Source organism: Pseudorca crassidens, chromosome 4 (genome assembly GCF_039906515.1).
Source record: "Pseudorca crassidens isolate mPseCra1 chromosome 4, mPseCra1.hap1, whole genome shotgun sequence".
Classification (NCBI taxonomy): Eukaryota; Metazoa; Chordata; class Mammalia; order Artiodactyla; family Delphinidae; genus Pseudorca; species Pseudorca crassidens.
This window is the reverse complement of record NC_090299.1, coordinates 95393050-95465138: the sequence shown is the minus strand read 5'-3', so window position 1 is coordinate 95465138 and position 72089 is coordinate 95393050.

The following is a 72089-nucleotide window of genomic DNA, read 5'->3' as shown; positions in this document are numbered from 1 at the left end:
AAAAGGGCGTATGCGTTTTTTCCTGAATATATTAAGGAAAAAACGCATACGCCCTTTTTGGCCAAGTGCATCATTGTGGACGTTCTGCCTCTTTTCCTATGCTTTACATGCAATTCCAGTCTACCTCCTGAAATCGGTTTCCTGCAATTCTGCCCCGCTTTCAAATCCTCTTGGCAGACTTACTTCAATATATTTTTGGACGATAGCTATCATTTATAACTCTGCAGGTATGTGAATGACAGTGCCCCTGAGCTCCTTTCTTCAACTCGCTTTCTTGTGAGCTGGCCGCAACACCGCAGGATTGCTTCAGGCCCTAGTGTGGTTCCGGCATGGCATGCTGAGCCTTTGTTTAATTCCTCTTCCTGGTGGGAAATGAGAGTTAAATTTGCCCGTCCAGACACCTCCAGCTAGTCTCTCATTGGTTCTCCCTATTCCTGTTCATTTTCCGCAGAAATTGCAAACTGGGCCAAACAGGAGGTTAAAGGCACTGACTCTCCAAGAGGGGAGAGTGTTAGTAAAGCGTCTGGAATGTTGCACCCGAGTACCAGGGGACGAAAACTGAGACACATTTGAACACGTTTCCCGATCACATGGTGGATCATACTCTGGGTTCCACATGCATGTTTTAGCTGAAGGAAGAATCCCTTAAACCTGGAGAGTTGAGACCCCTGCAATGGGTACCATGCAATATGACTTCAAAGGGTCTGCATTTGCTCACCGAACCTCACCAATCCTATCACTGCTGCATTTATGCCACTGTACACACGTTTGATTCTCTTTCTGAGACATATAAATCCATAGGTTTTAAGATTCTTACTAGTCAGGTATATTCTTAGGCGTTTAATATGGGGTGTAGAGTCCACTTCGTTGAGCAAGGAGTAGCTCTTGTCTATTACATATTTGGCTTATGGAACGGTATCTGTGCTAATTTCAATCTCTGGTTTTATGCAGCACCCCAACTCACCTTTCCCCTTAAGCAAGCATAAGTCGGTTTTCTACATTTGAGACCCTGTTCTGTTTTGTAATTCAGTTCCTGTGTAGCCAAGTTTACATTCCATGTGGTAGAGATATCTTATGATGTTTCTTTTTCTGTGTGACTTATTTCACTTAGAATCATCGTACCTGAATCCACTCATTATGCTGCTATGGGCCTGATGACATAGATTTCATTGCTGAGTGATATTGCATTGTACGTAAGTACCACAACTTCTTTATCCATTTTTCACTTTCTGTGATTTTGAACTTGTACTGTAAACGAGGTTCTTGTAAACAGAGCCTTCCCAAACTTTGGGGTGGCTGTGTCTTTTTTATTTTAATTTCCCTAAACTATAGGACCATAAGTGGAAATGCCCTAGGCTCTGTTGCTTTGTTTTGTAGATGTTTCAGGAAACACCATACACTTCTCCAGAGTGGCTGTTGGCAATTTACATCCCGCCCATCAGCATAACAAGGCTCCCAGTTCTCCATGGCCTGTCCTGCCTTTCTGGATTTTACACTTTTTTCAGATGGCCCTTTTGACCGGGGGGCAGTGAGACTTCATTGTAGTGCAGATTTCCTTTGCAAGCTTGCTTGGTTGGCCAAAAAGGGCGTATGCGTTTTTTCCTGAATATATTCAGGAAAAAACGCATACGCCCTTTTTGGCCAAGTGCATCATTGTGGACGTTCTGCCTCTTTTCCTTTGCTTTACATGCAATTCCAGTCTACCTCCTGAAATCGGTTTCCTGCAATTCTGCCCAGCGTTCAAGTCCTCTTGGCAGCCTTACTTCAATATATTTTTGGACGATAGCTGTCATTTATAACTCTGCAGGTTTGTGAATGACAGTGCCCCTGAGCTCCTTTCTTCAACTCGCTTTCTTGTGAGCTGGCCGCAACACCGCAGCATTGCTTCAGGCCCTAGTGTGGTTCCGGCATGACATGCTGAGCCTTTGTTTAATTCCTCTTCCTGGTGGGAAATGAGAGTTAACTTTGCCCGTCCAGACACCTCCAGCTAGTCTCTCATTGGTTCTCCCTATTCCTGTTCATTTTCCGCAGAAATTGCAAACTGGGCCAAACAGGAGGTTAAAGGCACTGACTCTCCAAGTGGGGAGAGTGTTAGTAAAGCATCTGGAATGTTGCACCCGAGTACCGGGGGATGAAAACTGACACAATTAAACACGTTTCCCGATCACACGGTGGATCATACTCTGGGTTTCACATGCATGTTTTAGCTGAAGGAAGAATCCCTTAAACCTGGAGAGTTGAGACCCATGGAATGGGTACCATGCAATATGACTTCAAAGGGTCTGCATTTGCTCACCGAACCTCACCAATCCTATCACTGCTGCATTTATGACAATGTACACACGCTTGATTCTCTTTCGGAGACATATAAATCCATAGGTTTTAAGATTCTTTCTAGTCAGGTATATTCTTACGCGTTTAATATGGGGTGTAGAGTCCACTTCGTTGAGCAAGGAGTAGCTCTTGTCTATTAAATATTTGGCTTATGGAACGGTATCTGTTCTAATTTCAATCTCTGGTTTTATGTAGCACCCCAACTCACCTTTCGCCTTAAGCAAGCATAAGTTGGTTTTCTACATTTGAGACCCTGTTCTGTTTTGTAATTCAGTTCCTGTGTAGCCAAGTTTACATTCCTTGTAGTAGTGATATCTTATGATGTTTCTTTTTCTGTGTGACTTATTTCACTTAGAATCATCGTACCTGAATCCACTCATTATGCTGCTACGGGCCTGATGACATAGATTTCATTGCTGAGTGATATTGCATTGTACGTAAGTACCACAACTTCTTTATCCATTTTTCGCTTTCTGTGATATTGAACTTGGACCATAAATGAGGTTCTTGTAAACAGAGCTGTCCCTAACTTTGGGGTGGCTGAGTCTTTTTGATTTTAATTTCCCTAAGCTATAGGACCATAAGTGGAAGTGCCCTAGGCTCTGTTGCTTTGTTTTTTAGATGTTTCAGGAAACACCATACACTTCTCCAGAGTGGCTGTTGGCAATTTACATCCCACCCATCAGCATAACAAGGCTCCCAGTTCTCCATGGCCTGTCCTGCCTTTCTGGATTTTACACTTTTTTCAGATGGCCCTTTTGACCGGGGGGCAGTGAGACTTCATTGTAGTGCAGATTTCCTTTGCAAGCTTGCTTGGTTGGCCAAAAAGGGCGTATGCGTTTTTTCCTGAATATATTCAGGAAAAAACGCATACGCCCTTTTTGGCCAAGTGCATCATTGTGGACGTTCTGCCTCTTTTCCTATGCTTTACATGCAATTCCAGTCTACCTCCTGAAATCAGTTTCCTGCAATTCTGCCCCGCTTTCAAGTCCTCTTGGCAGCCTTACTTCAATATATTTTTGGACGATAGCTATCATTTATAACTCTGCAGGTATGTGAATGACAGTGCCCCTGAGCTCCTTTCTTCAACTCGCTTTCTTGTGAGCTGGCCGCAACACCGCAGGATTGCTTCAGGCCCTAGTGTGGTTCCGGCATGGCACGCTGAGCCTTTGTTTAATTCCTCTTCCTGGTGGGAAATGAGAGTTAAATTTGCCCGTCCAGACACCTCCAGCTAGTCTCTCATTGGTTCTCCCTATTCCTGTTCATTTTCCGCAGAAATGGCAAACTGGGCCAAACAGGAGGTTAAAGGCACTGACTCTCCAAGAGGGGAGAGTGTTAGTAAAGCGTCTGGAATGTTGCACCCGAGCACCAGGGGACGAAAACTGAGACACATTTGAACACGTTTCCCGATCACATGGTGGATCATACTCTGGGTTCCACATGCATGTTTTAGCTGAAGGAAGAATCCCTTAAACCTGGAGAGTTGAGACCCCTGCAATGGGTACCATGCAATATGACTTCAAAGGGTCTGCATTTGCTCACCGAACCTCACCAATCCTATCACTGCTGCATTTATGCCACTGTACACACGCTTGATTCTCTTTCGGAGACTTATAAATCCATAGGTTTTAAGATTCTTACTAGTCAGGTATATTCTTAGGCGTTTAATATGGGGTGTAGAGTCCACTTCGTTGAGCAAGGAGTAGCTCTTGTCTATTACATATTTGGCTTATGGAACGGTATCTGTGCTAATTTCAATCTCTGGTTTTATGCAGCACCCCAACTCACCTTTCCCCTTAAGCAAGCATAAGTCGGTTTTCTACATTTGAGACCCTGTTCTGTTTTGTAATTCAGTTCCTGTGTAGCCAAGTTTACATTCCATGTGGTAGAGATATCTTATGATGTTTCTTTTTCTGTGTGACTTATTTCACTTAGAATCATCGTACCTGAATCCACTCATTATGCTGCTATGGGCCTGATGACATAGATTTCATTGCTGAGTGATATTGCATTGTACGTAAGCACCACAACTTCTTTATCCATTTTTCACTTTCTGTGATTTTGAACTTATACTGTAAACGAGGTTCTTGTAAACAGAGCCTTCCCAAACTTTGGGGTGGCTGTGTCTTTTTGATTTTAATTTCCCTAAGCTATAGGACCATAAGTGGAAGTGCCCTAGGCTCTGTTGCTTTGTTTTGTAGATGTTTCAGGAAACACCATACACTTCTCCAGAGTGGCTGTTGGCAATTTACATCCCGCCCATCAGCATAACAAGGCTCCCAGTTCTCCATGGCCTGTCCTGCCTTTCTGGATTTTACACTTTTTTCAGATGGCCCTTTTGACCGGGGGGCAGTGAGACTTCATTGTAGTGCAGATTTCCTTTGCAAGCTTGCTTGGTTGGCCAAAAAGGGCGTATGCGTTTTTTCCTGAATATATTAAGGAAAAAACGCATACGCCCTTTTTGGCCAAGTGCATCATTGTGGACGTTCTGCCTCTTTTCCTATGCTTTACATGCAATTCCAGTCTACCTCCTGAAATCGGTTTCCTGCAATTCTGCCCCGCTTTCAAGTCCTCTTGGCAGCCTTACTTCAATATATTTTTGGACGATAGCTATCATTTATAACTCTGCAGGTATGTGAATGACAGTGCCCCTGAGCTCCTTTCTTCAACTCGCTTTCTTGTGAGCGGGCCGCAACACCTCAGGATTGCTTCAGGCCCTAGTGTGGTTCCGGCATGGTACGCTGAGCCTTTGTTTAATTCCTCTTCCTGGTGGGAAATGAGAGTTAACTTTGCCCGTCCAGACACCTCCAGCTAGTCTCTCATTGGTTCTCCCTATTCCTGTTCATTTTCCGCAGAAATTGCAAACTGGGCCAAACAGGAGGTTAAAGGCACTGACTCTCCAAGTGGGGAGAGTGTTAGTAAAGCGTCTGGAATGTTGCACCCGAGTACCAGGGGACGAAAACTGAGACACATTTGAACACGTTTCCCGATCACATGGTGGATCATACTCTGGGTTCCACATGCATGTTTTAGCTGAAGGAAGAATCCCTTAAACCTGGAGAGTTGAGACCCCTGCAATGGGTACCATGCAATATGACTTCAAAGGGTCTGCATTTGCTCACCGAACCTCACCAATCCTATCACTGCTGCATTTATGCCACTGTACACACGCTTGATTCTCTTTCGGAGACATATAAATCCATAGGTTTTAAGATTCTTACTAGTCAGGTATATTCTTAGGCGTTTAATATGGGGTGTAGAGTCCACTTCGTTGAGCAAGGAGTAGCTCTTGTCTATTACATATTTGGCTTATGGAACGGTATCTGTTCTAATTTCAATCTCTGGTTTTATGCAGCACCCCAACTCACCTTTTGCCTTAAGCAAGCATAAGTTGGTTTTCTACATTTGAGACCCTGTTCTGTTTTGTAATTCAGTTCCTGTGTAGCCAAGTTTACATTCCATGTGGTAGAGATATCTTATGATGTTTCTTTCTCTGTGTGACTTATTTCACTTAGAATCATCGTACCTGAATCCACTCATTATGCTGCTATGGGCCTGATGACATAGATTTCATTGCTGAGTGATATTGCATTGTACGTAAGTACCACAACTTCTTTATCCATTTTGCGCTTTCTGTGATATTGAACTTGTACCGTAAAGGAGGTTCTTGTAAACAGAGCTGTCCCAAAGATTGGGGTGGTTGTGTCTTTTTGATTTTAATTTCCGTAAGCTATAGGACCATAAGTGGAAGTGCCCTAGGCTGTGTTGCTTTGTTTTTTAGATGTTTCAGGAAACACCATACACTTCTCCAGAGTGACTGTTGGCAATTTACATCCCGCCCATCAGCATAACAAGGCTCCCAGTTCTCCATGGGCTGTCCTGCCTTTCTGGATTTTACACTTTTTTCAGATGGCCCTTTTGACCGGGGGGCAGTGAGACTTCATTGTAGTGCAGATTTCCTTTGCAAGCTTGCTTGGTTGGCCAAAAAGGGCGTATGCGTTTATTCCTGAATATATTCAGGAAAAAACGCATACGCCCTTTTTGGCCAAGTGCATCATTGTGGACGTTCTGCCTCTTTTCCTATGCTTTACATGCAATTCCAGTCTACCTCCTGAAATCGGTTTCCTGCAATTCTGCCCCGCTTTCAAGTCCTCTTGGCAGCCTTACTTCAATATATTTTTGGACGATAGCTGTCATTTATAACTCTGCAGGTTTGTGAATGACAGTGCCCCTGAGCTCCTTTCTTCAACTCGCTTTCTTGTGAGCTGGCCGCAACACCGCAGCATTGCTTCAGACCCTAGTGTGGTTCCGGCATGGCACGCTGAGCCTTTGGTTAATTCCTCTTCCTGGTGGGAAATGAGAGTTAAATTTGCCCGTCCAGACACCTCCAGCTAGTCTCTCATTGGTTCTCCCTATTCCTGTTCATTTTCCGCAGAAATTGCAAACTGGGCCAAACAGGAGGTTAAAGGCACTGACTCTCCAAGTGGGGAGAGTGTTAGTAAAGCGTCTGGAATGTTGCACCCGAGTACCGGGGGACGAAAACTGAGTCACATTTGAACACGTTTCCCGATCACACAGTGGATCATACTCTGAGTTCCACATGCATGTTTTAGCTGAAGGAAGAATCCCTTAAACCTGGAGAGTTGAGACCCATGGAATGGGTACCATGCAATATGACTTGAAAGGGTCTGCATTTGCTCACCGAACCTCACCAATCCTATCACTGCTGCATTTATGCCAGTGTACACACGCTTGATTCTCTTTCTGAGACATATAAATCCATAGGTTTTAAGATTCTTACTAGTCAGGTATATTCTTAGGCGTTTAATATGGGGTGTAGAGTCCACTTCGTTGAGCAAGGAGTAGCTCTTGTCTATTACATATTTGGCTTATGGAACGGTATCTGTTCTAATTTCAATCTCTGGTTTTATGCAGCACCCCAACTCACCTTTTGCCTTAAGCAAGCATAAGTTGGTTTTCTACATTTGAGACCCTGTTCTGTTTTGTAATTCAGTTCCTGTGTAGCCAAGTTTACATTCCATGTGGTAGAGATATCTTATGATGTTTCTTTCTCTGTGTGACTTATTTCACTTAGAATCATCGTACCTGAATCCACTCATTATGCTGCTATGGGCCTGATGACATAGATTTCATTGCTGAGTGATATTGCATTGTACATAAGTACCACAACTTCTTTATCCATTTTGCGCTTTCTGTGATATTGAACTTGTACCGTAAAGGAGGTTCTTGTAAACAGAGCTGTCCCAAAGATTGGGGTGGTTGTGTCTTTTTGATTTTAATTTCCCTAAGCTATAGGACCATAAGTGGAAGTGCCCTAGGCTGTGTTGCTTTGTTTTTTAGATGTTTCAGGAAACACCATACACTTCTCCAGAGTGACTGTTGGCAATTTACATCCCGCCCATCAGCATAACAAGGCTCCCAGTTCTCCATGGGCTGTCCTGCCTTTCTGGATTTTACACTTTTTTCAGATGGCCCTTTTGACCGGGGGGCAGTGAGACTTCATTGTAGTGCAGATTTCCTTTGCAAGCTTGCTTGGTTGGCCAAAAAGGGCGTATGCGTTTATTCCTGAATATATTCAGGAAAAAACGCATACGCCCTTTTTGGCCAAGTGCATCATTGTGGACGTTCTGCCTCTTTTCCTATGCTTTACATGCAATTCCAGTCTACCTCCTGAAATCGGTTTCCTGCAATTCTGCCCCGCTTTCAAGTCCTCTTGGCAGCCTTACTTCAATATATTTTTGGACGATAGCTGTCATTTATAACTCTGCAGGTTTGTGAATGACAGTGCCCCTGAGCTCCTTTCTTCAACTCGCTTTCTTGTGAGCTGGCCGCAACACCGCAGCATTGCTTCAGACCCTAGTGTGGTTCCGGCATGGCACGCTGAGCCTTTGGTTAATTCCTCTTCCTGGTGGGAAATGAGAGTTAAATTTGCCCGTCCAGACACCTCCAGCTAGTCTCTCATTGGTTCTCCCTATTCCTGTTCATTTTCCGCAGAAATTGCAAACTGGGCCAAACAGGAGGTTAAAGGCACTGACTCTCCAAGTGGGGAGAGTGTTAGTAAAGCGTCTGGAATGTTGCACCCGAGTACCGGGGGACGAAAACTGAGTCACATTTGAACACGTTTCCCGATCACACAGTGGATCATACTCTGAGTTCCACATGCATGTTTTAGCTGAAGGAAGAATCCCTTAAACCTGGAGAGTTGAGACCCATGGAATGGGTACCATGCAATATGACTTGAAAGGGTCTGCATTTGCTCACCGAACCTCACCAATCCTATCACTGCTGCATTTATGCCAGTGTACACACGCTTGATTCTCTTTCTGAGACATATAAATCCATAGGTTTTAAGATTCTTACTAGTCAGGTATATTCTTAGGCGTTTAATATGGGGTGTAGAGTCCACTTCGTTGAGCAAGGAGTAGCTCTTGTCTATTACATATTTGGCTTATGGAACGGTATCTGTTCTAATTTCAATCTCTGGTTTTATGCAGCACCCCAACTCACCTTTTGCCTTAAGCAAGCATAAGTTGGTTTTCTACATTTGAGACCCTGTTCTGTTTTGTAATTCAGTTCCTGTGTAGCCAAGTTTACATTCCATGTGGTAGAGATATCTTATGATGTTTCTTTCTCTGTGTGACTTATTTCACTTAGAATCATCGTACCTGAATCCACTCATTATGCTGCTATGGGCCTGATGACATAGATTTCATTGCTGAGTGATATTGCATTGTACATAAGTACCACAACTTCTTTATCCATTTTGCGCTTTCTGTGATATTGAACTTGTACCGTAAAGGAGGTTCTTGTAAACAGAGCTGTCCCAAAGATTGGGGTGGTTGTGTCTTTTTGATTTTAATTTCCCTAAGCTATAGGACCATAAGTGGAAGTGCCCTAGGCTGTGTTGCTTTGTTTTTTAGATGTTTCAGGAAACACCATACACTTCTCCAGAGTGACTGTTGGCAATTTACATCCCGCCCATCAGCATAACAAGGCTCCCAGTTCTCCATGGGCTGTCCTGCCTTTCTGGATTTTACACTTTTTTCAGATGGCCCTTTTGACCGGGGGGCAGTGAGACTTCATTGTAGTGCAGATTTCCTTTGCAAGCTTGCTTGGTTGGCCAAAAAGGGCGTATGCGTTTATTCCTGAATATATTCAGGAAAAAACGCATACGCCCTTTTTGGCCAAGTGCATCATTGTGGACGTTCTGCCTCTTTTCCTATGCTTTACATGCAATTCCAGTCTACCTCCTGAAATCGGTTTCCTGCAATTCTGCCCCGCTTTCAAGTCCTCTTGGCAGCCTTACTTCAATATCTTTTTGGACGATAGCTGTCATTTATAACTCTGCAGGTTTGTGAATGACAGTGCCCCTGAGCTCCTTTCTTCAACTCGCTTTCTTGTGAGCTGGCCGCAACACCGCAGCATTGCTTCAGACCCTAGTGTGGTTCCGGCATGGCACGCTGAGCCTTTGGTTAATTCCTCTTCCTGGTGGGAAATGAGAGTTAAATTTGCCCGTCCAGACACCTCCAGCTAGTCTCTCATTGGTTCTCCCTATTCCTGTTCATTTTCCGCAGAAATTGCAAACTGGGCCAAACAGGAGGTTAAAGGCACTGACTCTCCAAGTGGGGAGAGTGTTAGTAAAGCGTCTGGAATGTTGCACCCGAGTACCGGGGGACGAAAACTGAGTCACATTTGAACACGTTTCCCGATCACACAGTGGATCATACTCTGAGTTCCACATGCATGTTTTAGCTGAAGGAAGAATCCCTTAAACCTGGAGAGTTGAGACCCATGGAATGGGTACCATGCAATATGACTTGAAAGGGTCTGCATTTGCTCACCGAACCTCACCAATCCTATCACTGCTGCATTTATGCCACTGTACACACGCTTGATTCTCTTTCTGAGACATATAAATCCATAGGTTTTAAGATTCTTACTAGTCAGGTATATTCTTAGGCGTTTAATATGGGGTGTAGAGTCCACTTCGTTGAGCAAGGAGTAGCTCTTGTCTATTACATATTTGGCTTATGGAACGGTATCTGTTCTAATTTCAATCTCTGGTTTTATGCAGCACCCCAACTCACCTTTCCCCTTAAGCAAGCATAAGTCGGTTTTCTACATTTGAGACCCTGTTCTGTTTTGTAATTCAGTTCCTGTGTAGCCAAGTTTACATTCCATGTGGTAGAGATATCTTATGATGTTTCTTTTTCTGTGTGACTTATTTCACTTAGAATCATCGTACCTGAGTCCACTCATTATGCTGCTATGGGCCTGATGACATAGATTTCATTGCTGAGTGATATTGCATTGTACGTAAGTACCACAACTTCTTTATCCATTTTTCACTTTCTGTGATTTTGAACTTGTACTGTAAACGAGGTTCTTGTAAACAGAGCCTTCCCAAACTTTGGGGTGGCTGTGTCTTTTTGATTTTAATTTCCCTAAGCTATAGGACCATAAGTGGAAGTGCCCTAGGCTCTGTTGCTTTGTTTTGTAGATGTTTCAGGAAACACCATACACTTCTCCAGAGTGGCTGTTGGCAATTTACATCCCGCCCATCAGCATAACAAGGCTCCCAGTTCTCCATGGCCTGTCCTGCCTTTCTGGATTTTACACTTTTTTCAGATGGCCCTTTTGACCGGGGGGCAGTGAGACTTCATTGTAGTGCAGATTTCCTTTGCAAGCTTGCTTGGTTGGCCAAAAAGGGCGTATGCGTTTTTTCCTGAATATATTCAGGAAAAAACGCATACGCCCTTTTTGGCCAAGTGCATCATTGTGGACGTTCTGCCTCTTTTCCTTTGCTTTACATGCAATTCCAGTCTACCTCCTGAAATCGGTTTCCTGCAATTCTGCCCCACGTTCAAGTCCTCTTGGCAGCCTTACTTCAATATATTTTTGGACGATAGCTGTCATTTATAACTCTGCAGGTTTGTGAATGACACTGCCCCTGAGCTCCTTTCTTCAACTCGCTTTCTTGTGAGCTGGCCGCAACACCGCAGCATTGCTTCAGGCCCTAGTGTGGTTCCGGCATGACATGCTGAGCCTTTGGTTAATTCCTCTTCCTGGTGGGAAATGAGAGTTAACTTTGCCCGTCCAGACACCTCCAGCTAGTCTCTCATTGGTTCTCCCTATTCCTGTTCATTTTCCGCAGAAATTGCAAACTGGGCCAAACAAGAGGTTAAAGGCACTGACTCTCCAAGTGGGGAGAGTGTTAGTAAAGCGTCTGGAATGTTGCACCCGAGTACCGGGGGATGAAAACTGACACAATTAAACACGTTTCCCGATCACACGGTGGATCATACTCTGGGTTCCACATGCATGTTTTAGCTGAAGGAAGAATCCCTTAAACCTGGAGAGTTGAGACCCATGGAATGGGTACCATGCAATATGACTTCAAAGGGTCTGCATTTACTCACCGAACCTCACCAATAATATCACTGCTGCGTTTATGCCGCTGTACACACGCTTGATTCTCTTTCGGAGACATATAAATCCATAGGTTTTTAGATTCTTTCTAGTCAGGTATATTCTTACGCGTTTAATATGGGGTGTAGAGTCCACTTCGTTGAGCAAGGAGTAGCTCTTGTCTATTAAATATTTGGCTTATGGAACGGTATCTGTTCTAATTTCAATCTCTGGTTTTATGCAGCACCCCAACTCACCTTTCGCCTTAAGCAAGCATAAGTTGGTTTTCTACATTTGAGACCCTGTTCTGTTTTGTAATTCAGTTCCTGTGTAGCCAAGTTTACATTCCTTGTAGTAGTGATATCTTATGATGTTTGTTTTTCTGTGTGACTTATTTCACTTAGAATCATCGTACCTGAATCCACTCATTATGCTGCTACGGGCCTGATGACATAGATTTCATTGCTGAGTGATATTGCATTGTACGTAAGTACCACAACTTCTTTATCCATTTTGCGCTTTCTGTGATATTGAACTTGGACCATAAATGAGGTTCTTGTAAACAGAGCTGTCCCTAACTTTGGGGTGGCTGAGTCTTTTTGATTTTAATTTCCCTAAGCTATAGGACCATAAGTGGAAGTGCCCTAGGCTCTGTTGCTTTGTTTTTTAGATGTTTCAGGAAATACCATACACTTCTCCAGAGTGGCTGTTGGCAATTTACATCCCACCCATCAGCATAACAAGGCTCCCAGTTCTCCATGGCCTGTCCTGCCTTTCTGGATTTTACACTTTTTTCAGATGGCCCTTTTGACCGGGGGGCAGTGAGACTTCATTGTAGTGCAGATTTCCTTTGCAAGCTTGCTTGGTTGGCCAAAAAGGGCGTATGCGTTTTTTCCTGAATATATTCAGGAAAAAACGCATACGCCCTTTTTGGCCAAGTGCATCATTGTGGACGTTCTGCCTCTTTTCCTATGCTTTACATGCAATTCCAGTCTACCTCCTGAAATCGGTTTCCTGCAATTCTGCCCCGCTTTCAAGTCCTCTTGGCAGCCTTACTTCAATATATTTTTGGACGATAGCTATCATTTATAACTCTGCAGGTATGTGAATGACAGTGCCCCTGAGCTCCTTTCTTCAACTCGCTTTCTTGTGAGCTGGCCGCAACACCGCAGGATTGCTTCAGGCCCTAGTGTGGTTCCGGCATGGCACGCTGAGCCTTTGTTTAATTCCTCTTCCTGGTGGGAAATGAGAGTTAAATTTGCCCGTCCAGACACCTCCAGCTAGTCTCTCATTGGTTCTCCCTATTCCTGTTCATTTTCCGCAGAAATTGCAAACTGGGCCAAACAGGAGGTTAAAGGCACTGACTCTCCAAGAGGGGAGAGTGTTAGTAAAGCGTCTGGAATGTTGCACCCGAGTACCAGGGGACGAAAACTGAGACACATTTGAACACGTTTCCCGATCACATGGTGGATCATACTCTGGGTTCCACATGCATGTTTTAGCTGAAGGAAGAATCCCTTAAACCTGGAGAGTTGAGACCCCTGCAATGGGTACCATGCAGTATGACTTCAAAGGGTCTGCATTTGCTCACCGAACCTCACCAATCCTTTCACTGCTGCATTTATGCCACTGTACACACGCTTGATTCTCTTTCTGAGACATATAAATCCATAGGTTTTAAGATTCTTACTAGTCAGGTATATTCTTAGGCGTTTAATATGGGGTGTAGAGTCCACTTCGTTGAGCAAGGAGTAGCTCTTGTCTATTACATATTTGGCTTATGGAACGGTATCTGTGCTAATTTCAATCTCTGGTTTTATGCAGCACCCCAACTCACCTTTCCCCTTAAGCAAGCATAAGTCGGTTTTCTACATTTGAGACCCTGTTCTGTTTTGTAATTCAGTTCCTGTGTAGCCAAGTTTACATTCCATGTGGTAGAGATATCTTATGATGTTTCTTTTTCTGTGTGACTTATTTCACTTAGAATCATCGTACCTGAATCCACTCATTATGCTGCTATGGGCCTGATGACATAGATTTCATTGCTGAGTGATATTGCATTGTACGTAAGTACCACAACTTCTTTATCCATTTTTCACTTTCTGTGATTTTGAACTTATACTGTAAACTAGGTTCTTGTAAACAGAGCCTTCCCAAACTTTGGGGTGGCTGTGTCTTTTTGATTTTAATTTCCCTAAGCTATAGGACCATAAGTGGAAGTGCCCTAGGCTCTGTTGCTTTGTTTTGTAGATGTTTCAGGAAACACCATACACTTCTCCAGAGTGGCTGTTGGCAATTTACATCCCGCCCATCAGCATAACAAGGCTCCCAGTTCTCCATGGCCTGTCCTGCCTTTCTGGATTTTACACTTTTTTCAGATGGCCCTTTTGACCGGGGGGCAGTGAGACTTCATTGTAGTGCAGATTTCCTTTGCAAGCTTGCTTGGTTGGCCAAAAAGTGCGTATGCGTTTTTTCCTGAATATATTCAGGAAAAAACGCATACGCCCTTTTTGGCCAAGTGCATCATTGTGGACGTTCTGCCTCTTTTCCTATGCTTTACATGCAATTCCAGTCTACCTCCTGAAATCGGTTTCCTGCAATTCTGCCCCGCTTTCAAGTCCTCTTGGCAGCCTTACTTCAATATATTTTTGGACGATAGCTATCATTTATAACTCTGCAGGTATGTGAATGACAGTGCCCCTGAGCTCCTTTCTTCAACTCGCTTTCTTGTGAGTGGGCCGCAACACCGCAGGATTGCTTCAGGCCCTAGTGTGGTTCCGGCATGGCACGCTGAGCCTTTGTTTAATTCCTCTTCCTGGTGGGAAATGAGAGTTAAATTTGCCCGTCCAGACACCTCCAGCTAGTCTCTCATTGGTTCTCCCTATTCCTGTTCATTTTCCGCAGAAATTGCAAACTTGGCCAAACAGGAGGTTAAAGGCACTGACTCTCCAAGTGGGGAGAGTGTTAGTAAAGCGTCTGGAATGTTGCACCCGAGTACCAGGGGACAAAAACTGAGACACATTTGAACACGTTTCCCGATCACATGGTGGATCATACTCTGGGTTCCACATGCATGTTTTAGCTGAAGGAAGAATCCCTTAAACCTGGAGAGTAGAGACCCCTGCAATGTGTACCATGCAATATGACTTCAAAGGGTCTGCATTTGCTCACCGAACCTCACCAATCCTATCACTGCTGCATTTATGCCACTGTACACACGCTTGATTCTCTTTCGGAGACATATAAATCCATAGGTTTTAAGATTCTTACTAGTCAGGTATATTCTTAGGCGTTTAATATGGGGTGTTGAGTCCACTTCGTTGAGCAAGGAGTAGCTCTTGTCTATTACATATTTGGCTTATGGAACGGTATCTGTTCTAATTTCAATCTCTGGTTTTATGCAGCACCCCAACTCACCTTTCGCCTTAAGCAAGCATAAGTTGGTTTTCTACATTTGAGACCCTGTTCTGTTTTGTAATTCAGTTCCTGTGTAGCCAAGTTTACATTCCATGTGGTAGAGATATCTTATGATGTTTCTTTTTCTGTGTGACTTATTTCACTTAGAATCATCGTACCTGAATCCACTCATTATGCTGCTATGGGCCTGATGACATAGATTTCATTGCTGAGTGATATTGCATTGTACGTAAGTACCACAACTTCTTTATCCATTTTGCGCTTTCTGTGATATTGAACTTGGACCATAAATGAGGTTCTTGTAAACAGAGCTGTCCCTAACTTTGGGGTGGCTGAGTCTTTTTGATTTTAATTTCCCTAAGCTATAGGACCATAAGTGGAAGTGCCCTAGGCTCTGTTGCTTTGTTTTTTAGATGTTTCAGGAAACACCATACACTTCTCCAGAGTGGCTGTTGGCAATTTACATCCCACCCATCAGCATAACAAGGCTCCCAGTTCTCCATGGCCTGTCCTGCCTTTCTGGATTTTACACTTTTTTCAGATGGCCCTTTTGACCGGGGGGCAGTGAGACTTCATTGTAGTGCAGATTTCCTTTGCAAGCTTGCTTGGTTGGCCAAAAAGTGCGTATGCGTTTTTTCCTGAATATATTCAGGAAAAAACGCATACGCCCTTTTTGGCCAAGTGCATCATTGTGGACGTTCTGCCTCTTTTCCTATGCTTTACATGCAATTCCAGTCTACCTCCTGAAATCGGTTTCCTGCAATTCTGCCCCGCTTTCAAATCCTCTTGGCAGCCTTACTTCAATATATTTTTGGACGATAGCTATCATTTATAACTCTGCAGGTATGTGAATGACAGTGCCCCTGAGCTCCTTTCTTCAACTCGCTTTCTTGTGAGCTGGCCGCAACACCGCAGGATTGCTTCAGGCCCTAGTGTGGTTCCGGCATGGCATGCTGAGCCTTTGTTTAATTCCTCTTCCTGGTGGGAAATGAGAGTTAAATTTGCCCGTCCAGACACCTCCAGCTAGTCTCTCATTGGTTCTCCCTATTCCTGTTCATTTTCCGCAGAAATTGCAAACTGGGCCAAACAGGAGGTTAAAGGCACTGACTCTCCAAGAGGGGAGAGTGTTAGTAAAGCGTCTGGAATGTTGCACCCGAGTACCAGGGGACGAAAACTGAGACACATTTGAACACGTTTCCCGATCACATGTTGGATCATACTCTGGGTTCCACATGCATGTTTTAGCTGAAGGAAGAATCCCTTAAACCTGGAGAGTTGAGACCCCTGCAATGGGTACCATGCAATATGACTTCAAAGGGTCTACATTTGCTCACCGAACCTCACCAATCCTATCACTGCTGCATTTATGCCACTGTACACACGCTTGATTCTCTTTCTGAGACATATAAATCCATAGGTTTTAAGATTCTTACTAGTCAGGTATATTCTTAGGCGTTTAATATGGGGTGTAGAGTCCACTTCGTTGAGCAAGGAGTAGCTCTTGTCTATTACATATTTGGCTTATGGAACGGTATCTGTGCTAATTTCAATCTCTGGTTTTATGCAGCACCCCAACTCACCTTTCCCCTTAAGCAAGCATAAGTCGGTTTTCTACATTTGAGACCCTGTTCTGTTTTGTAATTCAGTTCCTGTGTAGCCAAGTTTACATTCCATGTGGTAGAGATATCTTATGATGTTTCTTTTTCTGTGTGACTTATTTCACTTAGAATCATCGTACCTGAATCCACTCATTATGCTGCTATGGGCCTGATGACATAGATTTCATTGCTGAGTGATATTGCATTGTACGTAAGTACCACAACTTCTTTATCCATTTTTCACTTTCTGTGATTTTGAACTTATACTGTAAACGAGGTTCTTGTAAACAGAGCCTTCCCAAACTTTGGGGTGGCTGTGTCTTTTTTATTTTAATTTCCCTAAGCTATAGGACCATAAGTGGAAGTGCCCTAGTCTCTGTTGCTTTGTTTTGTAGATGTTTCAGGAAACACCATACACTTCTCCAGAGTGGCTGTTCGCAATTTACATCCCGCCCATCAGCATAACAAGGCTCCCAGTTCTCCATGGCCTGTCCTGCCTTTCTGGATTTTACACTTTTTTCAGATGTCCCTTTTGACTGGGGGACAGTGAGACTTCATTGTAGTGCAGATTTCCTTTGCAAGCTTGCTTGGTTGGCCAAAAAGGGCGTATGCGTTTTTTCCTGAATATATTAAGGAAAAAACGCATACGCCCTTTTTGGCCAAGTGCATCATTGTGGACGTTCTGCCTCTTTTCCTTTGCTTTACATGCAATTCCAGTCTACCTCCTGAAATCGGTTTCCTGCAATTCTGCCCCGCTTTCAAGTCCTCTTGGCAGCCTTACTTCAATATATTTTTGGACGATAGCTATCATTTATAACTCTGCAGGTATGTGAATGACAGTGCCCCTGAGCTCCTTTCTTCAACTCGCTTTCTTGTGAGCTGGCCGCAACACCGCAGGATTGCTTCAGGCCCTAGTGTGGTTCCGGCATGGCACGCTGAGCCTTTGTTTAATTCCTCTTCCTGGTGGGAAATGAGAGTTAAATTTGCCCGTCCAGACACCTCCAGCTAGTCTCTCATTGGTTCTCCCTATTCCTGTTCATTTTCCGCAGAAATTGCAAACTTGGCCAAACAGGAGGTTAAAGGCACTGACTCTCCAAGTGGGGAGAGTGTTAGTAAAGCGTCTGGAATGTTGCACCCGAGTACCAGGGGACAAAAACTGAGACACATTTGAACACGTTTCCCGATCACATGGTGGATCATACTCTGGGTTCCACATGCATGTTTTAGCTGAAGGAAGAATCCCTTAAACCTGGAGAGTTGAGACCCCTGCAATGGGTACCATGCAATATGACTTCAAAGGGTCTGCATTTGCTCACCGAACCTCACCAATCCTATCACTGCTGCATTTATGCCACTGTACACACGCTTGATTCTCTTTCGGAGACATATAAATCCATAGGTTTTAAGATTCTTACTAGTCAGGTATATTCTTAGGCGTTTAATATGGGGTGTTGAGTCCACTTCGTTGAGCAAGGAGTAGCTCTTGTCTATTACATATTTGGCTTATGGAACGGTATCTGTTCTAATTTCAATCTCTGGTTTTATGCAGCACCCCAACTCACCTTTCGCCTTAAGCAAGCATAAGTTGGTTTTCTACATTTGAGACCCTGTTCTGTTTTGTAATTCAGTTCCTGTGTAGCCAAGTTTACATTCCATGTGGTAGAGATATCTTATGATGTTTCTTTTTCTGTGTGACTTATTTCACTTAGAATCATCGTACCTGAATCCACTCATTATGCTGCTATGGGCCTGATGACATAGATTTCATTGCTGAGTGATATTGCATTGTACGTAAGTACCACAACTTCTTTATCCATTTTTCACTTTCTGTGATTTTGAACTTGTACTGTAAACGAGGTTCTTGTAAACAGAGCCTTCCCAAACTTTGGGGTGGCTGTGTCTTTTTGATTTTAATTTCCCTAAGCTATAGGACCATAAGTGGAAGTGCCCTAGGCTCTGTTGCTTTGTTTTGTAGATGTTTCAGGAAACACCATACACTTCTCCAGAGTGGCTGTTGGCAATTTACATCCCGCCCATCAGCATAACAAGGCTCCCAGTTCTCCATGGGCTGTCCTGCCTTTCTGGATTTTACACTTTTTTCAGATGGCCCTTTTGACCGGGGGGCAGTGAGACTTCATTGTAGTGCAGATTTCCTTTGCAAGCTTGCTTGGTTGGCCAAAAAGGGCGTATGCGTTTTTTCCTGAATATATTCAGGAAAAAACGCATACGCCCTTTTTGGCCAAGTGCATCATTGTGGACGTTCTGCCTCTTTTCCTTTGCTTTACATGCAATTCCAGTCTACCTCCTGAAATCGGTTTCCTGCAATTCTGCCCCACTTTCAAGTCCTCTTGGCAGCCTTACTTCAATATATTTTTGGACGATAGCTGTCATTTATAACTCTGCAGGTTTGTGAATGACAGTGCCCCTGAGCTCCTTTCTTCAACTCGCTTTCTTGTGAGCTGGCCGCAACACATCAGGATTGCTTCAGGCCCTAGTGTGGTTCCGGCATGGCACGCTGAGCCTTTGTTTAATTCCTCTTCCTGGTGGGAAATGAGAGTTAACTTTGCCCGTCCAGACACCTCCAGCTAGTCTCTCATTGGTTCTCCCTATTCCTGTTCATTTTCCGCAGAAATTGCAAACTGGGCCAAACAAGAGGTTAAAGGCACTGACTCTCCAAGTGGGGAGAGTGTTAGTAAAGCGTCTGGAATGTTGCACCCGAGTACCGGGGGATGAAAACTGACACAATTAAACACGTTTCCCGATCACACGGTGGATCATACTCTGGGTTCCACATGCATGTTTTAGCTGAAGGAAGAATCCCTTAAACCTGGAGATTTGAGACCCATGGAATGGGTACCATGCAATATGAATTCAAAGGGTCTGCATTTGCTCATCGAACCTCACCAATAATATCACTGCTGCGTTTATGCCGCTGTACACACGCTTGATTCTCTTTCGGAGACATATAAATCCATAGGTTTTAAGATTCTTTCTAGTCAGGTATATTCTTACGTGTTTAATATGGGGTGTAGAGTCCACTTCGTTGAGCAAGGAGTAGCTCTTGTCTATTAAATATTTGGCTTATGGAACGGTATCTGTTCTAATTTCAATCTCTGGTTTTATGCAGCACCCCAACTCACCTTTCGCCTTAAGCAAGCATAAGTTGGTTTTCTACATTTGAGACCCTGTTCTGTTTTGTAATTCAGTTCCTGTGTAGCCAAGTTTACATTCCTTGTAGTAGTGATATCTTATGATGTTTGTTTTTCTGTGTGACTTATTTCACTTAGAATCATCGTACCTGAATCCACTCATTATGCTGCTACAGGCCTGATGACATAGATTTCATTGCTGAGTGATATTGCATTGTACGTAAGTACCACAACTTCTTTATCCATTTTGCGCTTTCTGTGATATTGAACTTGGACCATAAATGAGGTTCTTGTAAACAGAGCTGTCCCTAACTTTGGGGTGGCTGAGTCTTTTTGATTTTAATTTCCCTAAGCTATAGGACCATAAGTGGAAGTGCCCTAGGCTCTGTTGCTTTGTTTTTTAGATGTTTCAGGAAACACCATACACTTCTCCAGAGTGGCTGTTGGCAATTTACATCCCACCCATCAGCATAACAAGGCTCCCAGTTCTCCATGGCCTGTCCTGCCTTTCTGGATTTTACACTTTTTTCAGATGGCCCTTTTGACCGGGGGGCAGTGAGACTTCATTGTAGTGCAGATTTCCTTTGCAAGCTTGCTTGGTTGGCCAAAAAGGGCGTATGCGTTTTTTCCTGAATATATTCAGGAAAAAACGCATACGCCCTTTTTGGCCAAGTGCATCATTGTGGACGTTCTGCCTCTTTTCCTATGCTTTACATGCAATTCCAGTCTACCTCCTGAAATCGGTTTCCTGCAATTCTGCCCCGCTTTCAAATCCTCTTGGCAGCCTTACTTCAATATATTTTTGGACGATAGCTATCATTTATAACTCTGCAGGTATGTGAATGACAGTGCCCCTGAGCTCCTTTCTTCAACTCGCTTTCTTGTGAGCTGGCCGCAACACCGCAGGATTGCTTCAGGCCCTAGTGTGGTTCCGGCATGGCATGCTGAGCCTTTGTTTAATTCCTCTTCCTGGTGGGAAATGAGAGTTAAATTTGCCCGTCCAGACACCTCCAGCTAGTCTCTCATTGGTTCTCCCTATTCCTGTTCATTTTCCGCAGAAATTGCAAACTGGGCCAAACAGGAGGTTAAAGGCACTGACTCTCCAATAGGGGAGAGTGTTAGTAAAGCGTCTGGAATGTTGCACCCGAGTACCAGGGGACAAAAACTGAGACACATTTGAACACGTTTCCCGATCACATGGTGGATCATACTCTGGGTTCCACATGCATGTTTTAGCTGAAGGAAGAATCACTTAAACCTGGAGAGTTGAGACCCCTGCAATGGGTACCATGCAATATGACTTCAAAGGGTCTGCATTTGCTCACCGAACCTCACCAATCCTATCACTGCTGCATTTATGCCACTGTACACACGCTTGATTCTCTTTCTGAGACATATAAATCCATAGGTTTTAAGATTCTTACTAGTCAGGTATATTCTTAGGCGTTTAATATGGGGTGTAGAGTCCACTTCGTTGAGCAAGGAGTAGCTCTTGTCTATTACATATTTGGCTTATGGAACGGTATCTGTGCTAATTTCAATCTCTGGTTTTATGCAGCACCCCAACTCACCTTTCCCCTTAAGCAAGCATAAGTTGGTTTTCTACATTTGAGACCCTGTTCTGTTTTGTAATTCAGTTCCTGTGTAGCCAAGTTTACATTCCATGTGGTAGAGATATCTTATGATGTTTCTTTTTCTGTGTGACTTATTTCACTTAGAATCATCGTACCTGAATCCACTCATTATGCTGCTATGGGCCTGATGACATAGATTTCATTGCTGAGTGATATTGCATTGTACGTAAGTACCACAACTTCTTTATCCATTTTTCACTTTCTGTGATTTTGAACTTATACTGTAAACGAGGTTCTTGTAAACAGAGCCTTCCCAAACTTTGGGGTGGCTGTGTCTTTTTTATTTTAATTTACCTAAGCTATAGGACCATAAGTGGAAGTGCCCTAGTCTCTGTTGCTTTGTTTTGTAGATGTTTCAGGAAACACCATACACTTCTCCAGAGTGGCTGTTCGCAATTTACATCCCGCCCATCAGCATAACAAGGCTCCCAGTTCTCCATGGCCTGTCCTGCCTTTCTGGATTTTACACTTTTTTCAGATGGCCCTTTTGACCGGGGGACAGTGAGACTTCATTGTAGTGCAGATTTCCTTTGCAAGCTTGCTTGGTTGGCCAAAAAGGGCGTATGCGTTTTTTCCTGAATATATTAAGGAAAAAACGCATACGCCCTTTTTGGCCAAGTGCATCATTGTGGACGTTCTGCCTCTTTTCCTTTGCTTTACATGCAATTCCAGTCTACCTCCTGAAATCGGTTTCCTGCAATTCTGCCCCGCTTTCAAGTCCTCTTGGCAGCCTTACTTCAATATATTTTTGGACGATAGCTATCATTTATAACTCTGCAGGTATGTGAATGACAGTGCCCCTGAGCTCCTTTCTTCAACTCGCTTTCTTGTGAGCTGGCCGCAACACCGCAGCATTGCTTCAGGCCCTAGTGTGGTTCCGGCATGGCACGCTTAGCCTTTGGTTAATTCCTCTTCCTGGTGGGAAATGAGAGTTAAATTTGCCCGTCCAGACACCTCCAGCTAGTCTCTCATTGGTTCTCCCTATTCCTGTTCATTTTCCGCAGAAATTGCAAACTTGGCCAAACAGGAGTTTAAAGGCACTGACTCTCCAAGTGGGGAGAGTGTTAGTAAAGCGTCTGGAATGTTGCACCCGAGTACCAGGGGACGAAAACTGAGACACATTTGAACACGTTTCCCGATCACATGGTGGATCATACTCTGGGTTCCACATGCATGTTTTAGCTGAAGGAAGAATCCCTTAAACCTGGAGAGTTGAGACCCCTGCAATGGGTACCATGCAATATGACTTCAAAGGGTCTGCATTTGCTCACCGAACCTCACCAATCCTATCACTGCTGCATTTATGCCACTGTACACACGCTTGATTCTCTTTCGGAGACATATAAATCCATAGGTTTTAAGATTCTTACTAGTCAGGTATATTCTTAGGCGTTTAATATGGGGTGTTGAGTCCACTTCGTTGAGCAAGGAGTAGCTCTTGTCTATTACATATTTGGCTTATGGAACGGTATCTGTTCTAATTTCAATCTCTGGTTTTATGCAGCACCCCAACTCACCTTTCGCCTTAAGCAAGCATAAGTTGGTTTTCTACATTTGAGACCCTGTTCTGTTTTGTAATTCAGTTCCTGTGTAGCCAAGTTTACATTCCATGTGGTAGAGATATCTTATGATGTTTCTTTTTCTGTGTGACTTATTTCACTTAGAATCATCGTACCTGAATCCACTCATTATGCTGCTATGGGCCTGATGACATAGATTTCATTGCTGAGTGATATTGCATTGTACGTAAGTACCACAACTTCTTTATCCATTTTTCACTTTCTGTGATTTTGAACTTGTACTGTAAACGAGGTTCTTGTAAACAGAGCCTTCCCAAACTTTGGGGTGGCTGTGTCTTTTTGATTTTAATTTCCCTAAGCTATAGGACCATAAGTGGAAGTGCCCTAGGCTCTGTTGCTTTGTTTTGTAGATGTTTCAGGAAACACCATACACTTCTCCAGAGTGCCTGTTGGCAATTTACATCCCGCCCATCAGCATAACAAGGCTCCCAGTTCTCCATGGGCTGTCCTGCCTTTCTGGATTTTACACTTTTTTCAGATGGCCCTTTTGACCGGGGGGCAGTGAGACTTCATTGTAGTGCAGATTTCCTTTGCAAGCTTGCTTGGTTGGCCAAAAAGGGCGTATGCGTTTTTTCCTGAATATATTCAGGAAAAAACGCATACGCCCTTTTTGGCCAAGTGCATCATTGTGGACGTTCTGCCTCTTTTCCTTTGCTTTACATGCAATTCCAGTCTACCTCCTGAAATCGGTTTCCTGCAATTCTGCCCCACGTTCAAGTCCTCTTGGCAGCCTTACTTCAATATATTTTTGGACGATAGCTGTCATTTATAACTCTGCAGGTTTGTGAATGACAGTGCCCCTGAGCTCCTTTCTTCAACTCGCTTTCTTGTGAGCTGGCCGCAACACATCAGGATCGCTTCAGGCCCTAGTGTGGTTCCGGCATGGCACGATGAGCCTTTGGTTAATTCCTCTTCCTGGTGGGAAATGAGAGTTAACTTTGCCCGTCCAGACACCTCCAGCTAGTCTCTCATTGGTTCTCCCTATTCCTGTTCATTTTCCGCAGAAATTGCAAACTGGGCCAAACAAGAGGTTAAAGGCACTGACTCTCCAAGTGGGGAGAGTGTTAGTAAAGCGTCTGGAATGTTGCACCCGAGTACCGGGGGATGAAAACTGACACAATTAAACACGTTTCCCGATCACACGGTGGATCATACTCTGGGTTCCACATGCATGTTTTAGCTGAAGGAAGAATCCCTTAAACCTGGAGATTTGAGACCCATGGAATGGGTACCATGCAATATGAATTCAAAGGGTCTGCATTTGCTCACCGAACCTCACCAATAATATCACTGCTGCGTTTATGCCGCTGTACACACGCTTGATTCTCTTTCGGAGACATATAAATCCATAGGTTTTAAGATTCTTTCTAGTCAGGTATATTCTTACGTGTTTAATATGGGGTGTAGAGTCCACTTCGTTGAGCAAGGAGTAGCTCTTGTCTATTAAATATTTGGCTTATGGAACGGTATCTGTTCTAATTTCAATCTCTGGTTTTATGCAGCACCCCAACTCACCTTTCGCCTTAAGCAAGCATAAGTTGGTTTTCTACATTTGAGACCCTGTTCTGTTTTGTAATTCAGTTCCTGTGTAGCCAAGTTTACATTCCTTGTAGTAGTGATATCTTATGATGTTTGTTTTTCTGTGTGACTTATTTCACTTAGAATCATCGTACCTGAATCCACTCATTATGCTGCTACGGGCCTGATGACATAGATTTCATTGCTGAGTGATATTGCATTGTACGTAAGTACCACAACTTCTTTATCCATTTTTCGCTTTCTGTGATATTGAACTTGGACCATAAATGAGGTTCTTGTAAACAGAGCTGTCCCTAACTTTGGGGTGGCTGAGTCTTTTTGATTTTAATTTCCCTAAGCTATAGGACCATAAGTGGAAGTGCCCTAGGCTCTGTTGCTTTGTTTTGTAGATGTTTCAGGAAACACCATACACTTCTCCAGAGTGGCTGTTGGCAATTTACATCCCACCCATCAGCATAACAAGGCTCCCAGTTCTCCATGGCCTGTCCTGCCTTTCTGGATTTTACACTTTTTTCAGATGGCCCTTTTGACCGGGGGGCAGTGAGACTTCATTGTAGTGCAGATTTCATTTGCAAGCTTGCTTGGTTGGCCAAAAAGGGCGTATGCGTTTTTTCCTGAATATATTCAGGAAAAAATGCATACGCCCTTTTTGGCCAAGTGCATCATTGTGGACGTTCTGCCTCTTTTCCTTTGCTTTACATGCAATTCCAGTCTACCTCCTGAAATCGGTTTCCTGCAATTCTGCCCCGCTTTCAAGTCCTCTTGGCAGCCTTACTTCAATATATTTTTGGACGATAGCTATCATTTATAACTCTGCAGGTATGTGAATGACAGTGCCCCTGAGCTCCTTTCTTCAACTCGCTTTCTTGTGAGCTGGCCGCAACACCGCAGGATTGCTTCAGGCCCTAGTGTGGTTCCGGCATGGCACGCTGAGCCTTTGTTTAATTCCTCTTCCTGGTGGGAAATGAGAGTTAAATTTGCCCGTCCAGACACCTCCAGCTAGTCTCTCATTGGTTCTCCCTATTCCTGTTCATTTTCCGCAGAAATTGCAAACTGGGCCAAACAGGAGGTTAAAGGCACTGACTCTCCAAGAGGGGAGAGTGTTAGTAAAGCGTCTGGAATGTTGCACCCGAGTACCAGGGGACGAAAACTGAGACACATTTGAACACGTTTCCCGATCACATGGTGGATCATACTCTGGGTTCCACATGCATGTTTTAGCTGAAGGAAGAATCCCTTAAACCTGGAGAGTTGAGACCCCTGCAATGGGTACCATGCAGTATGACTTCAAAGGGTCTGCATTTGCTCACCGAACCTCACCAATCCTATCACTGCTGCATTTATGCCACTGTACACACGCTTGATTCTCTTTCTGAGACATATAAATCCATAGGTTTTAAGATTCTTACTAGTCAGGTATATTCTTAGGCGTTTAATATGGGGTGTAGAGTCCACTTCGTTGAGCAAGGAGTAGCTCTTGTCTATTACATATTTGGCTTATGGAACGGTATCTGTTCTAATTTCAATCTCTGGTTTTATGCAGCACCCCAACTCACCTTTCCCCTTAAGCAAGCATAAGTTGGTTTTCTACATTTGAGACCCTGTTCTGTTTTGTAATTCAGTTCCTGTGTAGCCAAGTTTACATTCCATGTGGTAGAGATATCTTATGATGTTTCTTTTTCTGTGTGACTTATTTCACTTAGAATCATCGTACCTGAATCCACTCATTATGCTGCTATGGGCCTGATGACATAGATTTCATTGCTGAGTGATATTGCATTGTACGTAAGTACCACAACTTCTTTATCCATTTTTCACTTTCTGTGATTTTGAACTTGTACTGTAAACGAGGTTCTTGTAAACAGAGCCTTCCCAAACTTTGGGGTGGCTGTGTCTTTTTGATTTTAATTTCCCTAAGCTATAGGACCATAAGTGGAAGTGCCCTAGGCTCTGTTGCTTTGTTTTGTAGATGTTTCAGGAAACACCATACACTTCTCCAGAGTGGCTGTTGGCAATTTACATCCCGCCCATCAGCATAACAAGGCTCCCAGTTCTCCATGGGCTGTCCTGCCTTTCTGGATTTTACACTTTTTTCAGATGGCCCTTTTGACCGGGGGGCAGTGAGACTTCATTGTAGTGCAGATTTCCTTTGCAAGCTTGCTTGGTTGGCCAAAAAGGGCGTATGCGTTTTTTCCTGAATATATTCAGGAAAAAACGCATACGCCCTTTTTGGCCAAGTGCATCATTTTGGACGTTCTGCCTCTTTTCCTTTGCTTTACATGCAATTCCAGTCTACCTCCTGAAATCGGTTTCCTGCAATTCTGCCCCACGTTCAAGTCCTCTTGGCAGCCTTACTTCAATATATTTTTGGACGATAGCTGTCATTTATAACTCTGCAGGTTTGTGAATGACAGTGCCCCTGAGCTCCTTTCTTCAACTCGCTTTCTTGTGAGCTGGCCGCAACACCGCAGCATTGCTTCAGGCCCTAGTGTGGTTCCGGCATGACATGCTGAGCCTTTGGTTAATTCCTCTTCCTGGTGGGAAATGAGAGTTAACTTTGCCCGTCCAGACACCTCCAGCTAGTCTCTCATTGGTTCTCCCTATTCCTGTTCATTTTCCGCAGAAATTGCAAACTGGGCCAAACAAGAGGTTAAAGGCACTGACTCTCCAAGTGGGGAGAGTGTTAGTAAAGCGTCTGGAATGTTGCACCCGAGTACCGGGGGATGAAAACTGACACAATTAAACACGTTTCCCGATCACACGGTGGATCATACTCTGGGTTCCACATGCATGTTTTAGCTGAAGGAAGAATCCCTTAAACCTGGAGAGTTGAGACCCATGGAATGGGTACCATGCAATATGACTTCAAAGGGTCTGCATTTGCTCACCGAACCTCACCAATCCTATCACTGCTGCGTTTATGACACTGTACACACGCTTGATTCTCTTTCGGAGACATATAAATCCATAGGTTTTTAGATTCTTTCTAGTCAGGTATATTCTTACGCGTTTAATATGGGGTGTAGAGTCCACTTCGTTGAGCAAGGAGTAGCTCTTGTCTATTAAATATTTGGCTTATGGAACGGTATCTGTTCTAATTTCAATCTCTGGTTTTATGCAGCACCCCAACTCACCTTTCGCCTTAAGCAAGCATAAGTTGGTTTTCTACATTTGAGACCCTGTTCTGTTTTGTAATTCAGTTCCTGTGTAGCCAAGTTTACATTCCTTGTAGTAGTGATATCTTATGATGTTTGTTTTTCTGTGTGACTTATTTCACTTAGAATCATCGTACCTGAATCCACTCATTATGCTGCTACGGGCCTGATGACATAGATTTCATTGCTGAGTGATATTGCATTGTACGTAAGTACCACAACTTCTTTATCCATTTTGCGCTTTCTGTGATATTGAACTTGGACCATAAATGAGGTTCTTGTAAACAGAGCTGTCGCTAACTTTGGGGTGGCTGAGTCTTTTTGATTTTAATTTCCCTAAGCTATAGGACCATAAGTGGAAGTGCCCTAGGCTCTGTTGCTTTGTTTTTTAGATGTTTCAGGAAACACCATACACTTCTCCAGAGTGGCTGTTGGCAATTTACATCCCACCCATCAGCATAACAAGGCTCCCAGTTCTCCATGGCCTGTCCTGCCTTTCTGGATTTTACACTTTTTTCAGATGGCCCTTTTGACCGGGGGGCAGTGAGACTTCATTGTAGTGCAGATTTCCTTTGCAAGCTTGCTTGGTTGGCCAAAAAGGGCGTATGCGTTTTTTCCTGAATATATTCAGGAAAAAACGCATACGCCCTTTTTGGCCAAGTGCATCATTGTGGACGTTCTGCCTCTTTTCCTATGCTTTACATGCAATTCCAGTCTACCTCCTGAAATCGGTTTCCTGCAATTCTGCCCCGCTTTCAAGTCCTCTTGGCAGCCTTACTTCAATATATTTTTGGACGATAGCTATCATTTATAACTCTGCAGGTATGTGAATGACAGTGCCCCTGAGCTCCTTTCTTCAACTCGCTTTCTTGTGAGCTGGCCGCAACACCGCAGGATTGCTTCAGGCCCTAGTTTGGTTCCGGCATGGCACGCTGAGCCTTTGTTTAATTCCTCTTCCTGGTGGGAAATGAGAGTTAAATTTGCCCGTCCAGACACCTCCAGCTAGTCTCTCATTGGTTCTCCCTATTCCTGTTCATTTTCCGCAGAAATTGCAAACTGGGCCAAACAGGAGGTTAAAGGCACTGACTCTCCAAGTGGGGAGAGTGTTAGTAAAGCGTCTGGAATGTTGCACCCGAGTACCAGGGGACGAAAACTGAGACACATTTGAACACGTTTCCCGATCACATGGTGGATCATACTCTGGGTTCCACATGCATGTTTTAGCTGAAGGAAGAATCCCTTAAACCTGGAGAGTTGAGACCCCTGCAATGGGTACCATGCAATATGACTTCAAAGGGTCTGCATTTGCTCACCGAACCTCACCAATCCTATCACTGCTGCATTTATGCCACTGTACACACGCTTGATTCTCTTTCTGAGACATATAAATCCATAGGTTTTAAGATTCTTACTAGTCAGGTATATTCTTAGGCGTTTAATATGGGGTGTAGAGTCCACTTCGTTGAGCAAGGAGTAGCTCTTGTCTATTACATATTTGGCTTATGGAACGGTATCTGTGCTAATTTCAATCTCTGGTTTTATGCAGCACCCCAACTCACCTTTCCCCTTAAGCAAGCATAAGTTGGTTTTCTACATTTGAGACCCTGTTCTGTTTTGTAATTCAGTTCCTGTGTAGCCAAGTTTACATTCCATGTGGTAGAGATATCTTATGATGTTTCTTTTTCTGTGTGACTTATTTCACTTAGAATCATCGTACCTGAATCCACTCATTATGCTGCTATGGGCCTGATGACATAGATTTCATTGCTGAGTGATATTGCATTGTACGTAAGTACCACAACTTCTTTATCCATTTTTCACTTTCTGTGATTTTGAACTTGTACTGTAAACGAGGTTCTTGTAAACAGAGCCTTCCCAAACTTTGGGGTGGCTGTGTCTTTTTGATTTTAATTTCCCTAAGCTATAGGACCATAAGTGGAAGTGCCCTAGGCTCTGTTGCTTTGTTTTGTAGATGTTTCAGGAAACACCATACACTTCTCCAGAGTGGCTGTTGGCAATTTACATCCCGCCCATCAGCATAACAAGGCTCCCAGTTCTCCATGGGCTGTCCTGCCTTTCTGGATTTTACACTTTTTTCAGATGGCCCTTTTGACCGGGGGGCAGTGAGACTTCATTGTAGTGCAGATTTCCTTTGCAAGCTTGCTTGGTTGGCCAAAAAGGGCGTATGCGTTTTTTCCTGAATATATTCAGGAAAAAACGCATACGCCCTTTTTGGCCAAGTGCATCATTGTGGACGTTCTGCCTCTTTTCCTTTGCTTTACATGCAATTCCAGTCTACCTCCTGAAATCGGTTTCCTGCAATTCTGCCCCACGTTCAAGTCCTCTTGGCAGCCTTACTTCAATATATTTTTGGACGATAGCTGTCATTTATAACTCTGCAGGTTTGTGAATGACAGTGCCCCTGAGCTCCTTTCTTCAACTCGCTTTCTTGTGAGCTGGCCGCAACACCGCAGCATTGCTTCAGGCCCTAGTGTGGTTCCGGCATGACATGCTGAGCCTTTGGTTAATTCCTCTTCCTGGTGGGAAATGAGAGTTAACTTTGCCCGTCCAGACACCTCCAGCTAGTCTCTCATTGGTTCTCCCTATTCCTGTTCATTTTCCGCAGAAATTGCAAACTGGGCCAAACAGGAGGTTAAAGGCACTGACTCTCCAAGTGGGGAGAGTGTTAGTAAAGCGTCTGGAATGTTGCACCCGAGTACCGGGGGATGAAAACTGACACAATTAAACACGTTTCCCGATCACACGGTGGATCATACTCTGAGTTCCACATGCATGTTTTAGCTGAAGGAAGAATCCCTTAAACCTGGAGAGTTGAGACCCATGGAATGGGTACCATGCAATATGACTTCAAAGGGTCTGCATTTGCTCACCGAACTTCACCAATCCTATCACTGCTGCGTTTATGACACTGTACACACGCTTGATTCTCTTTCGGAGACATATAAATCCATAGGTTTTAAGATTCTTTCTAGTCAGGTATATTCTTACGCGTTTAATATGGGGTGTAGAGTCCACTTCGTTGAGCAAGGAGTAGCTCTTGTCTATTAAATATTTGGCTTATGGAACGGTATCTGTTCTAATTTCAATCTCTGGTTTTATGCAGCACCCCAACTCACCTTTCGCCTTAAGCAAGCATAAGTTGGTTTTCTACATTTGAGACCCTGTTCTGTTTTGTAATTCAGTTCCTGTATAGCCAAGTTTACATTCCTTGTAGTAGTGATATCTTATGATGTTTGTTTTTCTGTGTGACTTATTTCACTTAGAATCATCGTACCTGAATCCACTCATTATGCTGCTACGGGCCTGATGACATAGATTTCATTGCTGAGTGATATTGCATTGTACGTAAGTACCACAACTTCTTTATCCATTTTTCGCTTTCTGTGATATTGAACTTGGACCATAAATGAGGTTCTTGTAAACAGAGCTGTCCCTAACTTTGGGGTGGCTGAGTCTTTTTGATTTTAATTTCCCTAAGCTATAGGACCATAAGTGGAAGTGCCCTAGGCTCTGTTGCTTTGTTTTTTAGATGTTTCAGGAAACACCATACACTTCTCCAGAGTGGCTGTTGGCAATTTACATCCCACCCATCAGCATAACAAGGCTCCCAGTTCTCCATGGCCTGTCCTGCCTTTCTGGATTTTACACTTTTTTCAGATGGCCCTTTTGACCGGGGGGCAGTGAGACTTCATTGTAGTGCAGATTTCCTTTGCAAGCTTGCTTGGTTGGCCAAAAAGGGCGTATGCGTTTTTTCCTGAATATATTCAGGAAAAAACGCATACGCCCTTTTTGGCCAAGTGCATCATTGTGGACGTTCTGCCTCTTTTCCTATGCTTTACATGCAATTCCAGTCTACCTCCTGAAATCGGTTTCCTGCAATTCTGCCCCGCATTCAAGTCCTCTTGGCAGCCTTACTTCAATATATTTTTGGACGATAGCTATCATTTATAACTCTGCAGGTATGTGAATGACAGTGCCCCTGAGCTCCTTTCTTCAACTCGCTTTCTTGTGAGCTGGCCGCAACACCGCAGGATTGCTTCAGGCCCTAGTGTGGTTCCGGCATGGCACGCTGAGCCTTTGTTTAATTCCTCTTCCTGGTGGGAAATGAGAGTTAAATTTGCCCGACCAGACACCTCCAGCTAGTCTCTCATTGGTTCTCCCTATTCCTGTTCATTTTCCGCAGAAATTGCAAACTGGGCCAAACAGGAGGTTAAAGGCACTGACTCTCCAAGTGGGGAGAGTGTTAGTAAAGCGTCTGGAATGTTGCACCCGAGTACCGGGGGATGAAAACTGACAGAATTAAACACGTTTCCCGATCACACGGTGGATCATACTCTGGGTTCCACATGCATGTTTTAGCTGAAGGAAGAATCCCTTAAACCTGGAGAGTTGAGACCCATGGAATGGGTACCATGCAATATGACTTCAAAGGGTCTGCATTTGCTCACCGAACCTCACCAATAATATCACTGCTGCGTTTATGCCGCTGTACACACGCTTGATTCTCTTTCGGAGACATATAAATCCATAGGTTTTAAGATTCTTTCTAGTCAGGTATATTCTTACGCGTTTAATATGCGGTGTAGAGTCCACTTCGTTGAGCAAGGAGTAGCTCTTGTCTTTTACATATTTGGCTTATGGAACGGTATCTGTTCTAATTTCAATCTCTGGTTTTATGCAGCACCCCAACTCACCTTTCCCCTTAAGCAAGCATAAGTTGGTTTTCTACATTTGAGACCCTGTTCTGTTTTGTAATTCAGTTCCTGTGTAGCCAAGTTTACATTCCATGTGGTAGAGATATCTTATGATGTTTCTTTTTCTGTGTGACTTATTTCACTTAGAATCATCGTATCTGAATCCACTCATTATGCTGCTATGGGCCTGATGACATAGATTTCATTGCTGAGTGATATTGCATTGTACGTAAGTACCACAACTTCTTTATCCATTTTTCACTTTCTGTGATTTTGAACTTGTACTGTAAACGAGGTTCTTGTAAACAGAGCCTTCCCAAACTTTGGGGTGGCTGTGTCTTTTTGATTTTAATTTCCCTAAGCTATAGGACCATAAGTGGAAGTGCCCTAGGCTCTGTTGCTTTGTTTTTTAGATGTTTCAGGAAACACCATACACTTCTCCAGAGTGGCTGTTGGCAATTTACATCCCGCCCATCAGCATAACAAGGCTCCCAGTTCTCCATGGCCTGTCCTGCCTTTCTGGATTTTACACTTTTTTCAGATGGCCCTTTTGACCGGGGGGCAGTGAGACTTCATTGTAGTGCAGATTTCCTTTGCAAGCTTGCTTGGTTGGCCAAAAAGGGCGTATGCGTTTTTTCCTGAATATATTCAGGAAAAAACGCATACGCCGTTTTTGGCCAAGTGCATCATTGCGGACGTTCTGCCTCTTTTCCTTTGCTTTACATGCAATTCCAGTCTACCTCCTGAAATCGGTTTCCTGCAATTCTGCCCCACGTTCAAGTCCTCTTGGCAGCCTTACTTCAATATATTTTTGGACGATAGCTGTCATTTATAACTCTGCAGGTTTGTGAATGACAGTGCCCCTGAGCTCCTTTCTTCAACTCGCTTTCTTGTGAGCTGGCCGCAACACCGCAGCATTGCTTCAGGCCCTAGTGTGGTTCCGGCATGACATGCTGAGCCTTTGGTTAATTCCTCTTCCTGGTGGGAAATGAGAGTTAACTTTGCCCGTCCAGACACCTCCAGCTAGTCTCTCATTGGTTCTCCCTATTCCTGTTCATTTTCCGCAGAAATTGCAAACTGGGCCAAACAAGAGGTTAAAGGCACTGACTCTCCAAGTGGGGAGAGTGTTAGTAAAGCGTCTGGAATGTTGCACCCGAGTACCGGGGGATGAAAACTGACACAATTAAACACGTTTCCCGATCACACGGTGGATCATACTCTGGGTTCCACATGCATGTTTTAGCTGAAGGAAGAATCCCTTAAACCTGGAGAGTTGAGACCCATGGAATGGGTACCATGCAATATGACTTCAAAGGGTCTGCATTTGCTCACCGAACCTCACCAATAATATCACTGCTGCGTTTATGCCGCTGTACACACGCTTGATTCTCTTTCGGAGACATATAAATCCATAGGTTTTTAGATTCTTTCTAGTCAGGTATATTCTTACGCGTTTAATATGGGGTGTAGAGTCCACTTCGTTGAGCAAGGAATAGCTCTTGTCTATTAAATATTTGGCTTATGGAACGGTATCTGTTCTAATTTCAATCTCTGGTTTTATGCAGCACCCCAACTCACCTTTCGCCTTAAGCAAGCATAAGTTGGTTTTCTACATTTGAGACCCTGTTCTGTTTTGTAATTCAGTTCCTGTGTAGCCAAGTTTACATTCCTTGTAGTAGTGATATCTTATGATGTTTCTTTTTCTGTGTGACTTATTTCACTTAGAATCATCGTACCTGAATCCACTCATTATGCTGCTACGGGCCTGATGACATAGATTTCATTGCTGAGTGATATTGCATTGTACGTAAGTACCACAACTTCTTTATCCATTTTTCGCTTTCTGTGATATTGAACTTGGACCATAAATGAGGTTCTTGTAAACAGAGCTGTCCCTAACTTTGGGGTGGCTGAGTCTTTTTGATTTTAATTTCCCTAAGCTATAGGACCATAAGTGGAAGTGCCCTAGGCTCTGTTGCTTTGTTTTTTAGATGTTTCAGGAAACACCATACACTTCTCCAGAGTGGCTGTTGGCAATTTACATCCCACCCATCAGCATAACAAGGCTCCCAGTTCTCCATGGCCTGTCCTGCCTTTCTGGATTTTACACTTTTTTCAGATGGCCCTTTTGACCGGGGGGCAGTGAGACTTCATTGTAGTGCAGATTTCCTTTGCAAGCTTGCTTGGTTGGCCAAAAAGGGCGTATGCGTTTTTTCCTGAATATATTCAGGAAAAAACGCATACGCCCTTTTTGGCCAAGTGCATCATTGTGGACGTTCTGCCTCTTTTCCTATGCTTTACATGCAATTCCAGTCTACCTCCTGAAATCGGTTTCCTGCAATTCTGCCCCGCTTTCAAGTCCTCTTGGCAGCCTTACTTCAATATATTTTTGGACGATAGCTATCATTTATAACTCTGCAGGTATGTGAATGACAGTGCCCCTGAGCTCCTTTCTTCAACTCGCTTTCTTGTGAGCTGGCCGCAACACCGCAGGATTGCTTCAGGCCCTAGTGTGGTTCCGGCATGGCACGCTGAGCCTTTGTTTAATTCCTCTTCCTGGTGGGAAATGAGAGTTAAATTTGCCCGTCCAGACACCTCCAGCTAGTCTCTCATTGGTTCTCCCTATTCCTGTTCATTTTCCGCAGAAATGGCAAACTGGGCCAAACAGGAGGTTAAAGGCACTGACTCTCCAAGTGGGGAGAGTGTTAGTAAAGCGTCTGGAATGTTGCACCCGAGTACCAGGGGACGAAAACTGAGACACATTTGAACACGTTTCCCGATCACATGGTGGATCATACTCTGGGTTCCACATGCATGTTTTAGCTGAAGGAAGAATCCCTTAAACCTGGAGAGTTGAGACCCCTGCAATGGGTACCATGCAATATGACTTCAAAGGGTCTGCATTTGCTCACCGAACCTCACCAATAATATCACTGCTGCATTTATGCCACTGTACACACACTTGATTCTCTTTCTGAGACATATAAATCCATAGGTTTTAAGATTCTTACTAGTCAGGTATATTCTTAGGCGTTTAATATGGGGTGTAGAGTCCACTTCGTTGAGCAAGGAGTAGCTCTTGTCTATTACATATTTGGCTTCTGGAACGGTATCTGTGCTAATTTCAATCTCTGGTTTTATGCAGCACCCCAACTCACCTTTCCCCTTAAGCAAGCATAAGTTGGTTTTCTACATTTGAGACCCTGTTCTGTTTTGTAATTCAGTTCCTGTGTAGCCAAGTTTACATTCCATGTGGTAGAGATATCTTATGATGTTTCTTTTTCTGTGTGACTTATTTCACTTAGAATCATCGTACCTGAATCCACTCATTATGCTGCTACGGGCAGATGACATAGATTTCATTGCTGAGTGATATTGCATTGTACGTAAGTACCACAACTTCTTTATCCATTTTTCACTTTCTGTGATTTTGAACTTGTACTGTAAACGAGGTTCTTGTAAACAGAGCCTTCCCAAACTTTGGGGTGGCTGTGTCTTTTTGATTTTAATTTCCCTAAGCTATAGGACCATAAGTGGAAGTGCCCTAGGCTCTGTTGCTTTGTTTTTTAGATGTTTCAGGAAACACCATACACTTCTCCAGAGTGGCTGTTGGCAATTTACATCCCACCCATCAGCATAACAAGGCTCCCAGTTCTCCATGGCCTGTCCTGCCTTTCTGGATTTTACAATTTTTTCAGATGGCCCTTTTTACCGGGGGGCTGTGAGACTTCATTGTAGTGCAGATTTCCTTTGCAAGCTTGCTTGGTTGGCCAAAAAGGGCGTATGCGTTTTTTCCTGAATATATTCAGGAAAAAACGCATACGCCCTTTTTGGCCAAGTGCATCATTGTGGACGTTCTGCCTCTTTTCCTTTGCTTTACATGCAATTCCAGTCTACCTCCTGAAATCGGTTTCCTGCAATTCTGCCCAGCGTTCAAGTCCTCTTGGCAGCCTTACTTCAATATATTTTTGGACGATAGCTGTCATTTATAACTCTGCAGGTTTGTGAATGACAGTGCCCCTGAGCTCCTTTCTTCAACTCGCTTTCTTGTGAGCTGGCCGCCACACCGCAGCATTGCTTCAGGCCCTAGTCTTGTTCCGGCATGACATGCTGAGCCTTTGTTTAATTCCTCTTCCTTGTGGGAAATGAGAGTTAACTTTGCCCGTCCAGACACCTCCAGCTAGTCTCTCATTGGTTCTCCCTATTCCTGTTCATTTTCCGCAGAAATTGCAAACAGGGGCAAACAGGAGGTTAAAGGCACTGACTCTCCAAGTGGGGAGAGTGTTAGTAAAGCGTCTGGAATGTTGCACCCGAGTACCGGGGGATGAAAACTGACACAATTAAACACGTTTCCCGATCACACGGTGGATCATACTCTGGGTTCCACATGCATGTTTTAGCTGAAGGAAGAATCCCTTAAACCTGGAGAGTTGAGACCCATGGAATGGGTACCATGCAATATGACTTCAAAGGGTCTGCATTTGCTCACCGAACCTCACCAATAATATCACTGCTGCGTTTATGCCGCTGTACACACGCTTGATTCTCTTTCGGAGACATATAAATCCATAGGTTTTAAGATTCTTTCTAGTCAGGTATATTCTTACGCGTTTAATATGGGGTGTAGAGTCCACTTCGTTGAGCAAGGAGTAGCTCTTGTCTATTAAATATTTGGCTTATGGAACGGTATCTGTTCTAATTTCAATCTCTGGTTTTATGCAGCACCCCAACTCACCTTTCGCCTTAAGCAAGCATAAGTTGGTTTTCTACATTTGAGACCCTGTTCTGTTTTGTAATTCAGTTCCTGTGTAGCCAAGTTTACATTCCTTGTAGTAGTGATATCTTATGATGTTTCTTTTTCTGTGTGACTTATTTCACTTAGAATCATCGTACCTGAATCCACTCATTATGCTGCTACGGGCCTGATGACATAGATTTCATTGCTGAGTGATATTGCATTGTACGTAAGTACCACAACTTCTTTATCCATTTTTCACTTTCTGTGATATTGAACTTGGACCATAAATGAGGTTCTTGTAAACAGAGCTGTCCCTAACTTTGGGGTGGCTGAGTCTTTTTGATTTTAATTTCCCTAAGCTATAGGACCATAAGTGGAAGTGCCCTAGGCTCTGTTGCTTTGTTTTTTAGATGTTTCAGGAAACACCATACACTTCTCCAGAGTGGCTGTTGGCAATTTACATCCCACCCATCAGCATAACAAGGCTCCCAGTTCTCCATGGCCTGTCCTGCCTTTCTGGATTTTACACTTTTTTCAGATGGTCCTTTTGACCGGGGGGCAGTGAGACTTCATTGTAGTGCAGATTTCCTTTGCAAGCTTGCTTGGTTGGCCAAAAAGGACGTATGCGTTTTTTCCTGAATATATTCAGGAAAAAACGCATACGCCCTTTTTGGCCAAGTGCATCATTGTGGACGTTCTGCCTCTTTTCCTATGCTTTACATGCAATTCCAGTCTACCTCCTGAAATCAGTTTCCTGCAATTCTGCCCCGCTTTCAAGTCCTCTTGGCAGCCTTACTTCAATATATTTTTGGACGATAGCTATCATTTATAACTCTGCAGGTATGTGAATGACAGTGCCCCTGAGCTCCTTTCTTCAACTCGCTTTCTTGTGAGCTGGCCGCAACACCGCAGGATTGCTTCAGGCCCTAGTGTGGTTCCGGCATGGCACGCTGAGCCTTTGTTTAATTCCTCTTCCTGGTGGGAAATGAGAGTTAAATTTGCCCGTCCAGACACCTCCAGCTAGTCTCTCATTGGTTCTCCCTATTCCTGTTCATTTTCCGCAGAAATGGCAAACTGGGCCAAACAGGAGGTTAAAGGCACTGACTCTCCAAGAGGGGAGAGTGTTAGTAAAGCGTCTGGAATGTTGCACCCGAGTACCAGGGGACGAAAACTGAGACACATTTGAACACGTTTCCCGATCACATGGTGGATCATACTCTGGGTTCCACATGCATGTTTTAGCTGAAGGAAGAATCCCTTAAACCTGGAGAGTTGAGACCCCTGCAATGGGTACCATGCAATATGACTTCAAAGGGTCTGCATTTGCTCACCGAACCTCACCAATCCTATCACTGCTGCATTTATGCCACTGTACACACGCTTGATTCTCTTTCGGAGACTTATAAATCCATAGGTTTTAAGATTCTTACTAGTCAGGTATATTCTTAGGCGTTTAATATGGGGTGTAGAGTCCACTTCGTTGAGCAAGGAGTAGCTCTTGTCTATTACATATTTGGCTTATGGAACGGTATCTGTGCTAATTTCAATCTCTGGTTTTATGCAGCACCCCAACTCACCTTTCCCCTTAAGCAAGCATAAGTCGGTTTTCTACATTTGAGACCCTGTTCTGTTTTGTAATTCAGTTCCTGTGTAGCCAAGTTTACATTCCATGTGGTAGAGATATCTTATGATGTTTCTTTTTCTGTGTGACTTATTTCACTTAGAATCATCGTACCTGAATCCACTCATTATGCTGCTATGGGCCTGATGACATAGATTTCATTGCTGAGTGATATTGCATTGTACGTAAGTACCACAACTTCTTTATCCATTTTTCACTTTCTGTGATTTTGAACTTATACTGTAAACGAGGTTCTTGTAAACAGAGCCTTCCCAAACTTTGGGGTGGCTGTGTCTTTTTGATTTTAATTTCCCTAAGCTATAGGACCATAAGTGGAAGTGCCCTAGGCTCTGTTGCTTTGTTTTGTAGATGTTTCAGGAAACACCATACACTTCTCCAGAGTGGCTGTTGGCAATTTACATCCCGCCCATCAGCATAACAAGGCTCCCAGTTCTCCATGGCCTGTCCTGCCTTTCTGGATTTTACACTTTTTTCAGATGGCCCTTTTGACCGGGGGGCAGTGAGACTTCATTGTAGTGCAGATTTCCTTTGCAAGCTTGCTTGGTTGGCCAAAAAGGGCGTATGCGTTTTTTCCTGAATATATTAAGGAAAAAACGCATACGCCCTTTTTGGCCAAGTGCATCATTGTGGACGTTCTGCCTCTTTTCCTATGCTTTACATGCAATTCCAGTCTACCTCCTGAAATCGGTTTCCTGCAATTCTGCCCCGCTTTCAAGTCCTCTTGGCAGCCTTACTTCAATATATTTTTGGACGATAGCTATCATTTATAACTCTGCAGGTATGTGAATGACAGTGCCCCTGAGCTCCTTTCTTCAACTCGCTTTCTTGTGAGCAGGCCGCAACACCTCAGGATTGCTTCAGGCCCTAGTGTGGTTCCGGCATGGTACGCTGAGCCTTTGTTTAATTCCTCTTCCTGGTGGGAAATGAGAGTTAACTTTGCCCGTCCAGACACCTCCAGCTAGTCTCTCATTGGTTCTCCCTATTCCTGTTCATTTTCCGCATAAATTGCAAACTGGGCCAAACAGGAGGTTAAAGGCACTGACTCTCCAAGTGGGGAGAGTGTTAGTAAAGCGTCTGGAATGTTGCACCCGAGTACCAGGGGACGAAAACTGAGACACATTTGAACACGTTTCCCGATCACATGGTGGATCATACTCTGGGTTCCACATGCATGTTTTAGCTGAAGGAAGAATCCCTTAAACCTGGAGAGTTGAGACCCCTGCAATGGGTACCATGCAATATGACTTCAAAGGGTCTGCATTTGCTCACCGAACCTCACCAATCCTATCACTGCTGCATTTATGCCACTGTACACACGCTTGATTCTCTTTCTGAGACATATAAATCCATAGGTTTTAAGATTCTTACTAGTCAGGTATATTCTTAGGCGTTTAATATGGGGTGTAGAGTCCACTTCGTTGAGCAAGGAGTAGCTCTTGTCTATTACATATTTGGCTTATGGAACGGTATCTGTTCTAATTTCAATCTCTGGTTTTATGCAGCACCCCAACTCACCTTTTGCCTTAAGCAAGCATAAGTTGGTTTTCTACATTTGAGACCCTGTTCTGTTTTGTAATTCAGTTCCTGTGTAGCCAAGTTTACATTCCATGTGGTAGAGATATCTTATGATGTTTCTTTCTCTGTGTGACTTATTTCACTTAGAATCATCGTACCTGAATCCACTCATTATGCTGCTATGGGCCTGATGACATAGATTTCATTGCTGAGTGATATTGCATTGTACGTAAGTACCACAACTTCTTTATCCATTTTGCGCTTTCTGTGATATTGAACTTGTACCGTAAAGGAGGTTCTTGTAAACAGAGCTGTCCCAAAGATTGGGGTGGTTGTGTCTTTTTGATTTTAATTTCCCTAAGCTATAGGACCATAAGTGGAAGTGCCCTAGGCTGTGTTGCTTTGTTTTTTAGATGTTTCAGGAAACACCATACACTTCTCCAGAGTGACTGTTGGCAATTTACATCCCGCCCATCAGCATAACAAGGCTCCCAGTTCTCCATGGGCTGTCCTGCCTTTCTGGATTTTACACTTTTTTCAGATGACTCTTTTGACCGGGGGGCAGTGAGACTTCATTGTAGTGCAGATTTCCTTTGCAAGCTTGCTTGGTTGGCCAAAAAGGGCGTATGCGTTTATTCCTGAATATATTCAGGAAAAAACGCATACGCCCTTTTTGGCCAAGTGCATCATTGTGGACGTTCTGCCTCTTTTCCTATGCTTTACATGCAATTCCAGTCTACCTCCTGAAATCGGTTTCCTGCAATTCTGCCCCGCTTTCAAGTCCTCTTGGCAGCCTTACTTCAATATATTTTTGGACGATAGCTGTCATTTATAACTCTGCAGGTTTGTGAATGACAGTGCCCCTGAGCTCCTTTCTTCAACTCGCTTTCTTGTGAGCTGGCCGCAACACCGCAGCATTGCTTCAGACCCTAGTGTGGTTCCGGCATGGCACGCTGAGCCTTTGGTTAATTCCTCTTCCTGGTGGGAAATGAGAGTTAAATTTGCCCGTCCAGACACCTCCAGCTAGTCTCTCATTGGTTCTCCCTATTCCTGTTCATTTTCCGCAGAAATTGCAAACTGGGCCAAACAGGAGGTTAAAGGCACTGACTCTCCAAGTGGGGAGAGTGTTAGTAAAGCGTCTGGAATGTTGCACCCGAGTACCGGGGGACGAAAACTGAGTCACATTTGAACACGTTTCCCGATCACACAGTGGATCATACTCTGAGTTCCACATGCATGTTTTAGCTGAAGGAAGAATCCCTTAAACCTGGAGAGTTGAGACCCATGGAATGGGTACCATGCAATATGACTTGAAAGGGTCTGCATTTGCTCACCGAACCTCACCAATCCTATCACTGCTGCATTTATGCCACTGTACACACGCTTGATTCTCTTTCTGAGACATATAAATCCATAGGTTTTAAGATTCTTACTAGTCAGGTATATTCTTAGGCGTTTAATATGGGGTGTAGAGTCCACTTCGTTGAGCAAGGAGTAGCTCTTGTCTATTACATATTTGGCTTATGGAACGGTATCTGTTCTAATTTCAATCTCTGGTTTTATGCAGCACCCCAACTCACCTTTCCCCTTAAGCAAGCATAAGTTGGTTTTCTACATTTGAGACCCTGTTCTGTTTTGTAATTCAGTTCCTGTGTAGCCAAGTTTACATTCCATGTGGTAGAGATATCTTATGATGTTTCTTTTTCTGTGTGACTTATTTCACTTAGAATCATCGTACCTGAGTCCACTCATTATGCTGCTATGGGCCTGATGACATAGATTTCATTGCTGAGTGATATTGCATTGTACGTAAGTACCACAACTTCTTTATCCATTTTTCACTTTCTGTGATTTTGAACTTGTACTGTAAACGAGGTTCTTGTAAACAGAGCCTTCCCAAACTTTGGGGTGGCTGTGTCTTTTTGATTTTAATTTCCCTAAGCTATAGGACCATAAGTGGAAGTGCCCTAGGCTCTGTTGCTTTGTTTTGTAGATGTTTCAGGAAACACCATACACTTCTCCAGAGTGGCTGTTGGCAATTTACATCCCGCCCATCAGCATAACAAGGCTCCCAGTTCTCCATGGCCTGTCCTGCCTTTCTGGATTTTACACTTTTTTCAGATGGCCCTTTTGACCGGGGGGCAGTGAGACTTCATTGTAGTGCAGATTTCCTTTGCAAGCTTGCTTGGTTGGCCAAAAAGGGCGTATGCGTTTTTTCCTGAATATATTCAGGAAAAAACGCATACGCCCTTTTTGGCCAAGTGCATCATTGTGGACGTTCTGCCTCTTTTCCTTTGCTTTACATGCAATTCCAGTCTACCTCCTGAAATCGGTTTCCTGCAATTCTGCCCCACGTTCAAGTCCTCTTGGCAGCCTTACTTCAATATATTTTTGGACGATAGCTGTCATTTATAACTCTGCAGGTTTGTGAATGACAGTGCCCCTGAGCTCCTTTCTTCAACTCGCTTTCTTGTGAGCTGGCCGCAACACCGCAGCATTGCTTCAGGCCCTAGTGTGGTTCCGGCATGACATGCTGAGCCTTTGGTTAATTCCTCTTCCTGGTGGGAAATGAGAGTTAACTTTGCCCGTCCAGACACCTCCAGCTAGTCTCTCATTGGTTCTCCCTATTCCTGTTCATTTTCCGCAGAAATTGCAAACTGGGCCAAACAAGAGGTTAAAGGCACTGACTCTCCAAGTGGGGAGAGTGTTAGTAAAGCGTCTGGAATGTTGCACCCGAGTACCGGGGGATGAAAACTGACACAATTAAACACGTTTCCCGATCACACGGTGGATCATACTCTGGGTTCCACATGCATGTTTTAGCTGAAGGAAGAATCCCTTAAACCTGGAGTGTTGAGACCCATGGAATGGGTACCATGCAATATGACTTCAAAGGGTCTGCATTTACTCACCGAACCTCACCAATAATATCACTGCTGCGTTTATGCCGCTGTACACACGCTTGATTCTCTTTCGGAGACATATAAATCCATAGGTTTTTAGATTCTTTCTAGTCAGGTATATTCTTACGCGTTTAATATGGGGTGTAGAGTCCACTTCGTTGAGCAAGGAGTAGCTCTTGTCTATTAAATATTTGGCTTATGGAACGGTATCTGTTCTAATTTCAATCTCTGGTTTTATGCAGCACCCCAACTCACCTTTCGCCTTAAGCAAGCATAAGTTGGTTTTCTACATTTGAGACCCTGTTCTGTTTTGTAATTCAGTTCCTGTGTAGCCAAGTTTACATTCCTTGTAGTAGTGATATCTTATGATGTTTGTTTTTCTGTGTGACTTATTTCACTTAGAATCATCGTACCTGAATCCACTCATTATGCTGCTACGGGCCTGATGACATAGATTTCATTGCTGAGTGATATTGCATTGTACGTAAGTACCACAACTTCTTTATCCATTTTGCGCTTTCTGTGATATTGAACTTGGACCATAAATGAGGTTCTTGTAAACAGAGCTGTCCCTAACTTTGGGGTGGCTGAGTCTTTTTGATTTTAATTTCCCTAAGCTATAGGACCATAAGTGGAAGTGCCCTAGGCTCTGTTGCTTTGTTTTTTAGATGTTTCAGGAAACACCATACACTTCTCCAGAGTGGCTGTTGGCAATTTACATCCCACCCATCAGCATAACAAGGCTCCCAGTTCTCCATGGCCTGTCCTGCCTTTCTGGATTTTACACTTTTTTCAGATGGCCCTTTTGACCGGGGGGCAGTGAGACTTCATTGTAGTGCAGATTTCCTTTGCAAGCTTGCTTGGTTGGCCAAAAAGGGCATATGCGTTTTTTCCTGAATGTATTCAGGAAAAAACGCATACGCCCTTTTTGGCCAAGTGCATCATTGTGGACGTTCTGCCTCTTTTCCTATGCTTTACATGCAATTCCAGTCTACCTCCTGAAATCGGTTTCCTGCAATTCTGCCCCGCTTTCAAGTCCTCTTGGCAGCCTTACTTCAATATATTTTTGGACGATAGCTATCATTTATAACTCTGCAGGTATGTGAATGACAGTGCCCCTGAGCTCCTTTCTTCAACTCGCTTTCTTGTGAGCTGGCCGCAACACCGCAGGATTGCTTCAGGCCCTAGTGTGGTTCCGGCATGGCACGCTGAGCCTTTGTTTAATTCCTCTTCCTGGTGGGAAATGAGAGTTAAATTTGCCCGTCCAGACACCTCCAGCTAGTCTCTCATTGGTTCTCCCTATTCCTGTTCATTTTCCGCAGAAATTGCAAACTGGGCCAAACAGGAGGTTAAAGGCACTGACTCTCCAAGAGGGGAGAGTGTTAGTAAAGCGTCTGGAATGTTGCACCCGAGTACCAGGGGACGAAAACTGAGACACATTTGAACACGTTTCCCGATCACATGGTGGATCATACTCTGGGTTCCACATGCATGTTTTAGCTGAAGGAAGAATCCCTTAAACCTGGAGAGTTGAGACCCCTGCAATGGGTACCATGCAATATGACTTCAAAGGGTCTGCATTTGCTCACCGAACCTCACCAATCCTATCACTGCTGCATTTATGCCACTGTACACACGCTTGATTCTCTTTCTGAGACATATAAATCCATAGGTTTTAAGATTCTTACTAGTCAGGTATATTCTTAGGCGTTTAATATGGGGTGTAGAGTCCACTTCGTTGAGCAAGGAGTAGCTCTTGTCTATTACATATTTGGCTTATGGAACGGTATCTGTGCTAATTTCAATCTCTGGTTTTATGCAGCACCCCAACTCACCTTTCCCCTTAAGCAAGCATAAGTCGGTTTTCTACATTTGAGACCCTGTTCTGTTTTGTAATTCAGTTCCTGTGTAGCCAAGTTTACATTCCATGTGGTAGAGATATCTTATGATGTTTCTTTTTCTGTGTGACTTATTTCACTTAGAATCATCGTACCTGAATCCACTCATTATGCTGCTATGGGCCTGATGACATAGATTTCATTGCTGAGTGATATTGCATTGTACGTAAGTACCACAACTTCTTTATCCATTTTTCACTTTCTGTGATTTTGAACTTATACTGTAAACGAGGTTCTTGTAAACAGAGCCTTCCCAAACTTTGGGGTGGCTGTGTCTTTTTTATTTTAATTTCCCTAAGCTATAGGACCATAAGTGGAAGTGCCCTAGTCTCTGTTGCTTTGTTTTGTAGATGTTTCAGGAAACACCATACACTTCTCCAGAGTGGCTGTTGGCAATTTACATCCCGCCCATCAGCATAACAAGGCTCCCAGTTCTCCATGGCCTGTCCTGCCTTTCTGGATTTTACACTTTTTTCAGATGGCCCTTTTGACCGGGGGACAGTGAGACTTCATTGTAGTGCAGATTTCCTTTGCAAGCTTGCTTGGTTGGCCAAAAAGGGCGTATGCGTTTTTTCCTGAATATATTCAGGAAAAAACGCATACGCCCTTTTTGGCCAAGTGCATCATTGTGGACGTTCTGCCTCTTTTCCTTTGCTTTACATGCAATTCCAGTCTACCTCCTGAAATCGGTTTCCTGCAATTCTGCCCCGCTTTCAAGTCCTCTTGGCAGCCTTACTTCCATATATTTTTGGACGATAGCTATCATTTATAACTCTGCAGGTATGTGAATGACAGTGCCCCTGAGCTCCTTTCTTCAACTCGCTTTCTTGTGAGCTGGCCGCAACACCGCAGGATTGCTTCAGGCCCTAGTGTGGTTCCGGCATGGCACGCTGAGCCTTTGTTTAATTCCTCTTCCTGGTGGGAAATGAGAGTTAAATTTGCCCGTCCAGACACCTCCAGCTAGTCTCTCATTGGTTCTCCCTATTCCTGTTCATTTTCCGCAGAAATTGCAAACTTGGCCAAACAGGAGGTTAAAGGCACTGACTCTCCAAGTGGGGAGAGTGTTAGTAAAGCGTCTGGAATGTTGCACCCGAGTACCAGGGGACAAAAACTGAGACACATTTGAACACGTTTCCCGATCACATGGTGGATCATACTCTGGGTTCCACATGCATGTTTTAGCTGAAGGAAGAATCCCTTAAACCTGGAGAGTTGAGACCCCTGCAATGGGTACCATGCAATATGACTTCAAAGGGTCTGCATTTGCTCACCGAACCTCACCAATCCTATCACTGCTGCATTTATGCCACTGTACACACGCTTGATTCTCTTTCTGAGACATATAAATCCATAGGTTTTAAGATTCTTACTAGTCAGGTATATTCTTATGCGTTTAATATGGGGTGTTGAGTCCACTTCGTTGAGCAAGGAGTAGCTCTTGTCTATTACATATTTGGCTTATGGAACGGTATCTGTTCTAATTTCAATCTCTGGTTTTATGCAGCACCCCAACTCACCTTTCGCCTTAAGCAAGCATAAGTTGGTTTTCTACATTTGAGACCCTGTTCTGTTTTGTAATTCAGTTCCTGTGTAGCCAAGTTTACATTCCATGTGGTAGTGATATGTTATGATGTTTCTTTTTCTGTGTGACTTATTTCACTTAGAATCATCGTACCTGAATCCACTCATTATGCTGCTACGGGCCTGATGACATAGATTTCATTGCTGAGTGATATTGCATTGTACGTAAGTACCACAACTTCTTTATCCATTTTGCGCTTTCTGTGATATTGAACTTGTACCGTAAAGGAGGTTCTTGTAAACAGAGCTGTCCCAAACTTTGGGGTGGCTGTGTCTTTTTGATTTTAATTTCCCTAAGCTATAGGACCATAAGTGGAAGTGCCCTAGGCTCTGTTGCTTTGCTTTTTAGATGTTTCAGGAAACACCATACACTTCTCCAGAGTGGCTGTTCGCAATTTACATCCCGCACATCAGCATAACAAGGTTCCCAATTCTCCATGGCCTGTCCTGCCTTTCTGGATTTTACACTTTTTTCAGATGGCCCTTTTGACCGGGGGCAGTGAGACTTCATTGTAGTGCAGATTTCCTTTGCAAGCTTGCTTGGTTGGCCAAAAAGGGCGTATGCGTTTTTTCCTGAATATATTCAGGAAAAAACGCCTACGCCCTTTTTGGCCAAGTGCATCATTGTGGACGTTCTGCCTCTTTTCCTATGCTTTACATGCTATTCCAGTCTACCTCCTGAAATCGGTTTCCTGCAATTCTGCCCCGCTTTCAAGTCCTCTTGGCAGCCTTACTTCAATATATTTTTGGACGATAGCTGTCATTTATAACTCTGCAGGTATGTGAATGACAGTGCCCCTGAGCTCCTTTCTTCAACTCGCTTTCTTGTGAGCTGGCCGCAACACCGCAGGATTGCTTCAGGCCCTAGTGTGGTTCCGGCATGGCACGCTGAGCCTTTGGTTAATTCCTCTTCCTGGTCGGAAATGAGAGTTAAATTTGCCCGTCCAGACACCTCCAGCTAGTCTCTCATTGGTTCTCCCTATTCCTGTTCATTTTCCGCAGAAATTGCAAACTGGGCCAAACAGGAGGTTAAAGGCACTGACTCTCCAAGTGGGGAGAGTGTTAGTAAAGCGTCTGGAATGTTGCACCCGAGTACCGGGGGACGAAAACTGAGTCACATTTGAACACGTTTCCCAATCACACGGTGGATCATACTCTGGGTTCCACATGCATGTTTTAGCTGAAGGAAGAATCCCTTAAACCTGGAGAGTTGAGACCCATGGAATGGGTACCATGCAATATGACTTCAAAGGGTCTGCATTTGCTCACCGATCCTCACCAATCCTATCACTGCTGCATTTATGCCACTGTACACACGCTTGATTCTCTTTCTGAGACATATAAATCCATAGGTTTTAAGATTCTTACTAGTCAGGTATATTCTTAGGCGTTTAATATGGGGTGTAGAGTCCACTTCGTTGAGCAAGGAGTAGCTCTTGTCTATTACATATTTGGCTTATGGAACGGTATCTGTTCTAATTTCAATCTCTGGTTTTATGCAGCACCCCAACTCACCTTTCCCCTTAAGCAAGCATAAGTTGGTTTTCTACATTTGAGACCCTGTTCTGTTTTGTAATTCAGTTCCTGTGTAGCCAAGTTTACATTCCATGTGGTAGAGATATCTTATGATGTTTCTTTTTCTGTGTGACTTATTTCACTTAGAATCATCGTACCTGAGTCCACTCATTATGCTGCTATGGGCCTGATGACATAGATTTCATTGCTGAGTGATATTGCATTGTACGTAAGTACCACAACTTCTTTATCCATTTTTCACTTTCTGTGATTTTGAACTTGTACTGTAAACGAGGTTCTTGTAAACAGAGCCTTCCCAAACTTTGGGGTGGCTGTGTCTTTTTGATTTTAATTTCCCTAAGCTATAGGACCATAAGTGGAAGTGCCCTAGGCTCTGTTGCTTTGTTTTGTAGATGTTTCAGGAAACACCATACACTTCTCCAGAGTGGCTGTTGGCAATTTACATCCCGCCCATCAGCATAACAAGGCTCCCAGTTCTCCATGGCCTGTCCTGCCTTTCTGGATTTTACACTTTTTTCAGATGGCCCTTTTGACCGGGGGGCAGTGAGACTTCATTGTAGTGCAGATTTCATTTGCAAGCTTGCTTGGTTGGCCAAAAAGGGCGTATGCGTTTTTTCCTGAATATATTCAGGAAAAAACGCATACGCCCTTTTTGGCCAAGTGCATCATTGTGGACGTTCTGCCTCTTTTCCTTTGCTTTACATGCAATTCCAGTCTACCTCCTGAAATCGGTTTCCTGCAATTCTGCCCCACGTTCAAGTCCTCTTGGCAGCCTTACTTCAATATATTTTTGGACGATAGCTGTCATTTATAACTCTGCAGGTTTGTGAATGACAGTGCCCCTGAGCTCCTTTCTTCAACTCGCTTTCTTGTGAGCTGGCCGCAACACCGCAGCATTGCTTCAGGCCCTAGTGTGGTTCCGGCATGACATGCTGAGCCTTTGGTTAATTCCTCTTCCTGGTGGGAAATGAGAGTTAACTTTGCCCGTCCAGACACCTCCAGCTAGTCTCTCATTGGTTCTCCCTATTCCTGTTCATTTTCCGCAGAAATTGCAAACTGGGCCAAACAAGAGGTTAAAGGCACTGACTCTCCAAGTGGGGAGAGTGTTAGTAAAGCGTCTGGAATGTTGCACCCGAGTACCGGGGGATGAAAACTGACACAATTAAACACGTTTCCCGATCACACGGTGGATCATACTCTGGGTTCCACATGCATGTTTTAGCTGAAGGAAGAATCCCTTAAACCTGGAGAGTTGAGACCCATGGAATGGGTACCATGCAATATGACTTCAAAGGGTCTGCATTTACTCACCGAACCTCACCAATAATATCACTGCTGCGTTTATGCCGCTGTACACACGCTTGATTCTCTTTCGGAGACATATAAATCCATAGGTTTTTAGATTCTTTCTAGTCAGGTATATTCTTACGCGTTTAATATGGGGTGTAGAGTCCACTTCGTTGAGCAAGGAGTAGCTCTTGTCTATTAAATATTTGGCTTATGGAACGGTATCTGTTCTAATTTCAATCTCTGGTTTTATGCAGCACCCCAACTCACCTTTCGCCTTAAGCAAGCATAAGTTGGTTTTCTACATTTGAGACCCTGTTCTGTTTTGTAATTCAGTTCCTGTGTAGCCAAGTTTACATTCCTTGTAGTAGTGATATCTTATGATGTTTGTTTTTCTGTGTGACTTATTTCACTTAGAATCATCGTACCTGAATCCACTCATTATGCTGCTACGGGCCTGATGACATAGATTTCATTGCTGAGTGATATTGCATTGTACGTAAGTACCACAACTTCTTTATCCATTTTGCGCTTTCTGTGATATTGAACTTGGACCATAAATGAGGTTCTTGTAAACAGAGCTGTCCCTAACTTTGGGGTGGCTGAGTCTTTTTGATTTTAATTTCCCTAAGCTATAGGACCATAAGTGGAAGTGCCCTAGGCTCTGTTGCTTTGTTTTTTAGATGTTTCAGGAAACACCATACACTTCTCCAGAGTGGCTGTTGGCAATTTACATCCCACCCATCAGCATAACAAGGCTCCCAGTTCTCCATGGCCTGTCCTGCCTTTCTGGATTTTACACTTTTTTCAGATGGCCCTTTTGACCGGGGGGCAGTGAGACTTCATTGTAGTGCAGATTTCCTTTGCAAGCTTGCTTGGTTGGCCAAAAAGGGCGTATGCGTTTTTTCCTGAATATATTCAGGAAAAAACGCATACGCCCTTTTTGGCCAAGTGCATCATTGTGGACGTTCTGCCTCTTTTCCTATGCTTTACATGCTATTCCAGTCTACCTCCTGAAATCGGTTTCCTGCAATTCTGCCCCGCTTTCAAGTCCTCTTGGCAGCCTTACTTCAATATATTTTTGGACGATAGCTGTCATTTATAACTCTGCAGGTATGTGAATGACAGTGCCCCTGAGCTCCTTTCTTCAACTCGCTTTCTTGTGAGCTGGCCGCAACACCGCAGCATTGCTTCAGGCCCTAGTGTGGTTCCGGCATGGCACGCTGAGCCTTTGGTTAATTCCTCTTCCTGGTCGGAAATGAGAGTTAAATTTGCCCGTCCAGACACCTCCAGCTAGTCTCTCATTGGTTCTCCCTATTCCTGTTCATTTTCCGCAGAAATTGCAAACTGGGCCAAACAGGAGGTTAAAGGCACTGACTCTCCAAGTGGGGAGAGTGTTAGTAAAGCGTCTGGAATGTTGCACCCGAGTACCGGGGGACGAAAACTGAGTCACATTTGAACACGTTTCCCGATCACACGGTGGATCATACTCTGGGTTCCACATGCATGTTTTAGCTGAAGGAAGAATCCCTTAAACCTGGAGAGTTGAGACCCATGGAATGGGTACCATGCAATATGACTTCAAAGGGTCTGCATTTGCTCACCGATCCTCACCAATCCTATCACTGCTGCATTTATGCCACTATACACACGCTTGATTCTCTTTCTGAGACATATAAATCCATAGGTTTTAAGATTCTTACTAGTCAGGTATATTCTTAGGCGTTTAATATGGGGTGTAGAGTCCACTTCGTTGAGCAAGGAGTAGCTCTTGTCTATTACATATTTGGCTTATGGAACGGTATCTGTTCTAATTTCAATCTCTGGTTTTATGCAGCACCCCAACTCACCTTTCCCCTTAAGCAAGCATAAGTTGGTTTTCTACATTTGAGACCCTGTTCTGTTTTGTAATTCAGTTCCTGTGTAGCCAAGTTTACATTCCATGTGGTAGAGATATCTTATGATGTTTCTTTTTCTGTGTGACTTATTTCACTTAGAATCATCGTACCTGAGTCCACTCATTATGCTGCTATGGGCCTGATGACATAGATTTCATTGCTGAGTGATATTGCATTGTACGTAAGTACCACAACTTCTTTATCCATTTTTCACTTTCTGTGATTTTGAACTTGTACTGTAAACGAGGTTCTTGTAAACAGAGCCTTCCCAAACTTTGGGGTGGCTGTGTCTTTTTGATTTTAATTTCCCTAAGCTATAGGACCATAAGTGGAAGTGCCCTAGGCTCTGTTGCTTTGTTTTTTAGATGTTTCAGGAAACACCATACACTTCTCCAGAGTGGCTGTTGGCAATTTACATCCCACCCATCAGCATAACAAGGCTCCCAGTTCTCCATGGCCTGTCCTGCCTTTCTGGATTTTACACTTTTTTCAGATGGCCCTTTTGACCGGGGGGCAGTGAGACTTCATTGTAGTGCAGATTTCCTTTGCAAGCTTGCTTGGTTGGCCAAAAAGGGCATATGCGTTTTTTCCTGAATGTATTCAGGAAAAAACGCATACGCCCTTTTTGGCCAAGTGCATCATTGTGGACGTTCTGCCTCTTTTCCTATGCTTTACATGCAATTCCAGTCTACCTCCTGAAATCGGTTTCCTGCAATTCTGCCCCGCTTTCAAGTCCTCTTGGCAGCCTTACTTCAATATATTTTTGGACGATAGCTATCATTTATAACTCTGCAGGTATGTGAATGACAGTGCCCCTGAGCTCCTTTCTTCAACTCGCTTTCTTGTGAGCTGGCCGCAACACCGCAGGATTGCTTCAGGCCCTAGTGTGGTTCCGGCATGGCACGCTGAGCCTTTGTTTAATTCCTCTTCCTGGTGGGAAATGAGAGTTAAATTTGCCCGTCCAGACACCTCCAGCTAGTCTCTCATTGGTTCTCCCTATTCCTGTTCATTTTCCGCAGAAATTGCAAACTGGGCCAAACAGGAGGTTAAAGGCACTGACTCTCCAAGAGGGGAGAGTGTTAGTAAAGCGTCTGGAATGTTGCACCCGAGTACCAGGGGACGAAAACTGAGACACATTTGAACACGTTTCCCGATCACATGGTGGATCATACTCTGGGTTCCACATGCATGTTTTAGCTGAAGGAAGAATCCCTTAAACCTGGAGAGTTGAGACCCCTGCAATGGGTACCATGCAATATGACTTCAAAGGGTCTGCATTTGCTCACCGAACCTCACCAATCCTATCACTGCTGCATTTATGCCACTGTACACACGCTTGATTCTCTTTCTGAGACATATAAATCCATAGGTTTTAAGATTCTTACTAGTCAGGTATATTCTTAGGCGTTTAATATGGGGTGTAGAGTCCACTTCGTTGAGCAAGGAGTAGCTCTTGTCTATTACATATTTGGCTTATGGAACGGTATCTGTGCTAATTTCAATCTCTGGTTTTATGCAGCACCCCAACTCACCTTTCCCCTTAAGCAAGCATAAGTCGGTTTTCTACATTTGAGACCCTGTTCTGTTTTGTAATTCAGTTCCTGTGTAGCCAAGTTTACATTCCATGTGGTAGAGATATCTTATGATGTTTCTTTTTCTGTGTGACTTATTTCACTTAGAATCATCGTACCTGAATCCACTCATTATGCTGCTATGGGCCTGATGACATAGATTTCATTGCTGAGTGATATTGCATTGTACGTAAGTACCACAACTTCTTTATCCATTTTTCACTTTCTGTGATTTTGAACTTATACTGTAAACGAGGTTCTTGTAAACAGAGCCTTCCCAAACTTTGGGGTGGCTGTGTCTTTTTTATTTTAATTTCCCTAAGCTATAGGACCATAAGTGGAAGTGCCCTAGTCTCTGTTGCTTTGTTTTGTAGATGTTTCAGGAAACACCATACACTTCTCCAGAGTGGCTGTTGGCAATTTACATCCCGCCCATCAGCATAACAAGGCTCCCAGTTCTCCATGGCCTGTCCTGCCTTTCTGGATTTTACACTTTTTTCAGATGGCCCTTTTGACCGGGGGACAGTGAGACTTCATTGTAGTGCAGATTTCCTTTGCAAGCTTGCTTGGTTGGCCAAAAAGGGCGTATGCGTTTTTTCCTGAATATATTCAGGAAAAAACGCATACGCCCTTTTTGGCCAAGTGCATCATTGTGGACGTTCTGCCTCTTTTCCTTTGCTTTACATGCAATTCCAGTCTACCTCCTGAAATCGGTTTCCTGCAATTCTGCCCCGCTTTCAAGTCCTCTTGGCAGCCTTACTTCCATATATTTTTGGACGATAGCTATCATTTATAACTCTGCAGGTATGTGAATGACAGTGCCCCTGAGCTCCTTTCTTCAACTCGCTTTCTTGTGAGCTGGCCGCAACACCGCAGGATTGCTTCAGGCCCTAGTGTGGTTCCGGCATGGCACGCTGAGCCTTTGTTTAATTCCTCTTCCTGGTGGGAAATGAGAGTTAAATTTGCCCGTCCAGACACCTCCAGCTAGTCTCTCATTGGTTCTCCCTATTCCTGTTCATTTTCCGCAGAAATTGCAAACTTGGCCAAACAGGAGGTTAAAGGCACTGACTCTCCAAGTGGGGAGAGTGTTAGTAAAGCGTCTGGAATGTTGCACCCGAGTACCAGGGGACAAAAACTGAGACACATTTGAACACGTTTCCCGATCACATGGTGGATCATACTCTGGGTTCCACATGCATGTTTTAGCTGAAGGAAGAATCCCTTAAACCTGGAGAGTTGAGACCCCTGCAATGGGTACCATGCAATATGACTTCAAAGGGTCTGCATTTGCTCACCGAACCTCACCAATCCTATCACTGCTGCATTTATGCCACTGTACACACGCTTGATTCTCTTTCTGAGACATATAAATCCATAGGTTTTAAGATTCTTACTAGTCAGGTATATTCTTATGCGTTTAATATGGGGTGTTGAGTCCACTTCGTTGAGCAAGGAGTAGCTCTTGTCTATTACATATTTGGCTTATGGAACGGTATCTGTTCTAATTTCAATCTCTGGTTTTATGCAGCACCCCAACTCACCTTTCGCCTTAAGCAAGCATAAGTTGGTTTTCTACATTTGAGACCCTGTTCTGTTTTGTAATTCAGTTCCTGTGTAGCCAAGTTTACATTCCATGTGGTAGTGATATGTTATGATGTTTCTTTTTCTGTGTGACTTATTTCACTTAGAATCATCGTACCTGAATCCACTCATTATGCTGCTACGGGCCTGATGACATAGATTTCATTGCTGAGTGATATTGCATTGTACGTAAGTACCACAACTTCTTTATCCATTTTGCGCTTTCTGTGATATTGAACTTGTACCGTAAAGGAGGTTCTTGTAAACAGAGCTGTCCCAAACTTTGGGGTGGCTGTGTCTTTTTGATTTTAATTTCCCTAAGCTATAGGACCATAAGTGGAAGTGCCCTAGGCTCTGTTGCTTTGCTTTTTAGATGTTTCAGGAAACACCATACACTTCTCCAGAGTGGCTGTTCGCAATTTACATCCCGCACATCAGCATAACAAGGTTCCCAATTCTCCATGGCCTGTCCTGCCTTTCTGGATTTTACACTTTTTTCAGATGGCCCTTTTGACCGGGGGCAGTGAGACTTCATTGTAGTGCAGATTTCCTTTGCAAGCTTGCTTGGTTGGCCAAAAAGGGCGTATGCGTTTTTTCCTGAATATATTCAGGAAAAAACGCCTACGCCCTTTTTGGCCAAGTGCATCATTGTGGACGTTCTGCCTCTTTTCCTATGCTTTACATGCTATTCCAGTCTACCTCCTGAAATCGGTTTCCTGCAATTCTGCCCCGCTTTCAAGTCCTCTTGGCAGCCTTACTTCAATATATTTTTGGACGATAGCTGTCATTTATAACTCTGCAGGTATGTGAATGACAGTGCCCCTGAGCTCCTTTCTTCAACTCGCTTTCTTGTGAGCTGGCCGCAACACCGCAGGATTGCTTCAGGCCCTAGTGTGGTTCCGGCATGGCACGCTGAGCCTTTGGTTAATTCCTCTTCCTGGTCGGAAATGAGAGTTAAATTTGCCCGTCCAGACACCTCCAGCTAGTCTCTCATTGGTTCTCCCTATTCCTGTTCATTTTCCGCAGAAATTGCAAACTGGGCCAAACAGGAGGTTAAAGGCACTGACTCTCCAAGTGGGGAGAGTGTTAGTAAAGCGTCTGGAATGTTGCACCCGAGTACCGGGGGACGAAAACTGAGTCACATTTGAACACGTTTCCCAATCACACGGTGGATCATACTCTGGGTTCCACATGCATGTTTTAGCTGAAGGAAGAATCCCTTAAACCTGGAGAGTTGAGACCCATGGAATGGGTACCATGCAATATGACTTCAAAGGGTCTGCATTTGCTCACCGATCCTCACCAATCCTATCACTGCTGCATTTATGCCACTGTACACACGCTTGATTCTCTTTCTGAGACATATAAATCCATAGGTTTTAAGATTCTTACTAGTCAGGTATATTCTTAGGCGTTTAATATGGGGTGTAGAGTCCACTTCGTTGAGCAAGGAGTAGCTCTTGTCTATTACATATTTGGCTTATGGAACGGTATCTGTTCTAATTTCAATCTCTGGTTTTATGCAGCACCCCAACTCACCTTTCCCCTTAAGCAAGCATAAGTTGGTTTTCTACATTTGAGACCCTGTTCTGTTTTGTAATTCAGTTCCTGTGTAGCCAAGTTTACATTCCATGTGGTAGAGATATCTTATGATGTTTCTTTTTCTGTGTGACTTATTTCACTTAGAATCATCGTACCTGAGTCCACTCATTATGCTGCTATGGGCCTGATGACATAGATTTCATTGCTGAGTGATATTGCATTGTACGTAAGTACCACAACTTCTTTATCCATTTTTCACTTTCTGTGATTTTGAACTTGTACTGTAAACGAGGTTCTTGTAAACAGAGCCTTCCCAAACTTTGGGGTGGCTGTGTCTTTTTGATTTTAATTTCCCTAAGCTATAGGACCATAAGTGGAAGTGCCCTAGGCTCTGTTGCTTTGTTTTGTAGATGTTTCAGGAAACACCATACACTTCTCCAGAGTGGCTGTTGGCAATTTACATCCCGCCCATCAGCATAACAAGGCTCCCAGTTCTCCATGGCCTGTCCTGCCTTTCTGGATTTTACACTTTTTTCAGATGGCCCTTTTGACCGGGGGGCAGTGAGACTTCATTGTAGTGCAGATTTCATTTGCAAGCTTGCTTGGTTGGCCAAAAAGGGCGTATGCGTTTTTTCCTGAATATATTCAGGAAAAAACGCATACGCCCTTTTTGGCCAAGTGCATCATTGTGGACGTTCTGCCTCTTTTCCTTTGCTTTACATGCAATTCCAGTCTACCTCCTGAAATCGGTTTCCTGCAATTCTGCCCCACGTTCAAGTCCTCTTGGCAGCCTTACTTCAATATATTTTTGGACGATAGCTGTCATTTATAACTCTGCAGGTTTGTGAATGACAGTGCCCCTGAGCTCCTTTCTTCAACTCGCTTTCTTGTGAGCTGGCCGCAACACCGCAGCATTGCTTCAGGCCCTAGTGTGGTTCCGGCATGACATGCTGAGCCTTTGGTTAATTCCTCTTCCTGGTGGGAAATGAGAGTTAACTTTGCCCGTCCAGACACCTCCAGCTAGTCTCTCATTGGTTCTCCCTATTCCTGTTCATTTTCCGCAGAAATTGCAAACTGGGCCAAACAAGAGGTTAAAGGCACTGACTCTCCAAGTGGGGAGAGTGTTAGTAAAGCGTCTGGAATGTTGCACCCGAGTACCGGGGGATGAAAACTGACACAATTAAACACGTTTCCCGATCACACGGTGGATCATACTCTGGGTTCCACATGCATGTTTTAGCTGAAGGAAGAATCCCTTAAACCTGGAGAGTTGAGACCCATGGAATGGGTACCATGCAATATGACTTCAAAGGGTCTGCATTTACTCACCGAACCTCACCAATAATATCACTGCTGCGTTTATGCCGCTGTACACACGCTTGATTCTCTTTCGGAGACATATAAATCCATAGGTTTTTAGATTCTTTCTAGTCAGGTATATTCTTACGCGTTTAATATGGGGTGTAGAGTCCACTTCGTTGAGCAAGGAGTAGCTCTTGTCTATTAAATATTTGGCTTATGGAACGGTATCTGTTCTAATTTCAATCTCTGGTTTTATGCAGCACCCCAACTCACCTTTCGCCTTAAGCAAGCATAAGTTGGTTTTCTACATTTGAGACCCTGTTCTGTTTTGTAATTCAGTTCCTGTGTAGCCAAGTTTACATTCCTTGTAGTAGTGATATCTTATGATGTTTGTTTTTCTGTGTGACTTATTTCACTTAGAATCATCGTACCTGAATCCACTCATTATGCTGCTACGGGCCTGATGACATAGATTTCATTGCTGAGTGATATTGCATTGTACGTAAGTACCACAACTTCTTTATCCATTTTGCGCTTTCTGTGATATTGAACTTGGACCATAAATGAGGTTCTTGTAAACAGAGCTGTCCCTAACTTTGGGGTGGCTGAGTCTTTTTGATTTTAATTTCCCTAAGCTATAGGACCATAAGTGGAAGTGCCCTAGGCTCTGTTGCTTTGTTTTTTAGATGTTTCAGGAAACACCATACACTTCTCCAGAGTGGCTGTTGGCAATTTACATCCCACCCATCAGCATAACAAGGCTCCCAGTTCTCCATGGCCTGTCCTGCCTTTCTGGATTTTACACTTTTTTCAGATGGCCCTTTTGACCGGGGGGCAGTGAGACTTCATTGTAGTGCAGATTTCCTTTGCAAGCTTGCTTGGTTGGCCAAAAAGGGCGTATGCGTTTTTTCCTGAATATATTCAGGAAAAAACGCATACGCCCTTTTTGGCCAAGTGCATCATTGTGGACGTTCTGCCTCTTTTCCTATGCTTTACATGCTATTCCAGTCTACCTCCTGAAATCGGTTTCCTGCAATTCTGCCCCGCTTTCAAGTCCTCTTGGCAGCCTTACTTCAATATATTTTTGGACGATAGCTGTCATTTATAACTCTGCAGGTATGTGAATGACAGTGCCCCTGAGCTCCTTTCTTCAACTCGCTTTCTTGTGAGCTGGCCGCAACACCGCAGCATTGCTTCAGGCCCTAGTGTGGTTCCGGCATGGCACGCTGAGCCTTTGGTTAATTCCTCTTCCTGGTCGGAAATGAGAGTTAAATTTGCCCGTCCAGACACCTCCAGCTAGTCTCTCATTGGTTCTCCCTATTCCTGTTCATTTTCCGCAGAAATTGCAAACTGGGCCAAACAGGAGGTTAAAGGCACTGACTCTCCAAGTGGGGAGAGTGTTAGTAAAGCGTCTGGAATGTTGCACCCGAGTACCGGGGGACGAAAACTGAGTCACATTTGAACACGTTTCCCGATCACACGGTGGATCATACTCTGGGTTCCACATGCATGTTTTAGCTGAAGGAAGAATCCCTTAAACCTGGAGAGTTGAGACCCATGGAATGGGTACCATGCAATATGACTTCAAAGGGTCTGCATTTGCTCACCGATCCTCACCAATCCTATCACTGCTGCATTTATGCCACTATACACACGCTTGATTCTCTTTCTGAGACATATAAATCCATAGGTTTTAAGATTCTTACTAGTCAGGTATATTCTTAGGCGTTTAATATGGGGTGTAGAGTCCACTTCGTTGAGCAAGGAGTAGCTCTTGTCTATTACATATTTGGCTTATGGAACGGTATCTGTTCTAATTTCAATCTCTGGTTTTATGCAGCACCCCAACTCACCTTTCCCCTTAAGCAAGCATAAGTTGGTTTTCTACATTTGAGACCCTGTTCTGTTTTGTAATTCAGTTCCTGTGTAGCCAAGTTTACATTCCATGTGGTAGAGATATCTTATGATGTTTCTTTTTCTGTGTGACTTATTTCACTTAGAATCATCGTACCTGAGTCCACTCATTATGCTGCTATGGGCCTGATGACATAGATTTCATTGCTGAGTGATATTGCATTGTACGTAAGTACCACAACTTCTTTATCCATTTTTCACTTTCTGTGATTTTGAACTTGTACTGTAAACGAGGTTCTTGTAAACAGAGCCTTCCCAAACTTTGGGGTGGCTGTGTCTTTTTGATTTTAATTTCCCTAAGCTATAGGACCATAAGTGGAAGTGCCCTAGGCTCTGTTGCTTTGTTTTGTAGATGTTTCAGGAAACACCATACACTTCTCCAGAGTGGCTGTTGGCAATTTACATCCCGCCCATCAGCATAACAAGGCTCCCAGTTCTCCATGGCCTGTCCTGCCTTTCTGGATTTTACACTTTTTTCAGATGGCCCTTTTGACCGGGGGGCAGTGAGACTTCATTGTAGTGCAGATTTCCTTTGCAAGCTTGCTTGGTTGGCCAAAAAGGGCGTATGCATTTTTTCCTGAATATATTCAGGAAAAAACGCATACGCCCTTTTTGGCCAAGTGCATCATTGTGGACGTTCTGCCTCTTTTCCTTTGCTTTACATGCAATTCCAGTCTACCTCCTGAAATCGGTTTCCTGCAATTCTGCCCCACGTTCAAGTCCTCTTGGCAGCCTTACTTCAATATATTTTTGGACGATAGCTGTCATTTATAACTCTGCAGGTTTGTGAATGACAGTGCCCCTGAGCTCCTTTCTTCAACTCGCTTTCTTGTGAGCTGGCCGCAACACCGCAGCATTGCTTCAGGCCCTAGTGTGGTTCCGGCATGACATGCTGAGCCTTTGGTTAATTCCTCTTCCTGGTGGGAAATGAGAGTTAACTTTGCCCGTCCAGACACCTCCAGCTAGTCTCTCATTGGTTCTCCCTATTCCTGTTCATTTTCCGCAGAAATTGCAAACTGGGCCAAACAAGAGGTTAAAGGCACTGACTCTCCAAGTGGGGAGAGTGTTAGTAAAGCGTCTGGAATGTTGCACCCGAGTACCGGGGGATGAAAACTGACACAATTAAACACGTTTCCCGATCACACGGTGGATCATACTCTGGGTTCCACATGCATGTTTTAGCTGAAGGAAGAATCCCTTAAACCTGGAGAGTTGAGACCCATGGAATGGGTACCATGCAATATGACTTCAAAGGGTCTGCATTTACTCACCGAACCTCACCAATAATATCACTGCTGCGTTTATGCCGCTGTACACACGCTTGATTCTCTTTCGGAGACATATAAATCCATAGGTTTTTAGATTCTTTCTAGTCAGGTATATTCTTACGCGTTTAATATGGGGTGTAGAGTCCACTTCGTTGAGCAAGGAGTAGCTCTTGTCTATTAAATATTTGGCTTATGGAACGGTATCTGTTCTAATTTCAATCTCTGGTTTTATGCAGCACCCCAACTCACCTTTCGCCTTAAGCAAGCATAAGTTGGTTTTCTACATTTGAGACCCTGTTCTGTTTTGTAATTCAGTTCCTGTGTAGCCAAGTTTACATTCCTTGTAGTAGTGATATCTTATGATGTTTGTTTTTCTGTGTGACTTATTTCACTTAGAATCATCGTACCTGAATCCACTCATTATGCTGCTACGGGCCTGATGACATAGATTTCATTGCTGAGTGATATTGCATTGTACGTAAGTACCACAACTTCTTTATCCATTTTGCGCTTTCTGTGATATTGAACTTGGACCATAAATGAGGTTCTTGTAAACAGAGCTGTCCCTAACTTTGGGGTGGCTGAGTCTTTTTGATTTTAATTTCCCTAAGCTATAGGACCATAAGTGGAAGTGCCCTAGGCTCTGTTGCTTTGTTTTTTAGATGTTTCAGGAAACACCATACACTTCTCCAGAGTGGCTGTTGGCAATTTACATCCCACCCATCAGCATAACAAGGCTCCCAGTTCTCCATGGCCTGTCCTGCCTTTCTGGATTTTACACTTTTTTCAGATGGCCCTTTTGACCGGGGGGCAGTGAGACTTCATTGTAGTGCAGATTTCCTTTGCAAGCTTGCTTGGTTGGCCAAAAAGGGCGTATGCGTTTTTTCCTGAATATATTCAGGAAAAAACGCATACGCCCTTTTTGGCCAAGTGCATCATTGTGGACGTTCTGCCTCTTTTCCTATGCTTTACATGCAATTCCAGTCTACCTCCTGAAATCGGTTTCCTGCAATTCTGCCCCGCTTTCAAGTCCTCTTGGCAGCCTTACTTCAATATATTTTTGGACGATAGCTATCATTTATAACTCTGCAGGTATGTGAATGACAGTGCCCCTGAGCTCCTTTCTTCAACTCGCTTTCTTGTGAGCTGGCCGCAACACCGCAGGATTGCTTCAGGCCCTAGTGTGGTTCCGGCATGGCACGCTGAGCCTTTGTTTAATTCCTCTTCCTGGTGGGAAATGAGAGTTAAATTTGCCCGTCCAGACACCTCCAGCTAGTCTCTCATTGGTTCTCCCTATTCCTGTTCATTTTCCGCAGAAATTGCAAACTGGGCCAAACAGGAGGTTAAAGGCACTGACTCTCCAAGAGGGGAGAGTGTTAGTAAAGCGTCTGGAATGTTGCACCCGAGTACCAGGGGACGAAAACTGAGACACATTTGAACACGTTTCCCGATCACATGGTGGATCATACTCTGGGTTCCACATGCATGTTTTAGCTGAAGGAAGAATCCCTTAAACCTGGAGAGTTGAGACCCCTGCAATGGGTACCATGCAGTATGACTTCAAAGGGTCTGCATTTGCTCACCGAACCTCACCAATCCTTTCACTGCTGCATTTATGCCACTGTACACACGCTTGATTCTCTTTCTGAGACATATAAATCCATAGGTTTTAAGATTCTTACTAGTCAGGTATATTCTTAGGCGTTTAATATGGGGTGTAGAGTCCACTTCGTTGAGCAAGGAGTAGCTCTTGTCTATTACATATTTGGCTTATGGAACGGTATCTGTGCTAATTTCAATCTCTGGTTTTATGCAGCACCCCAACTCACCTTTCCCCTTAAGCAAGCATAAGTCGGTTTTCTACATTTGAGACCCTGTTCTGTTTTGTAATTCAGTTCCTGTGTAGCCAAGTTTACATTCCATGTGGTAGAGATATCTTATGATGTTTCTTTTTCTGTGTGACTTATTTCACTTAGAATCATCGTACCTGAATCCACTCATTATGCTGCTATGGGCCTGATGACATAGATTTCATTGCTGAGTGATATTGCATTGTACGTAAGTACCACAACTTCTTTATCCATTTTTCACTTTCTGTGATTTTGAACTTATACTGTAAACTAGGTTCTTGTAAACAGAGCCTTCCCAAACTTTGGGGTGGCTGTGTCTTTTTGATTTTAATTTCCCTAAGCTATAGGACCATAAGTGGAAGTGCCCTAGGCTCTGTTGCTTTGTTTTGTAGATGTTTCAGGAAACACCATACACTTCTCCAGAGTGGCTGTTGGCAATTTACATCCCGCCCATCAGCATAACAAGGCTCCCAGTTCTCCATGGCCTGTCCTGCCTTTCTGGATTTTACACTTTTTTCAGATGGCCCTTTTGACCGGGGGGCAGTGAGACTTCATTGTAGTGCAGATTTCCTTTGCAAGCTTGCTTGGTTGGCCAAAAAGTGCGTATGCGTTTTTTCCTGAATATATTCAGGAAAAAACGCATACGCCCTTTTTGGCCAAGTGCATCATTGTGGACGTTCTGCCTCTTTTCCTATGCTTTACATGCAATTCCAGTCTACCTCCTGAAATCGGTTTCCTGCAATTCTGCCCCGCTTTCAAGTCCTCTTGGCAGCCTTACTTCAATATATTTTTGGACGATAGCTATCATTTATAACTCTGCAGGTATGTGAATGACAGTGCCCCTGAGCTCCTTTCTTCAACTCGCTTTCTTGTGAGCGGGCCGCAACACCGCAGGATTGCTTCAGGCCCTAGTGTGGTTCCGGCATGGCACGCTGAGCCTTTGTTTAATTCCTCTTCCTGGTGGGAAATGAGAGTTAAATTTGCCCGTCCAGACACCTCCAGCTAGTCTCTCATTGGTTCTCCCTATTCCTGTTCATTTTCCGCAGAAATTGCAAACTTGGCCAAACAGGAGGTTAAAGGCACTGACTCTCCAAGTGGGGAGAGTGTTAGTAAAGCGTCTGGAATGTTGCACCCGAGTACCAGGGGACGAAAACTGAGACACATTTGAACACGTTTCCCGATCACATGGTGGATCATACTCTGGGTTCCACATGCATGTTTTAGCTGAAGGAAGAATCCCTTAAACCTGGAGAGTAGAGACCCCTGCAATGGGTACCATGCAATATGACTTCAAAGGGTCTGCATTTGCTCACCGAACCTCACCAATCCTATCACTGCTGCATTTATGCCACTGTACACACGCTTGATTCTCTTTCGGAGACATATAAATCCATAGGTTTTAAGATTCTTACTAGTCAGGTATATTCTTAGGCGTTTAATATGGGGTGTTGAGTCCACTTCGTTGAGCAAGGAGTAGCTCTTGTCTATTACATATTTGGCTTATGGAACGGTATCTGTTCTAATTTCAATCTCTGGTTTTATGCAGCACCCCAACTCACCTTTCGCCTTAAGCAAGCATAAGTTGGTTTTCTACATTTGAGACCCTGTTCTGTTTTGTAATTCAGTTCCTGTGTAGCCAAGTTTACATTCCATGTGGTAGAGATATCTTATGATGTTTCTTTTTCTGTGTGACTTATTTCACTTAGAATCATCGTACCTGAATCCACTCATTATGCTGCTATGGGCCTGATGACATAGATTTCATTGCTGAGTGATATTGCATTGTACGTAAGTACCACAACTTCTTTATCCATTTTGCGCTTTCTGTGATATTGAACTTGGACCATAAATGAGGTTCTTGTAAACAGAGCTGTCCCTAACTTTGGGGTGGCTGAGTCTTTTTGATTTTAATTTCCCTAAGCTATAGGACCATAAGTGGAAGTGCCCTAGGCTCTGTTGCTTTGTTTTTTAGATGTTTCAGGAAACACCATACACTTCTCCAGAGTGGCTGTTGGCAATTTACATCCCACCCATCAGCATAACAAGGCTCCCAGTTCTCCATGGCCTGTCCTGCCTTTCTGGATTTTACACTTTTTTCAGATGGCCCTTTTGACCGGGGGGCAGTGAGACTTCATTGTAGTGCAGATTTCCTTTGCAAGCTTGCTTGGTTGGCCAAAAAGTGTGTATGCGTTTTTTCCTGAATATATTCAGGAAAAAACGCATACGCCCTTTTTGGCCAAGTGCATCATTGTGGACGTTCTGCCTCTTTTCCTATGCTTTACATGCAATTCCAGTCTACCTCCTGAAATCGGTTTCCTGCAATTCTGCCCCGCTTTCAAATCCTCTTGGCAGCCTTACTTCAATATATTTTTGGACGATAGCTATCATTTATAACTCTGCAGGTATGTGAATGACAGTGCCCCTGAGCTCCTTTCTTCAACTCGCTTTCTTGTGAGCTGGCCGCAACACCGCAGGATTGCTTCAGGCCCTAGTGTGGTTCCGGCATGGCATGCTGAGCCTTTGTTTAATTCCTCTTCCTGGTGGGAAATGAGAGTTAAATTTGCCCGTCCAGACACCTCCAGCTAGTCTCTCATTGGTTCTCCCTATTCCTGTTCATTTTCCGCAGAAATTGCAAACTGGGCCAAACAGGAGGTTAAAGGCACTGACTCTCCAAGAGGGGAGAGTGTTAGTAAAGCGTCTGGAATGTTGCACCCGAGTACCAGGGGACGAAAACTGAGACACATTTGAACACGTTTCCCGATCACATGTTGGATCATACTCTGGGTTCCACATGCATGTTTTAGCTGAAGGAAGAATCCCTTAAACCTGGAGAGTTGAGACCCCTGCAATGGGTACCATGCAATATGACTTCAAAGGGTCTGCATTTGCTCACCGAACCTCACCAATCCTATCACTGCTGCATTTATGCCACTGTACACACGCTTGATTCTCTTTCTGAGACATATAAATCCATAGGTTTTAAGATTCTTACTAGTCAGGTATATTCTTAGGCGTTTAATATGGGGTGTAGAGTCCACTTCGTTGAGCAAGGAGTAGCTCTTGTCTATTACATATTTGGCTTATGGAACGGTATCTGTGCTAATTTCAATCTCTGGTTTTATGCAGCACCCCAACTCACCTTTCCCCTTAAGCAAGCATAAGTCGGTTTTCTACATTTGAGACCCTGTTCTGTTTTGTAATTCAGTTCCTGTGTAGCCAAGTTTACATTCCATGTGGTAGAGATATCTTATGATGTTTCTTTTTCTGTGTGACTTATTTCACTTAGAATCATCGTACCTGAATCCACTCATTATGCTGCTATGGGCCTGATGACATAGATTTCATTGCTGAGTGATATTGCATTGTACGTAAGTACCACAACTTCTTTATCCATTTTTCACTTTCTGTGATTTTGAACTTATACTGTAAACGAGGTTCTTGTAAACAGAGCCTTCCCAAACTTTGGGGTGGCTGTGTCTTTTTGATTTTAATTTCCCTAAGCTATAGGACCATAAGTGGAAGTGCCCTAGTCTCTGTTGCTTTGTTTTGTAGTTGTTTCAGGAAACACCATACACTTCTCCAGAGTGGCTGTTGGCAATTTACATCCCGCCCATCAGCATAACAAGGCTCCCAGTTCTCCATGGGCTGTCCTGCCTTTCTGGATTTTACATTTTTTTCAGATGGCCCTTTTGACCGGGGGGCAGTGAGACTTCATTGTAGTGCAGATTTCCTTTGCAAGCTTGCTTGGTTGGCCAAAAAGGGCGTATGCGTTTTTTTCCTGAATATATTCAGGAAAAAACGCATACGCCCTTTTTGGCCAAGTGCATCATTGTGGACGTTCTGCCTCTTTTCCTTTGCTTTACATGCAATTCCAGTCTACCTCCTGAAATCGGTTTCCTGCAATTCTGCCCCACGTTCAAGTCCTCTTGGCAGCCTTACTTCAATATATTTTTGGACGATAGCTGTCATTTATAACTCTGCAGGTTTGTGAATGACAGTGCCCCTGAGCTCCTTTCTTCAACTCGCTTTCTTGTGAGCTGGCCGCAACACATCAGGATTGCTTCAGGCCCTAGTGTGGTTCCGGCATGGCACGCTGAGCCTTTGGTTAATTCCTCTTCCTGGTGGGAAATGAGAGTTAACTTTGCCCGTCCAGACACCTCCAGCTAGTCTCTCATTGGTTCTCCCTATTCCTGTTCATTTTCCGCAGAAATTGCAAACTGGGCCAAACAAGAGGTTAAAGGCACTGACTCTCCAAGTGGGGAGAGTGTTAGTAAAGCGTCTGGAATGTTGCACCCGAGTACCGGGGGATGAAAACTGACACAATTAAACACGTTTCCCGATCACACGGTGGATCATACTCTGGGTTCCACATGCATGTTTTAGCTGAAGGAAGAATCCCTTAAACCTGGAGATTTGAGACCCATGGAATGGGTACCATGCAATATGAATTCAAAGGGTCTGCATTTGCTCACCGAACCTCACCAATAATATCACTGCTGCGTTTATGCCGCTGTACACACGTTTGATTCTCTTTCGGAGACATATAAATCCATAGGTTTTAAGATTCTTTCTAGTCAGGTATATTCTTACGTGTTTAATATGGGGTGTAGAGTCCACTTCGTTGAGCAAGGAGTAGCTCTTGTCTATTAAATATTTGGCTTATGGAACGGTATCTGTTCTAATTTCAATCTCTGGTTTTATGCAGCACCCCAACTCACCTTTCGCCTTAAGCAAGCATAAGTTGGTTTTCTACATTTGAGACCCTGTTCTGTTTTGTAATTCAGTTCCTGTGTAGCCAAGTTTACATTCCTTGTAGTAGTGATATCTTATGATGTTTGTTTTTCTGTGTGACTTATTTCACTTAGAATCATCGTACCTGAATCCACTCATTATGCTGCTACGGGCCTGATGACATAGATTTCATTGCTGAGTGATATTGCATTGTACGTAAGTACCACAACTTCTTTATCCATTTTGCGCTTTCTGTGATATTGAACTTGGACCATAAATGAGGTTCTTGTAAACAGAGCTGTCCCTAACTTTGGGGTGGCTGAGTCTTTTTGATTTTAATTTCCCTAAGCTATAGGACCATAAGTGGAAGTGCCCTAGGCTCTGTTGCTTTGTTTTTTAGATGTTTCAGGAAACACCATACACTTCTCCAGAGTGGCTGTTGGCAATTTACATCCCACCCATCAGCATAACAAGGCTCCCAGTTCTCCATGGCCTGTCCTGCCTTTCTGGATTTTACACTTTTTTCAGATGGCCCTTTTGACCGGGGGGCAGTGAGACTTCATTGTAGTGCAGATTTCCTTTGCAAGCTTGCTTGGTTGGCCAAAAAGGGCGTATGCGTTTTTTCCTGAATATATTCAGGAAAAAACGCATACGCCCTTTTTGGCCAAGTGCATCATTGTGGACGTTCTGCCTCTTTTCCTATGCTTTACATGCAATTCCAGTCTACCTCCTGAAATCGGTTTCCTGCAATTCTGCCCCGCTTTCAAATCCTCTTGGCAGCCTTACTTCAATATATTTTTGGACGATAGCTATCATTTATAACTCTGCAGGTATGTGAATGACAGTGCCCCTGAGCTCCTTTCTTCAACTCGCTTTCTTGTGAGCTGGCCGCAACACCGCAGCATTGCTTCAGGCCCTAGTGTGGTTCCGGCATGGCACGCTGAGCCTTTGGTTAATTCCTCTTCCTGGTCGGAAATGAGAGTTAAATTTGCCCGTCCAGACACCTCCAGCTAGTCTCTCATTGGTTCTCCCTATTCCTGTTCATTTTCCGCAGAAATTGCAAACTGGGCCAAACAGGAGGTTAAAGGCACTGACTCTCCAAGTGGGGAGAGTGTTAGTAAAGCGTCTGGAATGTTGCACCCGAGTACCGGGGGACGAAAACTGAGTCACATTTGAACACGTTTCCCGATCACACGGTGGATCATACTCTGGGTTCCACATGCATGTTTTAGCTGAAGGAAGAATCCCTTAAACCTGGAGAGTTGAGACCCATGGAATGGGTACCATGCAATATGACTTCAAAGGGTCTGCATTTGCTCACCGATCCTCACCAATCCTATCACTGCTGCATTTATGCCGCTGTAAACACGCTTGATTCTCTTGCAGAGACCTATAAATCCATAGGTTTTAAGATTCTTACTAGTCAGGTATATTCTTATGCGTTTAATATGGGGTGTTGAGTCCACTTCGTTGAGCAATGAGTAGCTCTTGTCTATTACATATTTGGCTTATGGAACGGTATCCATTCTAATTTCAATCTCTGGTTTTATGCAGCACCCCAACTCACCTTTCCCCTTAAGCAAGCATAAGTTGGTTTTCTACATTTGAGACCCTGTTCTGTTTTGTAATTCAGTTCCTGTGTAGCCAAGTTTACATTCCTTGTAGTAGTGATATCTTATGATGTTTCTTTTTCTGTGTGACTTATTTCACTTAGAATCATCGTACCTGAATCCACTCATTATGCTGCTACGGGCCTGATGACATAGATTTCATTGCTGAGTGATATTGCATTGTACGTAAGTACCACAACTTCTTTACCCATTTTTCGCTTTCTGCGATATTGAACTTGTACCGTAAACGAGGTTCTTGTAAACAGAGCCGTCCCAAACTTTGGGTTGGCTGTGTCTTTTTGATTTTAATTTCCCTAAGCTATAGGACCATAAGTGGAAGTGCCCTAGGCTCTGTTGCTTTGTTTTTTAGATGTTTCAGGAAACACTATACACTTCTCCAGAGTGGCTGTTGGCAATTTACATCCCACCCATCAGCATAACAAGGCTCCCAGTTCTCCATGGCCTGTCCTGCCTTTCTGGATTTTACACATTTTTCAGATGGCCATTTTCACCGGGGGGCAGTGAGACTTCATTGTAGTGCAGATTTCCTTTGCAAGCTTGCTTGGTTGGCCAAAAAGGGCGTATGCGTTTTTTCCTGAATATATTCAGGAAAAAACGCATATGCCCTTTTTGGCCAAGTGCATCATTGTGGACGTTCTGCCTCTTTTCCTATGCTTTACATGCAATTCCAGTCTACCTCCTGAAATCGGTTTCCTGCAATTCTGCCCCGCTTTCAAGTCCTCTTGGCAGCCTTACTTCAATATATTTTTGGATGATAGCTGTCATTTATAACTCTGCATGTCTGTGAATGACAGTGCCCCTGAGCTCCTTTCTTCAACTCGCTTTCTTGTGAGCTGGCCGCAACACCGTAGGATTGCTTCAGGGCCTAGTGTGGTTCCGGCACGGCACGCTGAGCCTTTGGTTAATTCCTCTTCCTGGTGGGTAATGAGAGTTAAATTTGCCCGTCCAGACACCTCCAGCTAGTCTCTCTTGGTTCTCCCTATTTCTGTTCATTTTCCGCAGAAATTGCAAACTGGGCCAAACAGGAGGTTAAAGGCACTGACTCTCCAAGTGGGGAGAGTGTTAGTAAAACATCTGGAATGTTGCACCCGAGTACCGGGGGACGAAAACTGAGACACATTTGAACACGTTTCCCGATCACACGGTGGATCATACTCTGGGTTCCACATGCATGTTTTAGCTGAAGGAAGAATCCCTTAAACCTGGAGAGTTGAGACCCATGGAATGGGTACCATGCAATATGACTTCAAAGGGTCTGCATTTGCTCACCGATCCTCACCAATCCTATCACTGCTGCATTTATGCCGCTGTAAACACGCTTGATTCTCTTGCAGAGACATATAAATCCATAGGTTTTAAGATTCTTACTAGTCAGTTATATTCTTAGGCGTTTAATATGTGGTGTTGAGTCCACTTCGTTGAGCAAGGAGAAGCTCTTGTCTATTACATATTTGGCTTATGGAACGGTATCTGTGCTAATTTCAATCTCTGGTTTTATGCAGCACCCCAACTCACCTTTCCCCTTAAGGAAGCATAAGTTGGTTTTCTACATTTGAGACCCTGTTCTGTTTTGTAATTCAGTTCCTGTGTAGCCAAGTTTACATTCCTTGTAGTAGTGATATCTTATGATGTTTCTTTTTTTGTGTGACTTATTTCACTTAGAATCATCGTACCTGAATCCACTCATTATGCTGCTATGGGCCTGATGACATAGATTTCATTGCTGAGTGATATTGCATTGTACGTAAGTACCACAACTTCTTTATCCATTTTTCACTTTCTGTGATTTTGAACTTATACTGTAAACGAGGTTCTTGTAAACAGAGCCTTCCCAAACTTTGGGGTGGCTGTGTCTTTTTGATTTTAATTTCCCTAAGCTATAGGACCATAAGTGGAAGTGCCCTAGGCTCTGTTCCTTTGTTTTTTACATGTTTCGGGAAACACCATACACTTCTCCATTGTCGCTGTTGGCAATTTACATCCCGCCCATCAGCATAACAAGGCTCCCAGTTCTCCATGGCCTGTCCTGCCTTTCTGGATTTTACACTTTTATCAGATGGCCCTTTTGACTGGGGGCCAGTGAGACTTCATTGTAGTTCAGATTTCCTTTGCAAGCTTGCTTGGTTGGCCAAAAAGGGCGTATGCGTTTTTTCTTGAATATATTCAGGAAAAAACGCATACGCCCCTTTTGGCCAAGTGCATCATTGTGGACGTTCTGCCTCTTTTCCTATGCTTTACATGCAATTCCAGTCTACCTCCTGAAATCGGTTTCCTGCAATTCTGCCCCGCTTTCAAGTCCTCTTGGCAGCCTTACTTCAATATATTTTTGGACGATAGCTATCATTTATAACTCTGCAGGTTTGTGAATTACAGTGCCCCTGAGCTCCTTTCTTCAACTCGCTTTCTTGTGAGCTGGCCGCAACACCGCAGGATTGCTTCAGGCCCTAGTGTGGTTCCGGCATGGCACGCTCAGCCTTTGTTTAATTCCTCTTTCTGGTGGGAAATGAGAGTTAAATTTGCCCATCCAGACACCTCCAGCTAGTCTCTCATTGGTTCTCTCTATTCCTGTTCATTTTCCGCAGAAATTGCCAACTGGGCCAAACAGGAGGTTAAAGGCACTGACTCTCCAAGTGGGGAGAGTGTTAGTAAAGCGTCTGGAATGTTGCACCCGAGTACCAGGGGACGAAAACTGAGACACATTTGAACACGTTTCCCGATCACATGGTGGATCATACTCTGGGTTCCACATGCATGTTTTAGCTGAAGGAAGAATCCCTTAAACCTGGAGAGTTGAGACCCCTGCAATGGGTACCATGCAATATGACTTCAAAGGGTCTGCATTTGCTCACCGAACCTCACCAATCCTAACACTGCTGCGTTTATGCCGCTGTACACACGCTTGATTCCCTTTCGGAGACATATAAATCCATAGGTTGTAAGATTCTTACTAGTCAGGTGTATTCTTAGGCGTTTATTATGGGGTGTAGAGTCCACTTCGTTGAGCAATGAGTAGCTCTTGTCTATTGCATATTTGGCTTATGGAACGGTATCCATTCTAATTTCAATCTCTGGTTTTATGCAGCACCCCAACTCACCTTTCGCCTTAAGCAAGCATAAGTTGGTTTTCTACATTTGAGACCCTGTTCTGTTT